Source organism: Brassica rapa, chromosome A09 (assembly GCF_000309985.2).
Source record: "Brassica rapa cultivar Chiifu-401-42 chromosome A09, CAAS_Brap_v3.01, whole genome shotgun sequence".
Taxonomy (NCBI): Eukaryota; Viridiplantae; Streptophyta; class Magnoliopsida; order Brassicales; family Brassicaceae; genus Brassica; species Brassica rapa.
Window position 1 is genome coordinate 25,234,684 of NC_024803.2, and position 71,153 is coordinate 25,305,836.

Sequence of the window (71,153 nt, forward strand, 5' to 3'; positions counted from 1 at the left end):
TGGTTTTTATTTTATTACTTATTACGAATAAATATCAGAAAAAATTAAACGTTAATACGAAATATATTAGGAAATCTATTAGAAAATATATGTTAATTAAGATTCAATTAAGAAAATCTATAATTTAAACTAGGAAAAGACAAACATAATTAAATATAGGTTAAATAAATATCTCAATGGCATGTCATTGTAAATAAGTGGTAAAATTAAGGGGTATCTAATTTTGTACTCTCATTTTAATAGATTAGATAACCAATAGTTATAACTTTAAAGTGGACAGAAGTGGTTAGAGCATCATTAGTGTTTAGTTTCTCAAACAGAGCACCTTGTTATTATTATATCAGTTTTTTAAAACAAATTACTTATGTGATTAAATGTAAAGCTAAAATTACAAGTGTGTCAATAAAATACAGAAACGTACTTTCTCAGTCCCTTGAAATCATAAGGCAGTCATTTAAAAGTAATTATATGCAAAAATATCCCTTTCTTATTAATAGGGAAACATTTTAAAAGAATAACCTTAAATGTGTAACATATTCACAAAAATGCCATTTTTGCTTAGGTGTTACCATCATAAGCTCTTTCACAACATTTAACTAACAAGACATCTATTGGTAGACTATTTACATGAATGCCATTGGTCATACAAATTATTAATAATAACTATAATTACATATATGTTCACCATACGACTATTTCACACAAGTATTTAATATTATTTATATTGGTCAAATATTAGTACGAGGCATGTTTTCATAGGACACATTAAATTAATGAAAACACATGTTACTACCGTAATCAATATTCACACGGTTCATAGATATTATAATCATATGTTCACGATTTAACAATACGTTCATATGTTCATCATTCATATGTGTTCATATGAGTTATCTGCAAAACACATATGTCCACCATTATGATTATAGTTTGTATGTGTATGAGGAAGATTTATCGATGTGTCTGAGGCTCAATTTTACTCAATAAGTTTATTAAAAACGTTAAGAAATGTAACGTTCTCATAGCTTTATTTTAAATTTCTGGAATTCTAAGCTTGAAAACAACAATTTAGAATGTGTTCACGGTATTGTAAGGATTTCAAATTGACTTTGACCCATTCATTACTGAGGTATTGTAAACAAACGTGATTTGCAAGGACAATTTGATATCATATTTTAAAAAATGAAACGTCTAATAATTTTTTTTTACTTAAGATGATGGTAACGTTTAACCTTTTTAAGATCTACTAGGTGGACCGCCCGCACGCATGTGCGGGCATTAACATTAATATTAAATTAATATTATATTTAAAACTATATAATACTTATGTTACATGTATATAGTTAATATGAAAGATTCAATGTTACATATTGATATTTATACTATGTTCATATGAACAAAGAATACATTAGAACGTTTAGAAAACGATCCCATTTAACACTAATCTCAAAACATCAGAAAAATATAATTGAGAAAAAATAAATATTTCACGCATAACCCCAATAAAAAATCAGTCATGAAATATAAAAGAGAGATTTGAATTACCTGAAATTTATTATCATTGGTTTCATTGTAACAACATAGATGATTTACGGTTTCCTTCTCTAAGCTTTGAGTCAGAAAAGAGGTAATTCTAACAAAAATATTTAAATATGTAAACAATCCCCAAAAGATAACAAATTATATAATTGATAGGACAACATCAATGAGTTTCAAAGTTTTTAAAAAGCTTTGAGATTACATTTGGCTCTCAGACGTACCGAAGAGGATCACACACAATAAATAAATTATACTTGATTAGCATACATATCTTATATTATATTCTTGATAAGTGATTTCATTTTATATAAAAAGAATTACCTTTTTCGAAATACATGATCAGTTCCTAGATAAACAGAGTCGTCTCTTTTTGTTAGTTGAATCACTACTGATGCAAAAATATAGATACATATACAACATGGAGAGGAAGAGAACAAAAATAAACGGAGAAGAAGAATCCTCCATAAAATTACCAGTAATGGTGTTCCCGTCTATGAGTTACTTATTGTTATCATACACCTGCCCAAGATCACAAAAATATAATTTAAATTAAAATATAGATGCGTGAAACTAATGTGGGGGGGGGGGGGGGTGGCGCAATATTTATATAGCAAATTAGTTTAAGTTTCTAAATGACCTAGTTTTCAAGAGAAGTTATGAGATATAATATCCTCTAATAAATTTTAATTCAGCTATGAGATAGAATATATTCTAATAAATTTTTAAAAATATTCTGGTTATAATATATACATAATTTTGGTAACTCAATCATGTTATATATATATTTAAATATTAAATGCATGATATTAGGAAAGAAGATATCTCGTCAGTTGATTGCAACTGGTTTTTGATAAAACAAATCCCACTACAAGGATTTAAATAATAGATAATAAAGAAATAATAAGGAATTTTAACGTTAAACCCCCAAACTAAGTTTGTTTTGGAAAAAAAAACTATCAAAATAAGTATTTAATGGAAAAACATCCTAAACTAACTTTATTTAATGAATTAAACTCTGATTGGTCATAATTACTATTACTACCAGTAAATCTTTAGTTTAGAGGATTCTACGCTAAGTAAACATAGTTGAGGAATCAATACTATTAAAAGGGAAGAAGTTTTAATAAATCTACTTAAAAAGGTTGTTTGGACCATTTCATTAACTAATAATATTTTGGTCTTTCTTTGATTTGGACAACAATATGTTACCTTAAATTTCTCTAACAATTATTTAGTCAAAGCTTTTATTTATTGGACCCATATCTTTTTGGAAACGAAAAGATTATACCATATATATACGACCACATAAATTTGATTCACAAAAATATAATATCACGTACACTTTAATATATTATTCTCTAAATATGTCTCATTAACTTCATAATTAAGATAAGTTTTAAAATTATATATTATGTTAATTTTATTTTATTGATAAATAACAATTTAGTATTTAAAATAAGTTTAAAATTATCAAAAATCCAACAAATCTTTTTTTTATTGCTCAACAAAAAACCTACAAATCTATACTATTAAATTAGCCAAAAACCTCTCAAATAAATCTTAAGTTTCACCAACTGAACAAATGTAACTTTTATAAAATGCACAAAAATATAATGAAAGGTTAGATTTGGGCATTTGGATCTTCGGGTCAAATATAAATCGGTTTCCTTAAGGTACAAGTTCTTTGGGTCTTGGGCATTTATATCCAACTAAGTATTTCAATTTTTTTTGTTCATATCAGTTCCTTTTAGTTCCAGGTCAGCTTGAGTTAATGATTCAAGTATCTGTAAAATTTACTATGTAATTTGGTTACGTAATGAGTCTAGCTCGGTTCGAGTATTTATGACAAAAAGATCTAAAGAATCTAAGCAAAAAAATCATAACAAAAAAATACCCAAAATCAAACAAATACCAGAAATAACTAAATATCTAAAAGACCAAAATGTTACCCGAGAACCAAAAATATCCAATATTTTGAATATATTTTTAAAATTTGAAATTTTACCCAAAACCTGAAACTATAACAGAAAACGCCAATCCAAAATTTACAATAATATTTTTATACTAAGAACATATATGAATTACTCAAATATACATAATATGAACAAAACATTCTGGGTACTTTGGGTACATGGAGTTCAACAGAACCCGCAAATCCAAAAAAAAATCTAATAGGTACTTTTTCCCAATTCCGAACCTCAACATGTATTTCGTATTGGTTTGGTTTGTTTATCAAATTTGGGTAAAATTTTCATACTTAAGAAAGAGTTACGTAAGAGTGTATATAAAAAATCTCAAATAAACTTATTCATAAGTTATATAATTTTAAACAAATTTTTGTATTCGATATAATACGACTTTATAACATAATAATACACAATATACTCAAAATAATATCTCATATCTAACTTCATATATAACCCATAAAATCCACGCTTTCGAAGCGCGGGTCAAAATCTAGTTTTACCATTAAAATGAAAAAATTCAAAATATTGTAATAGGAGGACAAATTTTCAAAATACATTTTAGAAATTAATGTATAAGCTTCTATAAATGAATTAGAACCTTTTATAATAATTTTAAAATGTCTCACTTAGTAACACTTAAGCAAAACTAAATGATATAAACTAAATAATTTAAAATCACTTAAGTGGTAGTTGGATTTTGTAATATTTTAAATAGTTATTATATAATTATATTTGAATACAATTCATCAAGTAGAATATAAAACTATTATAATTATCTTATATAAAAATTTATTCATTATATTTTATAGTTAATAAATATTAAAAGTAATAAAATATAACATTATTAATCTTTCTATAATTTCAAGATTTAGCTGCCATAAATTGTTATTTGTAATATTCTTTAGATTATAAGGCAAGTGATGTTAAATGTTTTTAGACTTACCTTAAATTTTTAGATCTAATTTAAATAAATAAAAATTAAAAACAATCGACCAATCAAATTATAACAATTTTTTTGAAACTTCACCTATGAGCGATACGTCATCAGAAATCACTAAAGTGACTTCTCTTTTAATGTATAGGGGATATGATTATAAAATACCGCAATTCTTGGTCAACAATTTTCTTCCCAATTAATTTTGTGTACTTTTGGTAATGCTAATATACCGCTTACCATGTTTACGTAGGGTGGCATGAATTTAGGATAAAAATATGGGGATAAATGAGGATGAAAAATACATGTAGCATCCCTTATATATTAACTGAGAAACATTACAACATTTTTTTTTGTAGCAAAATGTCATTAATAGAATGATTCTTAGAATTCTCAAAGAAATATATTGGTCCATCTAAATATATAGTAAGTTTTTTATTAAACTAATCATAAACTCATTACTAATGTTCTTTATCATTTTCATAAATAAAAGTTACAGAATTGACTAATGTAGTTAAAATATATATAACAGTTAATGATTTTGAATAACAAAAATTTGATAAGATTAATGTATTTTCTATCATATTTGTTTAATTTTTAAATATTAAAATAAATTAAATAACCACATTAATCATATAATAAAAATTTATTTCTTATGTATATATTATATTTTGAATTTTTAAAAACGACTATAAATTACTTAAACTGTTAAAAGTCTCTCATATTCAAATTTTGTGATCCATGGTTTAAAATGTTTTTTATGAAAAGATACAAATGGTTACAAAATCAAATAAGTAGAAATTCTTACTTAATAATTATTAATATTAAGAAATATATATATATATATATATATATAGATATTGTTTAAAATTAAACCATATACCATATAAAATACATTAATATTTTAAATTTTACTTTGAACAATTTTTTTTATAAAATATTTAAACAAACATTGACAACTTAATCTTTTTAAATGATAAATTATTAAAGATATTAATCCCACAATGAAAATTTTGTTATCAGTAACTTAAAGTTTTTGCTATAAAAGATACAAATGATAAAAAAATTATATGTGTAAAAAATATCATTTAATAGATATTAATAATATATATCATATATGTTAATATGATTTAAATTTAATTATATGTTCTATCAAATAGAAAAAAATATTGTTTGAATTAATAAAATTTATTTATATGTTCGCACAAATTTAACATAAAATCATTTTTATATATAATGTTCATCCCGCGCTAGGCGCGGATATTAACCTAGTTTAAGTATTAAAACTCCAGATTGCAAATACGTTAGAAATAAAAAAGCTCTCTCTCTCCGTTATCATGTAGATGTCATCCCCTATATAGTAATCATATAACATTACAACATATTTTCGTAGCCACTTGTCATCAGTAGGATGATTATTAGAATACTTAGAAAAATAAGTTGGCCCATAATATATATTATACTTTTTATTAAACTAGCTATCAAATTGATTAGTAGTGTACAAAAAATATTTTCAATTCTTTATTTAACTAAAAGCTACAAAATTACCGAATATGATTAACATTTTTTTTGAACAAACCTAATATGATTAACATATATATGATAATTAATGATTATGAATAATACATATTTGATAATTTTTGTATCCTCTCTTTTTTTTTTTTTAATTTTATATTATTTAAAAAATAAATAAACAATCACATTAAGCGTATAATAAAAAAATTAGATTTTTTTCTTATATGTTATATTTTGAATTTTTTTAAACGATTATAAATTACTAAAAATGGAAAAAGTCTCACACTAAAAAATTTGTGATATATGGTTTAACTTTTTCTTAAGCAAAAATACAAATGATCATAAATTGTATAAATATGAAGTCTCGTTAATAAATATTTGTATTATATATATATATATATATATTAATATCATTAAAATTAAATTATATACTATATAAAATATAAAATATGCTAAATTAAATTTTCATTGAAAAGTTATTGACATAATACTATTTTAATTTTGAAATTTGTATTAAAAAATCTCACATTAAAACTTTCGCGATTAACAAGTTAAATTTTTGTCACAATAAATATACAAATTTTAATAAAATTATTTGAGTAGAAAGTGTTAATAATAAATATTTATATTAAAATATACTATATATATATCTGTGTCAATATCACTAAAGTTTAATTATATATCGTATAAAGTAAATAAAATTATTATTTTTTATTTATTTACCAAAAACATGATTGTAAATAAAAAAAGGTTTTAGGTTTTGATTTATGTGCTTACTCTAATGTATATTCTGTTATGTATACAAATTATTTTTAAAATAGGTGATTTCTTATATGTTTTTGATCTTGACAATCCGAGAATAAAATCGAAGTGATTTTTAATATTGGAAGCACTATATATATATATATATATATATATTTTTTTATATATATATTTTTTCATTCAGATTAAATAATTTAGTCTTGATTTTTATTCCAAAAAAGTTTTTAATGAACTATCATGACAAAATTCCAATCACCTCTTTTTGAGTTTGTTCGAAGAGTGAGATATTTGATCATTTGTCTAATATTTGTTTCTTTCTAATACCCTACATAGCTATTATAATTGTAAGAATGAGAGATTTGAACTATTTATTATAAGTTTTATGGTTTATCATTTAATACCTTATACACATAGTTTTCATATACTAGAATAGTAAAGTATTATATATATTGTTTTATCGGTATACTCTTAATTAACTAAAACTTATAAGCGTAGGTTAATAAAATAAGTAATTTTTGTTGTTCAAGAATTAGATGATTTTTCTATCGAAAATGTGAATATATACTAGACACACATTTATATTTCGAGTATGCACTTATATTCTATAACAGCTTGATATAATTGATTTGAACACTAACGTGTGAATATAGTTTTGCTGGTAATTTTTTTCAAAAATTTGATTCTTATATATGTATCTGGAGTGGAACTAATTTTTACAAATGTCCATCTTTTTAAATTGACACTTATGTAATGCACCAAATTCACAGAAGAAGTTAAAAAATAAACAAAATTAATATCAGTGAAACATAAACAAGAACGAAAGCATAATTTTAAAGAGGTAAAAAATGAAATTACTTATGGAGAGTCAATAGTTAACAAATCGAGATCATAAACCTTAATCAATTTTCGTCATCTTACAATCGATGTTGGCTATCTAGTTTTAGTGATTTGAGTCAAGCGCAAAACTTAATTTCCTTTTGTGCATATGAAATCTTAAAAATAATTAAAATGAGTTGCAATGTGTTAATTCTTCAACAACGATGATACATTTAAGATACCAACATTTGTATTCGTCATTTTACCATTGATAAAGATTCTAGTATTGCAAAATATTAAAACTATTTAATGAACAAACATTAATATTAGAAATCACTCTGCTCATGTGGAAATATCATTAGTATTTATTAATCGTCGGAGTGTTAAAAAGAAGTAGGTGAACCACATCTCACGTACCACTTGGCTTGGGATGAACACTATAAGCTGATAGTCGATAAAGCTATATATCACATTTTAAATATTTTATTACATTTAATTATGTTGGACAATCGGACGAAACAATTTACGTGGTGTGAGTGGGTTTGGCAGCATCATAACACATGCCTGTTCGAGAATAGTTCTTTTATTGTATAGTACTTAAATGATAGCGTTACAGTAATTAAATAAATAATGAAATGACGTAAAACAGTGTGGATTATGTTTTGTGTCACGTTTCTACTTTCTAACAAGTTCGGGAGAGTCCAACGGCCGAGAATGAGATCACAACATCGCCAATACAATGGCGTTTGAGCGATCGGATGGGGCAAAAAAGAAGATGACGATAATGCTTTGATAAAAATACCCATTTAAAGCAGTGAAAAGCCCACTCTCAGTGCAGAGAGATGCCGTTTGGACTCTCTCTTGCCTTTGCCATTCTATTTCTTTATTCCTGAAAATGCATCATGGCTTCGCCCCCTCTCGTCCCATTCTCTCTGTTAATAATAACATCTCCGCATGTGCAAAACTCAATTCTAATGTTAAAAATCTTGAAACAATTGGTTCCAATTGGCGACCACATTTTACGAAAAAAATAATGGTGAAACTCTTATTCCTCAATTTTGATACCAATCATGTTGATTTTTTTGTCAAATTACAAACACATGGGTCCTATTCTATTTCTCTCATTTCCTCAAGGATGAAAAATTTTATGAAGCAAAAATTATTCTTCCAATTTTGATGGGGAATAAATTAAACATAAATTCCTATATTTATATTTTTCATTTCCTCTACTGATTTTTTGTTCTTTATTTTTTCATTTTTCTGTTCAATTAAACGGTTACCAATTGAATTACCCTCTCTTTACATTTTTCTTTAAACGATTTTGATCAAATTATTTATCTTTCAGTTCATCTAAAAATCCTCTTTGGATATCTTTTGGCATTGATATCATACATGCATGGTAACAAATGTTTTTAAAATATGTCGCTTAGATATCTCTATACACATACGTTTTAAAAAGACTTATTTTTAGGTCCACCCCCTAGGGTGAACCTCTAGGTTCACCAACTAATAGGATTCTTTTATTTTATATTCGATATCTTTTAAAAAAGGAAACAAAATATTGTCAAATTATATTATGTTTTTAAAATTAAAAAGTAAAAAAAAAATAGTAATAATTACAAAAAAAAATATTTTACGTTGTCAGCATAACATTAAACCCTAAACCCTAAACCCTAAATTCTAATCCCTAAACCTTTAATCCTAAACCCTAAACCTTTGGATAAACCCTAAACTCTAGGATAAATCCAAAACTCTAAATCAAAATCACTATACACTAAAACATTCAAGCGTTTAGGGTTTTAGTGTTTTTTATTTAGAGTTTAGGATTTATCCAAGGGTTTAGGGTTTACCCAAGGGTTTAGGATTTACCCAAGGGTTTAGGATTTACCCAAGGGTTTAGGGTTTATCCAAGGGTTGAGGGTTTAGGATTTAGGGTTTAGGGATTAGGATTTAGGGTTTAGTATTTTGTTGAGAACATTAAAAATATTTTTTTTTAATTCTTTTTTCTGTAACTATTATCTTTTTTTATTTTAAAAACATAATATAATTTGAGAATATTTTGTTTCCTTTTTTAAAAGATATCAAATTTGAAATAATGAAATCATATTGGTTGGTGAACCTAGAGGTTCACCCTAGGGAGTGAACCCAAGAATGAATCTTTTAAAAAGACTTATTCTTAGGTCCACCCCTAGGGTGAACCTCTAGGTTCACCCCTAGGGTGAACCTCTAGGTTCACCAACCAATAGGATTGTTTTATTTTATATTTAATATCTTTTAAAAAAGGAAACAAAATATTGTCAAATTATATTATGTTTTTAAAATTAAAAATTAAAAAAAAATAGTAATAATTACAAAAAAAATTTTTTACGTCGTCAGCATAACATTAAACCCTAAATTCTAATCCCTAAACCCTTAATCCTAAATCCTAAACCCTTGAATAAACTCTAAACTCTAGGATAAATCCAAAACTCTAAATCAAAATCACTATACACTAAAACATTGAATCGTTTAGGGTTTAGGATTTTAGTGTTTTTTATTTAGAGTTTAGGATTTATCCAAGGGTTTAGGATTTACCTAAGGGTTTAGAGTTTACCCAAGGGTTTAAGATTTACCCAAGGGTTTAGGGTTTATCCAAGGGTTTAGGGTTTAGGATTTAGGGTTTAGGGTTTAGGGATTAGGATTTAGGGTTTAGTGTTTTGTTGAGAACATTAAAAATATATATTTTTTTAATTTTTTTTTTCTGTAACTATTATCTTTTTTATTTTATTTTAAAAACATAATATAATTTGAGAATATTTTGTTTCCTTTTTTAAAAGATATCGAATTTGAATAATGAAATCCTATTGGTTGGTGAACCTAGAGGTTCACCCTAGGGAGTGAACCCAAGAATGACTCTTTTAAAAATACCTTTATAGATTCCGTTTTTGTCATTGATTCACATACACATTCTTATTGATTTGAGTTGCATATTTGCATAGTTAACGTGTTTAATAAGAACTTTACTTGCAAAACAAATGTTAGGGGAAAATAAAAGCAAGTCATAAAATTACTGGAATCAGCACTCCACCTTCAAATTTATAGAAAAAATTCCTAAACAAAGGATTAGCACTTTAACAAAAAAAAATCACTTTCTAGATGCCAATTTTTACTTCTTTTTCCCCTTTTTTCTTCCAAATGACAAATAATCATATTTTTTCTCAAAAAAGAAGAAGAAATTTTAGGAATGGCAATTTGCAACTTTTAATTAGGAAGATGATTCTATAGGAAAAAAACCTATGTAGAGAATCAAGTGAAATAACTTATCTTCCTCCCTATTCTCGGCCTCTTGCAATGAATAATTTGGCTATGCATATACCTTTCAGAAAAAAGTTGCTGATTTCATATTTTAGAAAACTGATAAATGAGATATTATGAACAAAAAAACAAGAAATAAGTGCATTGAATGTAAAAGTGCCTTTATTTCATTCAGATTTGCATTCCATCACATGCTTTTATTACTATATATTGTCTTTTTTCATTTACATATCCGCTCTTTGAGCCCAAAATATACAGGCACAAGTATTCCTTTCATACTTCATTCTATTATCTTTTCCCTCTTGTTTTACACTTTCATATCTAACTTGACACTATGATGTTAAGCTTCTCTTTTTACATTGCTTTAGCCATTATAGACATATATATACATACTTATACATACCCCACAAACTACTAGTGATGGTTAATAGCATAAGACTATACATTACCATTTTCTTAGTATTCTATGATTAGTCCCCCAAGAGGAGCACGGTGCGGTATTCCCTTCCTTCGTTTTGCAATTCGACGATACACGGCAGATAGAGGTGGTGTTGATGGTGTGAAACTATTATGAATCATGTCACCATTCTTCTTGAGCCTCCCTATACTAGTAGAACTGCTATACGAATCATTAGAATCTGAAAGATTGTTTGTCCAATCCTTTTTTTTCTTGTCGAAACTCCTGGATATTCCAGAGATCTAGTAAAGAAAGTCAATAGAATTATTTACAATGTTAGGATTACGGTTATCATAATAGTTATTTCCGACAAGGAAGAGGTTGAATGTAGAAAGCCATGAAAAGAACGTATGAGAATGAAAAGACCATTGCTTAAGGACGAAGCCTTAGATTGACTAAGATTTTTCTCCTCGTCAACCCAAATGCTAGTAGACTAGTATTATATATTTTTCAAAACTCCACAATTTCTTGAAGTTGGCTATCATTGTCCCCACATTTTCTCGCCCACCCAACAAGCAAATCTTTTTTTTTATTTGTCCTTTTCTCAATTCCCATCAAAGAAGGAATACCGAATAAAATACGGTTTAAGTAGAAAATCAATATTAATAAAGAAATGATTGAATAGTAGTTAGCTTACCTATTCAACCAAGTTTATACTTATTCTAATATTCTCCTACCTAAAATAGCCTTTTGGTTCAGGATATTGACTCCCTCAGTTAACTTTCTCCACAAGTAAATATATTGATATATATATATATATATATATATATATATATATTATATTTCCAAACCCAAAATACATAGAATCTCTTGTTATTTTCTCAGACTTCATCAACCAAACAACATCCAACTAACCCTTAAAGCATTTAAGTCCAAAGATATTAACTCTTTTGACTCTGTTTTTCACCCATTTTTACTGTAATTTCGTTTCTCCTAAGCATATTTTTCTCGAGAAAATATATAAAAAAAATGTTTTCTTTTTCTCCTTACCTTGCAGCCAAGAGAGCAGAATCTGAAAGAATCAACAAGGCTTCGATAACAGACTTCGCAGGTGTTGACGACACCTTTGCCTGGTCGAGGCTGAGGTCTCTCATTCAAGAAGACAACCTTCGCACTGTTAATCACATATGTCTGAACTCCTGTAATGTCCAGAAATTTCTGAATCTCTGATACTCTGATCACATCGTGATACGATGATCTCCTTATCTGTGATATAAACATCACCAAGAAAAACGAATGAAAACAATTTAATAGATCACCAACAAAACTAACAAAAAATTAACAAGATGCATTTTTCGTTTTCTCTCAGTAAAAAAAAAATATAAACTTTTTGGTTTAATTAACTGGAAAGAATCTAACAAGAGTCAGTTCAAAAAAAAAAGAATCTAACAAGAGAGAGAGTCAAGAGAATAATTACGAACCTGAATGGCATGATGATCCTTGTGGAAAGAGAGGCAGAGAGAACAGAGAGGGCCACTGGTACAGTCTAAACAGTACATGTTACACTCACTCTTGTGTGAATCTGCGTGTAATTTGCATTGTACGAAGAACTTCTCTCGAAGCAGAGGTTTAAGCCATGGAGGCCACATCTTGTTTTTTTCTTCTTCAGCTCCCTGTTATCAAAAAGAGAATCAGAATTTAAAAAAAAAAAGAAAATGAGACATACTGAATAGATACATGTTCTTATCGGGACAGAGTATAGGTTTTTAACAGAATCAATTTGGGTGAAAAACATTCGAACTTTAAAGAACCCAATTCGGGAAAAAGAAAGATTGATTAGAGCTGATAAAGAAAAGGAGATGTCTTGGTTAAATTTGAATCAATCTCTGAAGTAAAGATAAAAGCAGAGCATTTATAACCAAAATGAAGAGAACCCATTTGAGGAAATAAACGGATTCTTATTATAATTACCATGATGATTCTTTTGCTCGTGGGTTTGCTTTCTCTGACAGTAGTAGCTTGATTATTCTCTTCGATCCCCAGTTTCTAGAGGAGAGAGAGTGGCAGAAGCAGGGCAAGAGCAGAGGAGAGAGAAAAAGATGCGCGTGTAAAATCAAGAACGAAGAAGCGTTTTTATCCGCACAAGTCGACTACTCCCGAACCTAAAACCGAACCTGAAACCCGAAGCTGAGATATTGCTTTCGCTATGGAGAGTTCAATGAACATATCCTTCCACTAGGCATGGACACATATATACGGAACTGAAGAACCGAACCTAACCAAAAAATAAGTTCGGTTTGGTTTAGACCCTATTAATTTCCAAGTGGAGCCTATATTCTTAGAACAAAAAAAGTTTAAAATGGAACCAGAACCAAATCAAATATCAAATGGTTACCCAAATTTAATAATATAGTTTATATAAATATTAACTATATTTAATTCTAAAATAATCAAATAAGTTAAAATATTTATATATCGAAATACCCAAAAAGTTAAATTATTAGAATATTTTTATCCGAAAACCTGAAAATTAATATTTAATCTGAAAAATTCAGTTTTTTTAATTTTTTAATCCGAATTAACTGAAAATCAGATCTGAGTCCGAACCAAGTGGGATCCTAAATTACTTGGGATATTAACCATTTCTCAACTTTGTTATACAAATGGAAAATCAAAATAACCAAACCAAATTTTCTAAATATCCGAACAGATCATAAACCTGAAGAAACGAAAAAACCAAACATGAGAACTTTGGTGATTTTGGAGCTATCGGAGGTGCAGGACTGCATATATGCATTAAATGCTTAGCTATGGATGGAAGACTTTACATGGAGCGATTGAGCTCATATTTGGACACAATATAGAGTTTTGAGTTGGTTTTCCGTGTTTAAATTTCATTTGACGGTTAGATCTGAAGTTATGCCCACTTTACTAAAGAGTGAATTGTATAACTCGCGAGAGGAAGCTGTTAAAGATATTAAGAAGTGTCGGTCGACACTAATAACTTGGTGTCGAATGACAATGATGCCAGAAGACGGGCCGGTTCTTTTCATGGCCGACACGGGCCCATAAGTCACCACAAATTACTCGAATGCCCCTGGACGACTTGATACCTATTTTTTATAGTTTTCTAAGCCATTGTTGACGGCTAAGCTTTATTCTATTGTCTTACTTTAGGTTTTCTCTAAGGTTTGGAGAGAAGATCAATTCTCATTTATAGATTGATTGTAACTCCTTTGGTTTTATATATGATTTATATTTCAATTTTTTATTTATGTTTCGGCTTTCATGTCTGAGTATAATTCCTGTTAGATTTAGGGATTTCATGAGCTTAATGTCAAACTGATAATCTGCTAGGGTTGTTATAGATTTCTACACCAAGGTGGATTGAAATATTAGGATCTAGAGTAGTTGGAATAACAAGAGATTGTGTCTAATTGCTTGAACCTAGAATCATAGGACAATTGAGAAGCACGAGAGTGCAATCAATTAACGGAACCCGAACTTTGATGGATTACCAAGGCGAAATAGAGATTTGCTCTAGGAATTTATTTGAATAATATCGATCTGAGCTTAACACTTGTTTAAAAGAGGTATCAATCGACACTTTTTAAGTGTATCAATCGTAATTCGTTCTGTATTTACATGTGAGAGTATGAATATAGATTTAATCATGTAGACTCACAGCGAGAGCTGGATATCTTACAATTGAATTCAATTTCTAAAATTAAACATATAAAACCCTTACCATGCTTGATTTGTGTTTTGAATCTCTTGATTGATAAATCTCTAGATCTAGCGTTTCATCCTTATCGTTTACGATCGTTTACGACCGTTCTATTTATTTATTGCTTTATTTACTGTTTTCTATTATTGATCTAGCTTAGTTTGAAACCAATAGACTATTGTGTAAAAGATATAGTCTACGTGGATACGATCCTCAAGTACCATATCGAACCTCTTATTTGAGAGAGTAGCTTGAAGGTTAATTTTGAACACATAATATATCCTCATTATCCTCCTCGATCCCAATCAATGGACTGAAACGTGGTGGAGATCCAATGGTCTTCGATCCCTCAGCCTGATTAGACTCATGAACACTGACTATAGACTGAGAAACTTTAGTGTACACTGTAGACCAATGCCCTACCTTTATAGCTGGAAACACCTCTGTAGTAGGCTCAGGGAGCTGTATCCTCGGGAACCCTCCCTCGTCGGCTCCTTAGGAGCTGCTTGAACTGGGGTTATAGCATTGAGTTCAGGAATCAAGTCAAAAGTTTTTATTGGCCACTGGCTTAGCTTCCTTCATAACCTCCACATGCACCAAAGCAAACTTCAGACCCATCTCCTCCTCTATCCTCTTCTTCATAATATGCATTCCTTTCCCCTTACACTCCACTCCCTTATGCCCCTAGCTTCGATTTCCCTTGCTTATTCTTAAAGGAAATATTTTCCACCAATAGCTTATTAAGATCCACTTCAACTAGAACCCGAGCAACATCCAATCTGATACATTGTTATGTGTTTGGGTGCAGTTTCACAAAATGACCCAGCGCTCTAGACAGACCTTTCAAGCTCTTATGCGAATAGAGATCGTTTGGTACTCCTCGAATATCAACCCACAGCTTGCAGATAAGTCCAGAGGGTAGAAATCAGATTCCGGCGTCCAAACATTTACCACTAATGGAACATCCGCGATGTGCCAGTACTTACACTGATTTACTCGAGCTCGCATTTGACTGTTCTCTATGCGAAATAGAACCGTTTTCTTCTCGCTAAATTGAACATCAATCTTCGTGTCATCATTTGGTGAAGACTGGATGCAGTTCACAGACGCATGAATCGAACCGACATGGGGAGCATCACCGATGAAATAGCCAACCATGAAATAGCCAACCAGGTAGCTATGCACAATAACTATGACTCATCAAATATCTCATCTGGGATCTGAATCGAACCAACCCCATTTACAATATCAACCTCCGGCTGAACATCACTCGGAGACGTCTTTTTCCACGGTGAGGAGCGATTCAAAATCTCTTTCACCGAATCCCCTCCTGATCCATCACAAGCCCTCATCTCTTCAATAACAACCTTTATCCTGCTATCACCCCCTTTTATACCATCGCAAACCTTTGCCCCTTCAGTGACACCCATCAAAGTGCTATCACCCAAATCCCTCTCTTCAACATTGCACGTTCGATATAGTTCATAGACCCGAGCTCTTCGTGTGTTGTTGGCTCAACCACCAGATTTAATCCTTTTTGAGAGAGATCTCGCCATCGCTATGGTTATTGGAGAAATCATCCCTATTGTCCCTCGATCAAAAAAGAAAAACTCAAATATCCCTCTTCTAATAATAATTATTTATTATTTTTTTCGGAAATCAAGTCATTTACCAATTTACCCCTAAACCTAATTATAAAATGTGTTCAGTTTCTTGTTTTTCCTCACTTCCGTCTTCTTCTCTTATCATCTTCCTCTCTCTTTTGCTTCATCTCTTCTTACTTTTCGTTTTTCATCTTCTTTCTTCGTAGATCTGAAATCCAGGATATAAAACGTATTCACGATGACTCCGCCTGATGTAACACCGACATAGCTTAGATCCACGGCGGTTCAGCCGGAGAAAACGGTGAAGAAGATGACGAAATTACAGAAAAATGAGTTGAAGAACATTTGGGTTTTAATTTATGATTTTTCTTGTTCTGAGTTTTTGATTTACGATTCTTATTGTTCTAGATTTAAGAATTCAAGGTTGTTTAGGCGAATCCTGGATTTTCTATGGTTTTAGGGTTCTTCTTGTTCTTATTCTCCCTTTCAAAATATTTTTTTGTGTTTTTATTTATTTAGTCTTCAGATCTGGATTTAGTATAACTCGGTACTCCTAACTTAGTCGAACTCGGTACAACTAATCTAATATTACTTAGTACTACGCAGTATAACCATTATAACTCAGTCGAATTCGGTATAACAAATTCAGTTTTATGCTGTATAACCAATACAATTACGTAGAACTCAGTAAAACTACATAAGCACAACTACGTAGAACTCAGTACAACTACATGAGTGTTACTAATAGAACTCGGTATAACTACATGAGTATTACTAATAGAACTCAGTATAATTAGTTGAAGCAATATAACTAATTGGACTAGTTGTTCATCGATAATTAAAATTTGAATTTTGTTTTAAAAAAAAATAAAATTTTTGATAATTTGAAATTCTGGAAAGAGGAAAACTTTGAAAATTTTAAAATTTGAAAATTTCAATTTGTTTAAAAAAGTAATAATTAATTTTGTGAATGAATAAGGGTAAAATCGGGTTTTCATATTTTCATTAAATGTTGAAGGGTATTGAGATTAGTGAAGGATATAGCGGATTTGTTTTTATCAGATAAGGGCAAATGAGATGATAGATCTGGTTATTGTCGCCAAAAGGGTCGTCGTCATTGTTCATGCGAAGTTAATTTAAATTGATATCCATGGTTCACATGACATCACCATTCACAATATTATTTATATTTAAATTAATAAAGTATTGCCTAATATTTTCTAGTATTACGTAACATTATTTAGTATTACTAATTGTAAAAAATAAAATAAAAACAATACATGTCGAAACCCAAAAAATAAATAATTTTTTTTGTTTAAATTGTTGAAGTATTGTGTAGTGTTACTTAACATTGTTTAGTATTACAAATTTTATAAAAACCTAGAAAATCAGAAATGTCAAAACCATAAATTCAATATTGTTTTTCATACACTGAATGAAGTATTACCTATTATTTGAAATATTACTTACTATTACCTAGTTCTACTAATTGTAAGAACCTGAAAAATCAGAAGTGTCAAATTCATAAATTCCATTTTTTTTTATAAATTGTCTAGTATTACTTATTATCATACGATGTGTTCATATTGTAAGTTCACACTATAAGTTTACACTATACGTTCACTGAAGAATTGACATGTGGCAGAGTAAAAGACCCTTAATTTTCATATAGTTATTCATATGTTTTAAGTATTATTTAGCTGCAAATAGTTGTATTTTTTGGTGTTTTAGCTTATATAGTTTTACCTTACATTAAAAAAATATTTTGTTTTACTGATGATTTAGGCGATTAAAGTAGATTTCTTATTTTTCCATGCATTGATATTTACTAAATAATATTTTATATATATTTTTCATCATAATTCATTAATATTAATTAACAAAGTGAACATAAAAAAAAGCATAATGTATTGTTGTGTAACCATTATAATAATGACCTTAAAGCTATAAACTATTTTATGTAACTAAAAATGATTTTATTTATAAAATTTGTTTATAACATATATTTTGTGACTTTTTCCTATAATTATTTAGTATGAATCAATTAATGATATCAATTATAGTAGTTATACTTTTGTCTATTTTTACCGGTCGTACACTGATGTAACTCAAATTGAATGATTTCGGGTTGAATCCATTATGATTTATAATGCTTTATTACTTATAATTATCTAAAATTGATATCTTTATTTTAATAATAATAATTATTATTATCATTATTATTATTAAATAATGAACGGGTCGTGGTTCTTGGTTGGATTGGGTCCGTCCAACCAAAACTTATTTTTATGTTCTTATCTTTAGTTATTTATATCTAATAAACTAAGCGTTTATTTGAAATTTCTTATTGTCATCAAAAGTTGAGTTGGAGAATGGAGCATTTCAGCCGTTATCCCATTTAGGCTCTGAGTGGATGGATAGCTATTTTAGAGTAACAATTTACTCTAAAATTTAAGTTACTCTAAATTCAATAAAAAATTTGCCAGTTAAATTATATATCCGTTCTGATATTTATTCTCATTACTGTTAAAAGAATGAAAATAGAGTAATATTTACTCTAGGTTATATTAGAGTTATAAGATTTACTCTACCTTTTCTCTTTTCTTTTTTTTTTTTCATTTTCACCTTTTTTTATGTTTTCACAATTTTTATACTTATTTTTTCTCCGTTTACTCTAAAACGACCAATCACTCTCTTATTATTATTAAATATTTCCAAAACAATATATAAATTCTTTGTTCAATACCTTGTGTGATGGGAAATAATCAAAATATTTTTTTCACTTCAAGACTTATTGGAGACAAATAAAAAGGTTAATTTGCTAAATGACTAAAATCTTAATAATATTTAAGAAAATATCATATGTAATAAAAATTAGATTTTATAACATTTGTTCCTTTTTCCTTTGGTTTTATCCCTATCTATATTGATTTCGGATGAGTAAGTAATACGGCGGTGATAAAATCAAGGAAGCGGAAACGGTCAAAGTGGCAAACCGGAGTAAGCGGCGACCGTAGATATAGTGGCGGTTGGCAGGATGTATATATGGAGAAAATAATAATGTGTATGGAAGAAGAAATTTAAACAATATAAAATGAAATGGATCAGATTAAAAATATAGTACATATTACTGAATTTAAATATATTTAGAAAATAGAAGAAATGGAGGAAGAGGAGAAATATAAGGATGAAGAGGAGTGAAGTGATCATATTTTTATCATTAAATTCAGACCGCAAGTGCACATCACTGCATGAAAGTACGTAGGGATCAAATCCAAAAGGACCAAGGTTACTCAACAACTCTCGAGATTAGAATAAAGTTAAGACAGAATGTAAAGATAATTAATAAAAAAAATCAAGTATCAGGAAATCTCAGGAAACACAAACTGAATGAATTGATTGTTCGATAGGGCATGTACTAAGAACGTTCTAAAATCTAAATCTCTTAATTAGACTAGCCTACTTCCGAACTACTAAAACCTATTTACTAGAGTTCTTATGAGTAACTTCCATTTAATTCCATATTCTAGGCATGCAATAAGAAAAAGTTTGATAGATTTACGGAACTCCGTAACATCAAATCCCATTTGCAAAAAATATTTAATTCATGCATTTAAGCAAACAGTTTTGGTGCATTAAATATTCCTTAAATTAAATGAATGAGTAAGGGCATGTGCATAGCTGGAACCCCACTTGGGTTTCAGATTTTTAATTTTTTAACTTTTTTATCTTTAAAAAAAAAAGAATGAATCAATCGTGGGCCGCCACGTATCAGTGGGGCCTGCGAAAATCACAAAAACCCAAAAAAAATCGATCCTTATCTCATAGTTTTTCTTACGGATTTTCTTCCTTTATGTGGAGTCCACGCCTGAAAATCCTTCTAAGGACTCTGCGATGTATATGGTCTATGAACATTAAGGAAAAAAATATTCTTTATAAATGATATCAAATCTAAGAAATAAAGAGGAATTGACTATTATCTTAAAGTGTTTCATGTTTCCCATTAAAAAGATTTTGGATGATCTTTTTTTGACTTTTTTTTTTGGAAGATCTTTAATCGTATTATAATAATTTAGTATATCTTCCATAACTGATTTAAGAGTATTACTCCCCCATTATTCGTTCTTAATCGTCCCGAAACAATTAAGCTCCTCTCTCTCTTTCTTCCAGGTTTTGCTTCCCTCGTCTCTCTTATCTTTCGTTTAGTTGATAGACAAACACTTTTTCGTGTTTTAACTTCTTAGTCCCTATCCTTTTTAAGTTTGAAGGATACAAAACACTCCAGGGAAATGTCTGAGATTACTAAAGAAGATTCTGGTATGCGTTTGAGTATTTTTCTTTTCATGCACTTCGTTCTTTAATTGTTTTAATCTCAAAATACTCCTCCGTTTTCTTGCTATGTCCTACTCTATTTTTTTCATGGACCGTTTTTATTCAAAATTTGTTATTTTTTAATAATTTTTATACCTATCCCACGCAGCAAACCCTTCTAAATTATATGGGACATATACATGGAAGATTGGAAAATTTTCAGAAATATGTAAGAAAGAGATCCGTAGCAATGTTTTTGAAATTGGTGGCCTTCAGTGGTAAATGACATTTTGTTCTCGGGTGGATATATTAATACACTTCAAATGTTCTTTATCTATATCCTATTTTCTTATTTGTTCTATACCTATCATAGGTATATTTTATTCTATCCACAAGGGTGTGAAATATGCAACCATCTCTCTGTGTTTCTCTGTGCTGCAAGCCATCAGAAACTTCTTCCAGGTGAGTATTATTGTCTCGATCGGGAAACCTATTTAAACTAATTTATCATTGAGGTTAACAGCTTTTGGAGACAGGTTGGAATCATTTTGCTATGTTTACGGTATCGTTGATGAATAACCATCCAAATAAATCGAAGCATTCAGGTTATTGTTCGACGCTTTTACTTTATCCCATTATACCTAGACTAAACTGAACAGGTTTCTTGCAGATACGTTACACAAGTTTTATAAGAGAGAGCATGATTGGGGATGGAAAAATTTTATAGAGTTACCTAGATTATTGGATGGTTTCATAGACGACTCTGGCTCTCTTATAATTAAGGCTCAAGTACAGGTCATTAGGTACATCTGCGAAGATTTTGAGTGTATCTAGAGTGATTCCATTTTTTCATGGCACCATTAACACACAACCAACTTATCTTTAAAGTTGATCCTTGCAGAAAGAGTGTGAATGGACCTTTTCCCTGCCTTGATAGTCAGTACAGAAAGGAACTTCTTAGGGTTTATTTTAAAGTTGTAAAGCAGATTTTTTTGAGGTTTATGAAAGAAAAACGAAACAAGTTGATGGAGGACAAGACAAGATGGACAAGGTACATTTTTCATGTTTGTTAATTAATTCTTGATAAATTTTCTCAAAATGTTTTAAGTAAATTAATTGCATCATATATACCAAAGAATGTATCCTGTTAATACCTTGGTACGCAGCTTATGCGCATTCTGGTTAGGGATGGACCAAAAACCAAGGCGAGCGATGTCTCGAGAGAAAATGGATGTGATTCAGAAACTAGTTGTGAAGCACTTTTTCATCAACAAAAACGTTACATCCCCTTTGGTGATGGATTTCTTGTTTAAGGGGTTAAATTCTCTTGTTTTGGATACCAACAAGGAAAAAATAATACTCACAATCTCAAAACAAATTGTGAGGCTCCTCAAGGATGATTCGGATGCTTCGGAAAAAACATTGAAGACTCTTGAAGACGAGCCTAAGAAAGAGATAGCATTTGCTGCCAAAGAATTGGCAGTTCCCATTGTTAGTGTGGACAATGATATGTTTGTTTTAGCTGATGATGCGATGTTACTCCTGGAGAAAGCTGTTCTTGAGCCATTTCCAGATGAAAGGGTTCCTCCAAACCGTATGGAGGTTAGCTTCACATTGTTTATATGGCTCCATATCGATTAAAAATTATTTTTATTGATGGTCTTATATTATTCTTTAAGGTTGATTATGACGAAGAGAGTGATGATGAGAAGCTGTTAACTGAATATGCTAGACACACTCTGGAGGTATTTGTTCTTGATCATATCTTCTGCAACAAAATTGAAATTGCATATAAAGAAGCCAGTGAACTGAAAATGCATGAGGAGCTTATTCGTTAAGAAGATCGGAAGAAGAGAAGAGTAAATTCAACTAAAAGTTCGTGAAGAATAAGAAGTTTTTGCTTTGTTGGAAAAACTAAGTCTACTAATTAGTGTCTGATTTCTATATCCCTTGTTAACAAATAATATCGTTCTGATTTTAGTCTTTCTCTATATATAAGCAGAGATACGATAAAATATGCTGGTTCTTGCTCAATTTTATAGACTCTCCATTTTCAGAAATATTTTTTTGAAATATTAAATTATTAATGTTTTAAAGCAATTTTATTAGTTAATAATGGTAAATTATAGATTTTAAAAAATAATTTAATATATTGAGTTATAATTAATTAAAATTGTTAATTATAGAAAACTTTCATTATAATCAAGTTTTAATAAATGTAAGAACATGAAAAAGCCTACAAATTGGAAATAGAAAATAGTTTGTTAGATCCTTAATTGCTGACAAAAACTCATTTTGGAAACAAATGAAGATTCTTACACTCCCTATGTTTCAAAATGTATGTAGTTTAGTTAAAAGCACTCATATTAAGAATGTGGTTACTTGTTAAAAGCATCATTTAATATATAATTTCAACCGATTATAAAAAAATACATAATTTAATTGATCATATAATATTAAATAATATAAATGTTGTATTTAAAATTTAAAACTACTTATACTGTGGAACATTTTTTTGTAAAATTACTTATATCCAATGTTTTAAAAACCGGACCGGACACCGACTCGGCGTATTCACTGGTTGATTGGTCGAACCGGTTCAACCGGTCGAACCGGGTTTTTATTTATTAAATATATTTATATATTTAATATATAAATATATATTATATAATTAATCATATATAAAAATGTAAAAATGTCTGATGAATATTATCTAAAATAGCATCATAAAATAGATAAATAGTAACTGAATATTTAATGTAATGAACTAAATGAAAACATGACAAAAAAAATCTGTTGGAGAATGATAGAATATCTCAAATTTATTCAGTTGTATCATCTTGAGAGAATGGCACTTCATCTTCGGTACCTTCTAAAACAAGAAAAAAATATGAAAAATGCATGAGTTAAATAATAGACATCATAGCCAAAAAAAACATGTCGTATAAAAGAAGATGTATCTACCGTTCAAGTTCAAGGTTTCAGAAGTTGCATCTTCTCCATCTTTTGGGTTTTCTTCAGTAAGTGCATTCTCAAGTTCATCATAATCTAGTTCAGCTTCTCCACTTTCTTCTACTACCCAGAACTCAGTTTTATCAATGGACTCATAATCAATTGGATCATATGACCTCTTTCTTTTTGAGAACCTGAGCATATGAACATTTAATAGTTATATTCTATAATTTCATAGCTGTGTATTTGAACTTAAACTCACCTATCTTGCAGGCGCAAATTGTAATGAACGTAGACAAGATCATTGAGTCTTTGATGTTCCAATCTATTCCTCCTTTTTGTGTGAATTCTTTCAAACACAGACCAATTACGTTCACAGCCCGATGAAGATGCAGTTTGGCTAAGAATTCGAATTGCTAGCTTCTGCAAAACAGGAACATCATATCCAAAGAACTTCCACCACTCATCTGCAATTGAAAATTCTGCTTGAGAAGTAATATTCCAAAGTACTAAATAAATAACAAAGAGAAAAGTATATGCAATGACATACCAGGACGAGTGGTTTTCGAACAACTTAAAGCTGATGAATGTGAGAAGCTTTTCTCACGTTCTCTATACATTGTCATCCCCTCAAAGATCTTTGTTCTGTCAGACCCTTTTTGTTTTTCCATCAAATTTAACATCCCTTTCAATATCTCAGGCTTTTTTGAAAAGTTCTTTTGATCATACATGAAAGCTGGATTGAAGAAGTATGCTGCAGCATGAAGATCATGGCGCAACATTCTATCCCACCTGTTCTTTATGATCCTTGTATAAGGCTTATACAATTCCTTCTTTTTTCCAAATATCTTCTTGATGCCTAAACGTGCTCGATACATTCCTTCATAGACATATGGTAATGATGGCTTCTCATCAGTATCACAAACACGCAACAAGCGTATCATTGGAGCCATAATCCTTACGATCAACAAACAATGCGCCCACATGTTTTCATCCAAAACAACAGCCTTGACACATCTTGCTTTCTCTGTTTTCAGAAACTGTCTGAACTCTTGATCTACTACCAAAGCTTGTAAGTCATCTTTATGTGCATATGCACTCTGAAGGGCTATAAAAGTGGTAGCAAATCGGGTTTCTCCTGGACGAATGATTTCCCTCCAACCTTGCCTCTTCCTCAAAAAATTTAAAGTTGACTTATGATTGTAGACAAAGATAGTTACCTTTGATACAGCAGAAACTAACTCTTTAACATTAGGCATGTTTCCCACATCCTCCAATATTAAATTCATGCAATGAGCTGCACATGGAGACCAAGAAATATTTGGATATCTCTCCGCAAGTAGTCTACCTGAAGCCTTGTAGTTAGGCGCATTATCAGTCACTAAATGAACCACATTTTCAGAGCCAACCATTTCCACCATCTCAGCAAATAAATTACACAAATTCTCTGCATTTGTGTATACATCAGATGCATCAACCGACTTGATGAACGTAACTCCTTTTGGACAGTACACTAAAAAATTGATCAGTGGTCTTTTTCTAGTGTCTTTCCATCCATCTCCCATCAAGGTACAGCCGGTGCTAGCCCACGTGCTTCTAAATGATTCAACGATCAAAGATACATGTTTTTTTGCATCTCTTAATAACCCAACCCTCAAAGCATGATACGAAGGACCAGTATATCCATGTCCTAAACTAGCAGCTTTGCTTAACATAACTGGAAAGAATGGAGAGTTCACAGCGTTCATGGGAATGCAAGCATCATAAAACCATAAAGCAACAGCCATATCAGCATCATGCACCTTCTCCTTGCTTTGTATAGATGCCTTTATACTTGGTTGAGTAGGATCACTCAGGCCTGTTTTAAAAAACCCATGTAAATCTCCACCTCTGTTTCTCTTTTTGGTTTGAGTAACAGATGGCTGAGAATGAATGCCTTGTCCATCAGCATTCATATCAGCAACAATGTTTATATCATCAAGTGGTATGCCTCTCTTTTCCTTATTTTTGTCTTCATTTTCTTTCAATGATTGCTTCATCTGAAACTGAACTTCTGCAGAAACTTTGGTACATGAATCTATGTTTCCTCTTATCCCAGCTAAATGTTGTTTCATTCTGTTAATGCCTCCACCTCCGCTCTCTTTCTGACAGAAGTCACAAATCAAAGTTTTCTTCCCATTCTGCTCAGTCCGTTCTGTTATATATCTCCAAGCTATGTCATCTTTACGACGAACTGAACGTTGAGAAGAAGGTACGCCTAAATCTGGTTCTGAATGATTCCCCTCCATTAACTAGTAAAAATAACAAAAAAATAATATATTTATATGTTATATCAAATTTCGAACAACAAAAGAGAATCACGTTACTTACTTTTTCTTACAAGTGCAGTTCCAAATCTTGTGGCAAAGAAAAATTCAGATGGAGAATGGTGTACGACAGTGAGAGACGACGAGAAGACGTTTAGGTTTCTTTTTTTTCTCGAGAATTATTAAAAAATGACGGCTGTTAAGTATTACTATTATTAACTTAAGTTATTATCCAGGATTAGCCTGATATAAAACCCTAATTACAATTTAAAATGTGTCAAAAATAACAAACCGGGTTCTAACGTCAACCCGGGTCACCGGTTCCACCGGTTTTGAGCCGAGTTGCCCGAGTTTTATGAAATCCGGGTTTTGAATCGAACCGGACTCGGCTTACTAAACGAGTCGCGGTCGAACCGGTTCGACCGGCCGGTCCGGTCCGGTTTTTAAAACCTTGGTTTCTGGTTTAGGATAGAAGTGACAAATGTCATTTCATATTCTTTTCGAAGTGTTCATATCTATAATATATCTAAATTATTAAAAAGATATATAACATTTTATATTCATTTCAAACTAATATTTATATATATTCAAATAAAATATTGGTATGATTTGATATATATGTAAATAATGATACTAGTTATTACTGAGTTTATTTCTTAAGAAGATAATTTAGTCTTAAAAGTATTTATATATATATATATATAACTAATTACTAACTTTATTATTTGTTAGAAAATTGTATTGAAAAAATATTTATGATTTTAGAATTCATGGTTTAATTGGATGAAAGGTAATATTAATAATAAAATAGTGGTTGACTATTTATATTAAGAGGATGAAAGATGCATGAAATTTCATAAAATTTTACAAAAAAAAAAAATTATTGATAGAGAGATGAGAAGAGATATTTCTTTGTAGACTAAATTCAATTTCATTGGGTCCATGTCGAAAATAGCAGGGCAGTATGCAGATGGACAAAAATTTTGGTTGTGTTTTTTTAATTAACGTAATGTATGGCCTAAAACATTACCTCATATTCATGTGGCTTGAATACAAAGTGTAGTGGAGTTTTTTCAAACCTAGGTTACTTAGCAACCCAAAGTGTATAGTACGATGTCTTCGAATCCGAGTTAGTTAAGTATTTTATGATGTAATGTAAAGGAAAAAAGAATGTATATCCTTCCTAACCCAACCGCACAGTTGGGCCTAGCACAATTCTAAGCATGGGTTTTATCCATAGGAAAGAGGCTTCGAACTGATACGAAAGGACAAAAATGCATCTGGAATCAGTCGTCAAAACTGTTATAAACCTAAATATAGAAAGGCTCCACCACACATTGACATGAGCAATTTAGAATAAGAGACGTTTAGAGAGATTCTATAAGATTTTATGTTCGAATAATGATTAATTATGATATGAAGATCATCAGAAATCTCTTGTACTATGAAGTTTTTGTTTGGCTTATCACTAAATCAAACAAATATTATATTATCTCCCCTGTAATCATCATCATTAACATTAGAGAGTGTGAATAAGGTGACACTATAATCTGATCCATATCCTCTTCACAAATTTGTTACTAACTTTTGGCTTATAACCAAATTTTAGCAAAAAAACTTTTGGCTTACAAGAGGTTAACCAAGTCTTTTTTTTTTGGAACTTTGGTTAACCAAGACTTGATTTGATGAAACACCATTTGTTACTTGTCTAAAATCAGAAACAAGAGACTGAAGAAACAGAGAGAGGGTAAGAGAAGCTGTTAGCATACAGAAAGGAGAGTGTCTGTCTAGGAGCAAGAGGATGACCGTCTTTAACCAGACAATTGTCGTAGGAAAGTCGCCTAAAAACTCTAGCGTTAACCAGTCTGACCGATCTAAACCAGCCACAAGTGACGTTGATCTCCGTGATCTTACAGTCCGAGACACATGGTGTTGAAGATCTCAACTGTGAAGGCAGGAATTCCATTTGGAAGTGAAACCGTTGAGCCTTGTAACGTATGCATGAAAAATTTCTTTGATAATTTCTCTTTAGGGTTCTTACAACATAAAAACAGGGATATTGATCTTTTAACTGATATGTGAAGCCAACAATGCCTAGACGAGTTAATGGATATAATCATTTGTCTGGGGATCCTCAAAACATAAAACATAGACTGGTGTTATATGTGAAGGTGATATTAACACTCGATTCAAGCTCGATGAAGATCGATACAGAGAGATTCGAGAGAGAAGAAAGGAGCAGGAAAAATTTTGTTATTCACATTAATGTTAATTATACAAACTTAATTACACACTTATATACATAACCGGTATGTACAAGTAAACCGGGTTGTCACTTAATCAACAATAACCGGGACTGTACCAACTATCCTAAGAGGCCCCCCTCAAGTCTTTAGCTTATGTGTCTGGTTGAAGATAAAGACTTGACATTGAGAATCGCAGTAAGAGAGAATGATAAGGACCAGGATGCAGAGCCTTGGTTAAGATATCTGCAAGTTGATTACCTGTAGAGACATGTAGTGTTTGTAAACGACCTGCCTTCAGCTGATCTCGTATCGTGTGACAGTCAATGTCAATGTGTTTGGTACGCTCGTGGAAGACCGGATTCATGGCAATATGGATCGCTGATTTTTTGTCGCAGAAGAGCTTCAAACTGAAGTGACCGAGATATGAAGATCATGAAGCAACTGTTGCAACCAAATCAACTCAAAGGTAGCAAGGGCCATGCTTCTATATTCTGCTTCCGTACTGCTTCTACTCATGACGGACTGTTTCTTAGACTTCCAAGATACCAGAGAAGTTCCTAAGAAAACACAGAATCCTGCAACATAACGCCTCGTATCTCTACACGTTGCCCAATCTGCATCTGCAAAGGCGTTGAGTCAAAGTTCTGTGTCTGCAGGATAGAACAAACCAAGAGCTGGATTCCCTTTTAAGTAGCGTAACACCTTATGAGCCGCTTGTAGATGAACATCAGTGGAGGCTGATAGAAACTGACTCAACTGGTGAACCGCAAAGGTGATATCAAATCTTGTTATAGTCAGATAGAGAAGACGCCCAGTGAGCTCCCAATATTAGGCAGTGGCTTCCCTAAATCTTTAGACAAATGAACTGAAGGATCCATAGGAGTGGTGCTAGGTTTACATCCCAACAATCCAGAGTCTTCAAGGAGATTCAACGCGTACTTCCGTTGACATATAGCAATGCCTTTAGAAGATCGAGTTATCTCAAGCCCAAGAAAGAAATGAGCCTGACCAAGATCTTTAATCTTGAACTCTGATCTCAGTAAATTTTGTAACTCCAGCAAGACATCATTGTTATCACTCGCAATCAAGATGTCATCAACATATACTAGTACTGCAATAAAAGTATTCTTGGTCTTCTTCACAAAGAGTGTATTATCTGCCGATGATTGTACGAAATTGGCACCAAGCAAGACAGACGAAAACCTCTTATACCTCTGACGTGAAGCCTGCTTAAGACCATATAAAGACTTCCGTAGCCTGCATACTGGATTAGGAGGAAGATCAATGCCTGGCGGAGGAGTATAACTCTGTGGTAAACGCATATAGATCTCTTCATCCAACTCGCCAGGTAAGAAAGCATTAGACACATCTATCTGATTCAAAGACCATCCTTTAGCTGCAGCCAAGCCAATCAAAAGCTTCACACTTGTGAATTTCGCAACAGGGGAAAATGTATCCATATAATCAAGACCCTCCCGCTGTGTAAAACCCTGAGCAACCAAACGTGACTTTGGCCTCTCGATAGTACCATCAGCATTGTACTTAAGAGTATGAACTCATTTGCAACCCACCACATTCTTTCCCGGAGGCAAGCTCTCAACATCCCAAGTTCTGTTTTGCTCGAGAGCCTCAAATTCCGCATTGACAGAACCGTGCCACATCTCAGATGCCATAGCCTGCTTGAAATTTTTTGGTTCAGTTTCAAGGGTATAGGCGAGTATAGAAGCTTGGAAATTAGGATTGAGGTTATCATAGTTCAAGACAGAAGATATTGGATAAGGTGTTTTCTGCTCAGTAAAAATAGATGTGGAAGAAAAGGAAGTAAAAGGGAGCAAAGCACAATGATACTCAGATAGATAACTAGGGGGCTTAGTCGATCGTTTAGGCCTAGCAATGTCTACAGAGCCAACACCAGTATCTAATGCATTATCCATATTAGCAGTATGAGAAGATGATGCATAATCACTAGCAACTACGGGAACAAACTCAGATAGATGTGAATCATTAGCAGGAACATAAGAAATCAGAGGATGAGAACAATCAAAATGTAAATTATCAGACAAAGAAAATGTCTCAACAAAGTGAAAAGGAATACGTAAAGGCAAAACACTATTTAGAAACATATCAGCATCAGTAGAGACTAAATCTTTTTGCGTAAAAGGAAAATCCGATTCATGAAAAAAACCATTCCTAGAAATTGAAACAGAGTGAGATTCTAAATCTAGGACTTTAAAACCTTTATAACCAAGAGGATAACCCAAGTAAACACAAGGCTTAGCCCGTGGAGAAAACTTGTTTCGATCTTTCAAATTCGTAGACACATAACACAAAGAGCCAAAAGTTTTCAACGGTGAATAGTCAGGCTTCTTACCTAGCATTAGTTCATATGGTGACTTGAAACCAAACAAAGGAGAAGGCAATTTGTTGATTAAAAACACTGCAGTCAAGACACAATCACTCCAATATGCTAAAGGAACCTGAGACTGGAAAAGCAAAGCACGAGCCACATTAAGCAAATGTTGGTGTTTACGTTTAACTACTGAATTCTGCTGAGGAGTGTATGCACAAGAGTAGTAATGTATTATACCTTTTTCCTTTATAAGATCCGAAAAGGCTAATTCATGAGCATTATCAGAGCGTATTGCTTTCACTTGAGTCTTAAATTGAGTTGAAACAAGATTTAAGAAAGCATGGAATGAAACTGAAACATCATTTTTATTTCTCAACATATAAATCCAAGTCATTCTTGTACAATCATCCACTAATGTAAAGAAATATCGAAAACCTTCAACAGACTCTGTACTAAAAAGACCCCAAATGTCTATATGAACTAAATCAAATGGTTTAGACGACAAGTTGTTATGAGAAACATAAGCTAACCTTTTATGTTTAGCTAATGGACACACTGAACAATGAGACTCTGTAGAAGATGAAACCGACTTCAAACTTGGTAAATTTTGTAACAATTTTTGAAAAACACCAGACGAAGGATGTCCTAGACGAAGATGCCACACATGCTCATCAACCAATAAAGATCCACAAAAGAACGTAGCAGGAGATGATGTTGAGAGGGAAGGTGGAGATGTCTCAAGAATATAGAGATTGTGAAAAAGATTACCCCTCCCAATCATCAATCCCTGTGAAAGTTCCTGTAACAGACAAACATCAGCAAAGAAATGAGCAAAACAAAACAATGTCCGTAAAAGACTACTCACACTATTGAGATTAAAATGAAAATCAGGAACATGCAAAACATTATGTAATACTAATGTATCTGTGATATGAATAACTCAAGTATGAGTAATGGGAACTTTAGAGCCATTAGGTAAAGTGACCCTAACATCATGAATAGGTGTGAACTCTATGAACATTGACAAATCTGAACAAACATGACTTGATGCTCCACTATCTATAATCCAAGCATCACGTGGAAGAAATGAATGAATCGTGGAAGGACAGTGATCACGGAAAGTAAGGGCAGTGTGTTCATACTTGAGAGTGGTAGAAGGAAAAGGAAATGTATCGGAAGAGGAGGCAGGAGCTATAGCACCATGTTCTGTGATCGTGGCTCTAGATGAAGTAATGTGAGGCTCTTGAACTCGAACTTGAGAATTGAACTGAGAGATTAAATGTTAAATCTGATGTGGCGTGAACTCTTGAAGAGTCATATTAGCACCCCCACTGGTGATGTGAGGAACTCCAGGTTGACCGTAAGAGAGTTTTGAAAAACAAGATCAGTATGAACATTAGCAATAGCATTAGCCTGTTGAAAGACAGAAGGACTCGTAAGCTGTAGTTGTTGTGACACAGGACGAGCTTGTTGCTGTTGCTGTTGATTCTTTGGAGCATACTGATTCTTTGATCCATAACCAGAACCATTCGTCTTATACCCTGGAGGAAAGCCAATCAACTTGAAACATTTCTGGATAGTGTGACCACTCTTGCCACAATGAGTACAAACAGGACTTTGAGTCTGCTGACGAAGTGTGTTATACGCTGCAATATAGGCATTATTCTCCAATGTAGCCAAGGAAGAATCAGTGGTTGGTGCCATCGCTTGGAAAGCGACATTATCCACCTTTGTAGAAGGCTTAATAGCACGTTGTCTCTCATCTTGGGTTACAATGTTGAATGCTTCCTCAATAGTCGGTATCGGCTTCAGCATAAGAATATGACGCCGAGACTGCTCATATGATTCATTCAACCCATCAGAAACTTCGTGACTCTACTCCTCTGTTGCAACTTCTCCCAAAGAGGAGCAGCATCACACTCACAACGACCACACGTACACACAGGAAGCTCCACATAGTTCTTATGCTCCTCCCACAATGTCACTAACTCAGTATAGTAAGTAAACGTCCATTGAACCTTGTTCTATCTTACTCAATCTCTGCTCAAAATCATAAACCCTGGAAGCATCATCCTGCTTAAAACGTGAGATCAAGTTGTTCCAAATCCCTTCAGCCATGGAGATGAACAAGAGACTCTGTCCAATTTTCTTAGAAACAGAATTCATCAACCAAGTCGCGACAATGTCATTGCAACGAGACCACACGCTATAATCTCTATGAGTAAGAGGAGGACGAGGAATCGTACCATCAATGAAGCCTAACTTGTTGCGAACATTCAACGCCATACGAACATATCTCCTCCAAGAGTGAAACTCCGATGCGGTATTCAATCGATCAGAAACCAGAACGAGGCCAGGATGATATGTATTATGCAGATAGTATGGATTCTCATACTGATCGTGACAATATACATTTGGATTCATTGTCGCCGTTGCACTCGCAGAAATTGATTCGAATTCGGATTCACCATCGTGAAGAATCAAGAATCCGAAAAACAAACAATCAAGCAATATGAAACGACGAAAATACGAGAAATCGTTTGTAAGAGGTCAATCAAAGAGAAATGTAAATAAAAAGAAAGAGAAAACAGCTCAGAACTCCTCGAAACAACTCATCAATGGCGAGAATCATCAAGAACACGAATCACGAAATTTCCAGCAATGGAACACTCATGATGCAAATCAATTGAATGGGAAGATCAATGAGATTTCTCTGGTACCATATTAACACTCGATTCAAGCTCGATGAAGATCGTAACACTCGATTCAAGCTCGATGAAGATCGAAACAGAGAGATTCGAGAGAGAAGAAACGAGCTGGAAAAAGTTTGTTATTCACATTAATGTTAACTATACAAACTTAATTACTCGCTTATATACATAACCGGTATGTACAAGTAAACCGGGTTGTCACTTAATCAACGATAACCGGCACTGTACCAACTATCCTAAGAGGTGAAGCCAAACCTAAGATGAGTTATTACTATTGTTAGGAAATGTGATAAATTTTTTGAATAGGTCTCTTTAGAGTTTCATAAAACATACAAAAAGAGACTCTAATCTTAATGGATATCTTAAGCCAACCAAGCAGTGTCTGAGTTACCAAGAGATAGCATAAGCTTTTCTGGAAACGGCGGTGTGGTTATCGTAATTGAAAACGAAGTTTCTTGCACTGAGAATAATACCTCTTTTTTTAATCATTGGAACCTTCCAAGGCGTTATACTTCACAACAGCTACAACAGTGATAAAAGCCAAACGTGGAAGTAGTGTATAATGAAAAGGAGAAGACAAAAGAGACTGAAAGGGACATAAAACTGTACTTAAATGAAGCAAGAAGACACAACAATGTTCCCAGTCTCCCAGACCTATGAAGATGACACTTGTGTTCAGCTTCTTCTCCGTTTTATAAACGCTTGATACACATGCACGCAGGGGAGACCCACCTGTATAGAAGGTGTGGCACGGGCCCCATGCTTTTTAATTGTTTTCTCGTTTAGTATCAAAAAAAAATCTGTATATGAAAAAAGGAAAAAATAGAAGTGCCCCACCCGACTAAAACTAAAATACTATCCCAGTTAAAAGTATGAGTAAATATTGTAGCCCAATTAACAGTAAGATTAAAAACATAGCCCACTTGAGATACAATAACCTAATTATAACCTACAATAATTATCAGACTCAAAATGTGTTCCGTACTGTGGTTCCTTTAAAAAAAAATAGAAAAAAAATTATGTTTATACTTTCTTCTCACAATAATTTGTTGTTTGGTGTAGAAGACAATTCCATAAAACATGTTTCGACATCTTTGCTAAGTAAATATATCGTTATGTAATAATTTGCTATATATTTTTCTTTTTACTAATTCAATTTTGCTATATATTTGTTTCTTTAGGTTAGTCACTTCTTCTCATTGTTTATCATGTTTTAGAATACTAATATAATTTTTACTAGATTTTTGACCCGCGCTTTTTAAAGCGCGGGATTAATTTTTTTAAAAAATTCTACAAATATTTTAATTATAAGATTATGTGTTTTTATATATGATAACTATATACATTTAAAATTTATTGATTGCTTATGTTATAATTATAGATATTAGATATGCTATAAGAAATTTATATTTATATTTATGAAATTATTTTTAAAGAAGTTATTTTTTTAGAAAAAAAATATTGTGTTAATTTTAATTTATTCTAAAATATTATATATATATACTAAAGATTTTTTCTCATTACATATTTTAATATTATTTTTTGCAAATTTTATTTTTAATGATAGTATTTTATTAAATTATTTAGATGCATATATTTGTTCCAATTATATAAAAACACTACTATATAAGTTGAAAAAATGAAAGATATTTCTCATTACATATTTTAATATTATTCTTTGCAGATTTTTTTCCTTTGCAGATTTTAACTTTTAGTGATTATTTATTTACTTAGTTACTTTTTTGTCAACTTTTGCTTTTTATTAAAGCATATGAAAAGCAGGGGTACAAATAATAAAGATAATACGTAGCTATAGCAATACACGTGTAAGAACTAAGTTCAATCCCTATCGACGTGTCAAGAACTAAACATGCAGACCGGAGAACGCTTCAATTCCACCGCCGGCCAAGCTTCACTTCATCGCCGACGAGATCTTCATCTTCTCTGCTACATCTCCAATCCTTTTTTATTTGCACACCCTACAGATCCCTTTCGCCTTTCGCCGACGCCGGTAATTGAACCTCTTAATCGCCGGTTTCATTCACCTCTAGGACTGCTCAAATCGAAACAAAAACAGATTCTTTATTGGACCGTTCAACAAGAACGCCAATTTCTACTGAATCTTCTCTGTATCGAGTGAGTTATATCTATCTTCATCATCACCCTTTCCGGAAGAAATTAAGCTTAACTTATAAGCCGATTGACCGGCAAACCATCTTGTTAAGACTGATTTCCCCTGAAAAAGGATTCTGATCTTAACCTTCGAAAAAGATGATCAAAATCCGACAATCAGAAATTGTAATTAAGCCCGCGAAAGAGAAATTAGTGATTCTAAGACCGGATTTTTTATTTGTTTCAACAAAGTCTGACAAACTTAAGCTTGAAGAACAGATTCAGACTTTGATTGAAACACACAACAAAAAATAACGCCAATCTCTCTTGGTTCCTCTAAAAGATAGGAATCGGGTAAGAGGAATACCAAGAGATTTATTTACTTAGTTACTTAGATTCATATATTTGTTTCAACCACATAAAACTCAACTATAAAAATTGTAAAAAGGAATGTTTATGATTTTGTATTTCCAGAATTAGGAAAATACACTACAAAAAAAAACACATCAATTCATTTGTATCTCATAAACAAATTATATTAGTTTAATATATTTATTACCCACAAAATTAAGTATACTTCATATGTATAGAAATATCTGATTATTCAAAACAAAAAATTATGGTCGAATGATAATAGTTAATTAGCATTTATATTATTTACCGAAAGAAAATTTATTTGTTACCATAAATATATGATATCTCTATTATTTTGTAAATATGATGAAAATCTAAAGGCAAAATCTTAAATTTTTAAAATAGGATTCTGTTTTAAGAGTATAAATTTATTAAGGAAACAATATCTATTATGTATTTTATAATTTTATTTCTTAAAATTATTTATTGTTAAGAGTAAAAAGGAGTGGCATTCACTTGTAATTCTGTAGGAAAAGTTATGGTTATTTCAAATTTGTACTCCTATTTTAATAGTTTAGATTAGGTACCGATGGAAAAATATTTTCGTGCCACAGTCTAATTAAATTTCTAGATCCGTCCCTGCATGCACGGTGGGAGTGAGACATGAATACTTGAAAAGAAACTTAAGAAAGGCAAGGTATGTGATTGCATGCATGTCTGCTGGTTCCAGAAGGTATGGACATATCCCTTGTTTCACCTCAAAATCTATCGACCTCGAGATTCATACATGCATAAATATTACCAATTTTTTTGTTAAATTTTTGAAAAAGAGCTAACAGGAAGTGGCTGTCCATTAATTACACAAAACCGTACCTATCAACTTAGTTTTGTTTGGCACAACATTGTTATCTATTTTATTTCACATTGATCAATACACTACGAGAACATAGAAAAGTTCAAACTAAGAAACAAAAAGATAAAATCTTGATCACTTGGTCTTTAATCTAATCTGATGGGGGAAAGCAACCTTGTTCCATTTATACAAAGTGGGAGTAAACACTCAGTTATAACACATGCAAACGGTTAACATTTCTTTAGCAAAACATCAAGTTTCTGGCTTACAAAAGAAGCATCATGTTCCTCCACAAGCCTGAAATCATTTCCGTGTATGTTGTAAAATTAAACAACACTCTTTTAGAAGAGGAGACTACAAAAAGATAAATCCCAAGAATCATCCATTTAACAAGCCTTCATTCATGTCAAAGCTAATAAGGTGGATGATGCTTGGGATTTATCTTGTTATCACCCAAACAAAAAGAAAGAGTGGACAGTAACACACTAAGAGACCTGGCACATTATAAGACAAAAAAAAAGAAGATAAATCCATTTTCACTCAGGACATCATAGTCCTTTACTCTCTTAAGACTTTGCAAAAATCGATTCATGAGATCATTATAAGTCACTTCGTTTGGGAAAGCAACACTTGATTACCAAATGCAGTGACTTATAATACTCTCATAAAACAATCTTCAGCAACTTCTCAAGAAAAGATAAATCAAGAAAGAGAGAGAATAAATAATATCTGCAAAAACATTTTGTTATATACTTAACCGGATCCAAATACCCTGAGATCCGCTTCCATCCCACCTGCAGATATAAGATCAAATCATCATAGTTCAATTGAAAAGCCAGACTATCAAGATTTATCAAGAATAGTTTAGGATCTACCTTTTCAGATTATGAAGTTGCTTTCTTCGCAGTCTCAATGGATCGATTCTTGCTCGAGCTGATTGAGATGGATCCAGAGCTCTGTTTCGTGAGTAACAATGTAAACGGCGTACGGCTTTACCCTAATAGAGTTTGTTTGAGTGGAGGAGCGTTATTTATTATTATAGGCTAAGATAAGAAAACCGGTTAAGCGACGGTTTAGACTTGCCAACCCGGTTAAAGTAAAATTTAGGAAAGAACCGGTGTGCCCTAAATCCCTAGGTTAGCGTTTTTACTTTTAGATGTTAAATTGTTAATTAATAATTAGGGTTACTATTACCGAGCCTGCTGCCTGGCCCGTAGAAAGCTCGGCCTATCATGAGCCCGGATCCACTATAAACCCTCCACATTGTACACGAGATATAAGTTTAAAATTTTGATTAGTTGTCATATTTTATCAAAATCATCAATTATCAAAAATGGAGGTTTGCTGGTTGTTTTTTTTTTGTCAACGATGCTGCTGGTTGGTAAATCACTTCTTCAAAGACTATTGTATTATGTGATATTATTTTAATTATATTAGTTGTTTTTTAATTTAATTATTTTTGTTACTTGCGACTAAGCGGGTCCAAATCGGGTAAATAATTATCTACACGAACCCAAATCTGAAGTTACAGACTTCAGGTTCCGTGCTCACTCCTAGTATGAGATAGCTTCAGTAACTAAAACGGCTATAAAGTAAGTCATCTCAACGTCTTACTAACTATTCAAAGTATTCCAGTTTTTTTTTTTAACTTATAAAGCAGTCACTAAACGTTTCCATAAGGATGATGATGATGAGGCCCCGTCGGAGGAGGAGGGTACGCCGCAGGTGGTACAGATGTGACCCCGGGAGGATTATGCCTGTAACCATGTCCTATAACTGGCGTAGGAGCCGGCACAGGGGCGCCATGAGTCACGTGACCTTGAGGAAGGTGGTAGTGAGATTGCTTAGCCATAAGCTTTTCCTCGGCATGAGCAGCTTTAGCCATGTGCATATCCATGTTAGCCTCTGCTTCCTTGGCCTTTCGACGTTGGTGTGCTATCTCTTTTTCCTCTTTTGTACGTGCCATCGCCTGCTCCGCCTGTCATGATTAACATTCAAGTTAACCAAACAAGTCGTATAGTTAACTTCATATCAAACGCTAAACATAAAATAAAAATAAAAATTTGATTAGAACCTTCTCAGCCGCTTTTGCTTCACATACCACCATCCTCTCCTTGGCGGTACTAGCCATATCGCTTAGCTTCTGTTTCGCCGATTGCATTTTTCTCGTTAGGCTCTTTCTGTTGTGTACAATTGAATTGGGATTTTTTTGTTTCATTTAAATAAAATGTATGAGCAGCCTCGTTGGTTTCAAATGAGATGATATTAATGGCACGTGTTATTGATGTCGTTACGTGTCTTGCTGAAAAACACGAAGCTTCCAAATAGCTGCCACGTCGAAATAACTGGTTGGCCAGATGTGATTTACGCGATCTATCCAACAAAAATTGGTCGCAAATCGTTGGTTTAGCAACCGAGATCACTGAATTTGTTAAACCGGAAACTCTCTTCCGGTTTATGATCTCTTCTCTCGGTTGCTCTCTCTCTCTCTCTTATCTTCAACCTTTACACGTAAAGCCCCTTAGAAAAAATGGCTCTCGTATTTCACTGTACATCTTGTACTTGGCTTCAGAGAAAGACTTTTCCGATTAATCGGAGATATTCTACGAACATCCGACGAGGAGCTACGACGTGTGAGTATAGAATTCCAGTAGAAATCTCCAGTCCAGCAGATAGAGGAGCTTTGGCTGTTCCTTCGCACAAGGTCACTGTACACGATCGTCAGCGAGGAGTCGTTCACGAGTTTGAGGTTCCAGAGGTATATATTATTCTTTGCTAATATGATGTTTCTTCCTTCGTTATATCAAATTAGAAGCTGAATCAGTTCATAGCTTAGGTTACTTATACAGTTGGACTGTATGCTTTAGATTGCAACTTAGAACGCAATGTATCCTCTGGATCCTAGATTCTTTGTTATGATTAGAGCTATTTCATCTGGATATATTTATTTTGCTAATGGTACAAATTGAGAATCTATTATGGAAATGCAGGATCAGTATATATTGCACTCAGCTGAATCTCAGAACATTAATCTTCCCTTTGCTTGCAGGCATGGTACTCTCTTCTCTTCACTCCCTCTCTTTTTGTTTCCTAAGAAACACCTTCTAAAGTTTGCGTATGTGTTACTGTTTTCAAGGGTAATGTAGATTATTAGGATTTGTTAGAGGGATGATATGCATGACGTATAGTTTACGTGCTAATAAAATGCCTTGGCAGCCCAAATGTGTTGGTGAGGTTTACCTGTTTAGAGTCGCTTTGCCTAAGCGCTTCAACTCGTCTACAGTTTTGAGTTATGAAGTCTTGAATGTCCCTTCTTATATTGGTAGGTTGCTGTACTAGCTGTGCCGTACGTGTTAAATCTGGAGACCTAAGGCAGCCACAAGCATTGGGAATATCAGCTGAACTCAAGTCCCAGGTAATAATATCCCTTTACCTTAGTGCTTCAGGGAGCCTACAACTTCAGTGACTAGCTGTCTAGCAACCCTTATTGAGTCAACGAGAACAAGGCTAAGCCTTAACCAATTACTCGATTATATGTTGATTTTCCCTACATTATACAGTGTCAAAGAGAGAATGTCTAGCGTAGTTCAGGTGGAATAACTTCTTCTTCTTAGAAATCAAATCATATTGAAGCATATGGTTAAACCAATGGGTGTACTAATCCTCTTTACAAAGCATACTGGTTTTGGGTCTTAGATCTTTTATTTCAAGTTTATCTTGCATCCCATATATAAGTTATGTGGCTTTTTACATGTAGGGATATGCACTTTTGTGTGTGGGTTTCCCTACATCTGATCTTGAAGTAGAAACCCAAGATGAGGACGAGGTAACTTATTCATAAGAAATTTACTCTTCTCAAAGTCCAATACTGCTTGCAAGTTGCAACAATATTTATTCTTCTTTCATTTCATTCTAGTGACACAGTTCTGTATGTTATGGATCACACAGGTCTACTGGCTACAATTTGGAAGATACTTCGCTCGTGGACCGATTGTAAGTTCTCACAGCAAAAAACCAAAACAAAAAACCTTGGTTCACTTTTCTTGTTACAAATCTTCTAAATCTAACCAACGAACGAGATGGTGAAGTAGTTCTATCTAAGTCGATAGATTGATGGTGAAGTGTATAGATAGATTGACTGTTAAGAAACTCAGTTTTACTAGGACTATCTATATATAATTGATGTTGTCAAAGAAAATCAAAACATAGTATTATCTTATCAAGACGCACAATAGTATATAACTCTTTTTAGTCTTGGGATTTGAACAGTTGTATCAACGTTACATTGCAGGAGAGAGATGACTACGCCCTTGAACTCGCCATGGGAGACGAGTAGAAACAATAAGAGTTACAGAAGTGAGTGTTACTTTTTTTTAGTCCTGAATCTCGTGGTGCATCCTTGTAAATCTCTTAATGAACTCGACTATATTCCGAGAAAACGTCTCAACAAATCAAACATTTGATGAAAGCTTATGAACCTTCCCATCATGAACTCCAAATTTCAAAACATAACATATGTTTGCATATCTCTAGCCTCTAGTGAACTACAACATTTGGTCCTGTCCTAATTCCTAAGTAATGGTAGAAAATTGTATTCTTCAATGTTGGATTTAGAATACATAATCACATGCTTGTGGTCTGTTTGAGAGGGGAATGTAATGCTCTTGTGACCATAAGAGACTAGATGAGATAATAGTGTGTGGGGATTTGATGTGCTTTTGTTCCTTTGCTCTCCACCTAGCTTTATTCTTGTACATGCATATAGATTTTATTTTAGTTAAGTCTAGACCCTTGCACAGAATATACCTAATTGATATTTTCTCAAGGATGGACCTCTTTTGACCTAACGACACAACCGACGGAAGAACACACACCAACCCTTTCCATAGTGATATGTTACTTTCTCAGTTTTTGTGTGCAAAAACACCGAAAGTTAAACTGAGAAAGTTTCTGGCCTGATTTAGTTTGGCAACTGTTTACAGCTGTCAGATTTTCAATGGACTCTTAGAGCATGAGCATCAAAGGTTCATGGGGGAAGCTCTCATACATCCAAAAAAAATATATATATATAATAATAGAATCTGATGAACTCGTCGGGGTGCCTCCGGACGAACTTGGTTCATCACTGTTTCGCAGGTCCCACGCCATGTGGCGGTTCGCTATTGGTCCGCGTATTTTTTTTAAATCAAACGAAAAATTAATAAACAATTAAAGTTGTGAACCCCTCCCATCCCTCCCCTTCCCCCCGGTTCATTGATGTCCATGCTCTTAGATGTTCCATCATCCATGTACTTTTTGAATGTGATGCATTCCCCTCCAGAGTAGTTTGGGTCCCCGATTGTTTTCTTCGTTTTTTTGGCGTGTATGTGTTCGTTTCGTGTATTTTCTCACATTTATATGTTTTGTTATTTTATTGAAAATATCCATAGGATCGTTTTTTTTCTAAATTTTTTGTCACAAAAATAATGAGAAAAAACAAAGAAGTTTTATTAAAAAGTAAAAATGCATTTATATTCTAGGATTAGCTAATCTAGAATTGGGGTTTAGAATTAAAGGGTAGGATTTTGAAGATAGGGTTTCAAATTTTAAAAAATAAAAAATTTAAATTTAAATTTTCAAAATAAAAAGTGGACATTTTAATCATTATTATTGAAGATTATTTTTGTGATAAAAACATAAAAATGTTATTTGAGAAAATTTCCTATTTTATTATTTGTTTAACAAAAATGTTTTTTTTATCAATTCTGGTAGAAATGCACTTAGTGATATAGTGCGAACTCTTTTTTAAAAGGACCACCATAGTGTCAGACCGAAATTTGAAAGAAAAATGTATGAATTATTCTATATAATAATCAGATAATCTGTTATCAGATTGACAGATAAATTGTATGAACTGAAATCATAGCTATATTTTATTGTGTTTATTTCTGTTTTTCTATTCCTATATGTAGTTTTCAAATATTATTATTTTATATTATAAAAGATCTACTAGAGAGAATGTTATTCAATAGTAGATTTCAAGTTTAATTATCTTAGGTTCCATAATCAATATCTTTTCAGTGATTAGTTTTAAATTTGTTATATTAAAATCTAGTATTATTGGTTATTATATTTAGAAAATTTTAACAAAATATTTTTAATCTAATGTTATTGATTTTTCTTTATACTGTTTTTCATTAATTGTTTTTAAAATATTTGAATATAACTTTTTGAAAAGTTATGTAATAAATATTTGATAGATTATTATAATTTAACTAACTTGAAAATATGAAAATAGTTTTGAGTATAATCTCATATATACACTATATCAAAATCTGACATTTTACAATTCAGATTTATAATCATTGCTTATTATCTAAACTAGAGTCTTTGGCCGCGCGTAGCGCGGAAAATGGGTTTAAATATATTATGTTTAGGATTTAAATCTTGGGATTTTTGCAAAATTGACCTACAACTTAAAGTCAAACACAAAACTAACCTCCCTTTTTTTTGAAAATTGGTTTTGCCCTATTCACCCCACAAGTTCATATAATTTACGAAAATGCCATCAATTTTTTTTTTCTTTTCGAAAATGACATTTTTACTCTCTCACCCTCATCATCTTCAAGTAATTACAAGATTGTCATTGTCATCAATACCACAACCACCATGAACAACCAATTTGAAGCTCTTAATGCTCCCAAAATAGATTTACCCTTCTTCTTTTTCCATTCTTGTGAACTAAACACAACATATCTCTCACTTTCTCTCCACAATGAGCTAAAAAAACCAAAGATTTTGATTCTAAATTTTTTATGGTTCATAGAGTCATAGAAGCTAACGATTATGGGTGGGTGACTTTCGTTTGTGATTCTGTGTGCTTGGAGAAGCCTTATGTATGCTAAGGAACTTATCTCACCAATTTAAAGTATGACATCGAGTTTTTTCCAGATCTGTTCGTCAGACGACTTACTTGGGAAGTCGTCTGGCTGTAGACGACTTACCTTTCAATCGTCTGGCTGTAGACGACTTACCTGGAAGTCGTCTGGTCAACGCAGAAGTTATTTTTGCAATTGACTTTGAAATCTGTAACCTGAGACGACTGAAAGTTAAGTCGTCTACTATTGTTTGGTTTCAAAAAAAAATCCAAAGAACCTAGACGACTTACATTTCAGTCGTCATAGGTTAGTTTTGCATTTGACTGGATAATTTCAGAAGTTTGACTTCCCCAGACGACTTACATTTCAGTCGTCTGGCGAAAATTAAAATAATAATATTTTTTTAAAAGTAGACGATTTAAAGTTAAGTCGTCATAGGTTAGTTTTGCAATTGAAAAAAAAAACTTCAAGATTTAATTATACACAGACGACTTATAATTCAGTCGTCCACCAGACGACTTAATTGTAAGTCGTCCAGGACTTTTTTCCGAGATTCTGGTCAAACCTCGTAAATCCTAGACGACTTACATTTCAGTCGTCTCGTGGACGACTGAATTATAAGTCGTCTGTATATAATTAAATCTTGAAGTTTTTTTTTCAATTGCAAAACTAACCTATGACGACTTAACTTTAAGTCGTCTACTTTTAAAAAAATATTATTATTTTAATTTTCACTAGACGACTGAAATGTAAGTCGTCCAAAAAGTCAAACTTCTGAAATAATCCAGTCAAATGCAAAACTAACCTCTGACGACAGAAATCTAAGTCGTCTAGCTTTTTTGGAGTTTTTTTTTTAACCAAACAATAGTAGACGACTTAACTTTCAGTCGTCCAAAATAACAGATTTCAAAGTCAATTGCAAAAATAACCTCTGCGTTGACCAGACGACATATAGTTTAGTCGTCTAGACAACTTAGATTGAAGTCGTCCGCGTCTTCTCCACTAGTTTTTAAGTCTTCTACGTTAATTTTTGAATAACTTGTATTTTTAAGAGTGATAAGTAACTTCAAGATATGTAAAACTCATATTTACAAAATATGTTCTCTCCCTTAGTTTTACTAAATTTGACAAAGTTTTTCAATGCAAACTTATAAAAAATATGATATGCTTTGACTAGTTACTATTGTTTGTTTCCATCTCTTACCAACATTCTTGTTTATTATGATGAGAAAAAGGCCATTGGAGTTTATTATTGCATATGAGAGATCCAAAGATAAGAAAAAGGCTACTGAAGTCTATTATTTCATTGATTTGTAAATGTGTAAACACATTGTTAGCACATTTAATACATCTTGGAGAACAATTATTACTGATTTTACAAAAAATTCACAACTAAAAGAGTATACATGCAATTCACAAAACTGACCACAAACCAAACTATTATAGATCATTCATCTACAAAGACAAGCTTGGATTCCACTTGAGTAGACAAGACCAGACAACTTTTAAGAAGTCCAGACGACTTCTAAGAAGTCCAGACGACCTCCAGGAAGTTCAGACGACCTCCAGGAAGTTCAGACGACTTTGCCAGAAGACTTTTAGGAAGTTCAGACGACTTCCAGACGACTTTACAGGAAGTCCAGACGACTTTTAGGAAGTCCAGACGACTTTTAGGAAGTCCAGACGACTTCCAGACGACTTCCAGACGACTAACAAGTAAGTCGTCCCAGAAGTCTTCCAGATCTGAAAACCTGCATATTAAATCCAGATCTGAAAAACCTGCATATTCAAAAACGTTCAAATGGCTTAAAAACAGAAAAAATGAATGGAAGATTAGATAAATCTACCTTTACAGAACACACAAAAATACATATCTAAAAATAATAGATCTACCTTTGAATTAGTGGAAGATGAGTACCATCTAATTAAAAACCTGCAAAAAAAATAGATTAGTAACAAAGACATGAGACAAAATTGAAAAATTCATATAAAGTTTAGTGTTTTCAAGTCAAAGAGATTAGAGTGGGTTTGGAGAGTTTTAGTTTGGGAAAAAAGTAAGAACTTTATACAACAAGAAGTTACCAAATGAAGAAAAATCAGACATAAGAACTTACCAAAACGCTCAGAAAAAATCCAGACGACTTCCTGGAAGTCCAGACGACTTCCTGGAAGTCCAGACGACTTCCTGGAAGTCCAGACGACTTTGTCAGAAGACTTCCAAGAAGTCCAGACGACTTCCAGACGACTAACAGGTAAGTCGTCCCAGAAGTCTTCCAGATCTGAAAAACCTGCACATCAAATCCAGATTTGAAAAACCTGCATATCCAAAAACGTTCAAATGACTTAAAAATAGAGAAAATGAGTGGAAGATTAGATAAATCTACATTTATAGAACACACAAAAATACATATCTAAAATTAATAGATCTACCTCTAAATTAGTGGAAGATGAGTACCACTTGATTAAAAACCTCCAAAAGAGATAGATTAGTAAGAAATACATGAGACAAAACTAAAAAATTCATATAAAGTTTGGTGTTTTCAAGTCAAAGAGATTAGAGAGAGGTTGGAGAGTTTTAGAATGATGAACATTACATTTTTGTTGCAGCCATTTGAGAGGAGGAGAGAAAATGTGTAAATTTTTCTTTATATAGGGAGACAAAAAATCCAATTAGATTAAATATTTTTGACTCAGACGACTTCCTGGACGACTTACATTTCAGTCGTCTGGTGAAGAAATTAAAACAGACAACTTACATGTAAGTCGTCCAGAAGAGTTTAATATTTTTAGCGGAAAATTAAATATTTTTAGCGGGAAACTAAAATAGAAGACTTTCCAGACGACTTACAAGTAAGTCGTCTGGACAATTGAAATATACGTCGTCCGGATAAATTATTCAACAGACGACTGAAATATAAGTCGTCCACACCCTAAATATAACCCCTAAACTTAATTATCTAATTAAACACTTCATAAAACCAAATCAAACTTGAAAAGTGTTTACTATACACAGAAATAAACACATATAAGTGAAAACTAATTTTTGAAAAAAACATTTTAGTTTTCCAAAATCTAACCCTAACAATACATACAATACTACAACATATGTTTGCCAAACTCCTAAACCAAAGTATTTCATGATTCACTACTTCCACTCATCTATCTTCAAAACAAATCAATTTTATCATATCTTAATTTATATCAGTTAAAACTGTTTATAATTACTTGATTTTTATTTTTTACGCAGCAAAATATTTTTTTACAAGATTTATAAATTATTTTTAAAATAAACTGGTACTAGACGACTTACACTTCAGTCGTCCAGACGACTTCCAACATCTCAGACGACTCAGACGATTTACTGGGGCTATATTCGTAAAAATGGCTTCTGTTTTTTTGTTTGGTCACAAGGGGCTGAGCTGTAATTTCACTAGGCTTTTAGGTTAGTTTTGCATTTGATTCAAGTTTGGGTATAGGTTTGGGATTAAAATCAAGTTGTGGGTTAGTTTTGGCAAAAACTCCTTAAATCTTTAAATAATATTAAGAATTTATTTGATATGTTTAATTAAGTATTGTTTCAATGTTGATATTGAAAAAAAAATATGAAAGACAATTGTGTGTTGACTCTTTTAATATTTGGCGTTAGTTGTGGCAAAAAATATTACTCGTTTGAACTAATTTGGACCCGGTAATTAAAACTAAAAAATTGTAGTTGCATGCTTTTAATGTGAAACTCATGCAGATGTTAATTATATGATGCCTATTATTAAATATATGGGAGCAAAGTTTATTTGATATTATAATGTACTACTATAAAGGTTTTAAAAACCAAACTGTTTCCAAAGTAAATGCAAAAGTATGAAATAAGCAATTTGAGAAGGAAGAGTCAAACAGAACCAAAAATACTGAAAAGTGAAAACAAATAAGTTTGTTGAACCATGCAGTCTTCGCAGTCTTCGCAAAGATGAGAAGCCAATAATTGGATATGCTATTGGTTCTGGTATAGATGGTGGAGCAAATGGAGACAGGACTTTCGTGTCCTGGAATAGATGGTGTTCTGTTATCACTCATGTCCTACTAGATAGATTGTGCTCAGTCACCTTTACATTAAACTTGTGTGTTTATCATTTGAAAAGACGCTCCCTTCTCTCTTTAAAAAACCTCTCTTCCATCTCAAAGAAAAAGAAAAAAAACCTAGATCTACCATTTGGGTGGTCGGAGTTTCTTCGCCTTCGGTCACCCCCCCCCCCCTCCACCCTCTTTCAATTTATTTTCTCCGTCTCGTCTCTCTACAGCCCTCCCTCTGGGTTTCTCCTGGTGAGTTTGGCTCGGAGTCTCGGAGAAGCTCGGAGGTCGGTTATGTTGAGGGGTTTCTTTGGATGGGCTCGGTGGCGGAGGCTTTCAATCTGGTGTCAGATCTGGTCTTTGGAAGTGGATATCCTCCCTTCCCCTGGCTCCCATGTCCCTTCTTCTCGGCGTGGGGGAGTTAACTCTCTCGATCTGCATATGTGGCCGGGATTTCTGAGACTGCGGGGGTTCGGTGTTCCTGTGCTTGTTTCTTAGGTTTCGGCGGCGCGTGTCTTAGGGTCAGACAGTCAAGCTCTCGTTTGGCCTCTACGGTTGCTCAGGTTCAGATCTGGGAAGCTCTACTGTGGGTTCTCTGCTGTGGGCGCGTGAGAGGAGGTTTGTTATCGGTCTGGTCAACCACAACTCTCGTTCTTGGTGGCGTTGCGCGTTGAGACAGCTAGCTTCAGGAGCATGATCTAGGGCTGCTTCCTGTCCTCCCTTCCAGGTGGTGCGTGCTTTCTCTAACTTCTTGGTATCGGTCCATGGCTTGTGTCTAGCTTCGGAGGCCATTCTTTCCAAATAAAGCTTGGTCTAGTCTTTGCGGGTGTGCTTGGCCTCTGCTGGTGTTGTCTCTTTGTGTAGGTGGGTGCTTAGTAAGCCTTCTGCAAGCTGTTCTTGGTGGGGCCGAATCTTAAAGAGTAGATCATCGAGGAGGCCAATTATACCGGGTTCTAGCTCTCGGTTTAACTGCGGCCCTTCTCTTTGCGGCAAGTGGTTCGTGCTTTCTAAGTCAAGTCTTCGGATAGCTCTCCAGTCTGTAGTTTCTGTCCCCAATTGTCTAGTTCAAGTTTGTGTTTAGATTTATGTTTATGTTTTCTGTTCCTTGTTCTCCTTTTTCTTTTGTCAAAAATTTCAAAAGCTGGTAATAATAATTTTACATTCTTACCAAAAAAAAACCATCATTTTTATTTCCATTGTCCTGAAATATGTAAATATTGTTGTCGGCTATTATGTAATTTTTCATAGCTGTTTTGTAGTGTTGTAAAATATTTTATAATGACATAAATATAATGCTGTAATTTAAAATAAAATAGTTAAAATTAACTAATTAAAATTAATTAATAAAAAATATTAAAAATCAAAAATTAATTTTTAATTAGAAATGAAATTTTTTTATTAATTAAAATTAGATTACAATTAAGTATAAAACTAAAACAGGATAAAAAAATTAATAAACCAGAATACATTAAACCAAAAACTAAAATAGATTAAACCAACACCTAACTAAACAAAAACTAATAAACCAAAACCTAAACCTAATCTACGCAGCTGTCGTCATCTTCCGACTCCATCCTCCTCGCATCTCTGTCTTCTCTTCTTCTCCGCCTTTCTCTTCTTCTTCTTCTTGCTCGGCTCCATTATCACCACCACCGCTACCTTCCTTTGACATCTCCACACCACACCACAGCTTCTTCAGAACCTGCTTTTCGTTTCTCTACAGAAGAATCAAAACACAAAACAATCAGAAAATAAAACTGATGAGAAACCAATACATAGCAAATGGAACACGATACAGAGACCGAAGGTGCGAGTCGGATAGATGCAGACACGGCGTGGTTCATTGGAGTAGGGAGGAGCGGAAGGAGATGTGAAGAGGGAGATAGATATTGGAATAGATGTATTTGGTATTATGTAGAAGTCAACCTGGTTTGAACACCGTATGGAGATGGAGGGATGCAGATCCAGCCTTACCACGGCGGTCCAAGAACCGCAGACTTCAGGAGCTACAGCGCCTCGTACGCGACGACGACAAAGAACAGCAGAGGTACACACAGGTCCTCTATGGCTGGTGATTGGAAAAAAACAGGCCCAAATGTAAACAGCAGAAGCAGGACGAAGCCCACATGTTGAGGCCCGTCTGATGTGTAAATAAAAAGAATATGATTGGTTAACTATTTTGTAATACGTGGCATATAGCTAGCTATATGATAAAGATATCTTTCTTTTAGTATAGTATAGATTTACGTTGTTGTGAAAAAGTTTGTGGTCTCATTAAAACCTAACATTCACCTCCTGAGAAAAATGATTTTATCATTATTTGACCAAACAATCTTTTTCCGCAAGGAAAAACATAAAGAAATATCTTATAAAGTTCAACCTTTATCACATTTTATTTTTCAAACACAAATCATAACCTTCTTCATAAATTAAATACAACTCTCATCTTTTCACCAAACCCAGATTTTAGTTCTATGTATATTTTATAGGGTTCTTTAAATTTTGATATTACATTTTAAATTCGAATTTTCTTACAATAAAGTTCAATCTATATTATTATTTGCGAAATGATTTTCTGTTTCCGGGATCTCAAGTCAAAAGTTAGAGCGGCTATAGTTGTTATTATCACTAATAAATTTATTAATTATATTTAATTATCAGTCAGATATATTTATCATATTATAATAATCTGAAAATATTATTTATTTTGTTATTTTCTAAAATTATTATATATTATTATGTTAAATATTGTTTATTGTCTTTTTATCCAAACTTTCTTCACAAAGTTTGTAAGTGTTATTATCCAAAATTAATAAGTATTATGTCAAATATTGTATATTATTACGTAAATTATTATATATTATTATGTAAAATATTATTACTATTATGCAAAATATTATATATTATTATGTAAAATATGTTTTACTCTAACGAATATTTATCGATAATTTATTATATAATTAACAACAAATTTTGTATTAAAAACTTTATATTTATTATTATATTACATAAATAATTATAAATTAATAAAATAAAATAGGTTTAAGGTATTTTAAAAATAATAAGATAATTCTCAAATATTGTGTTGTTATTCAAAAATAATGTTTTAGTCATAAAAAGTTAAAGTTTAGAAAATAAAACGAAACATGTATATTACTATTACCCATCCATCAGTTAACAACATTTACAAATTTTCAATATTCAAAAGTTTGCATTTGTTAGCAACTCAGTCTTAGCTCTGGCCTATGTGTTTAATTTGTCAAAAGGTTTATTGAATTAGCTACTGTTAGGTAGTCAAACCTCCTCTTAATCCCCTCTCATTAATTCTCACCAGAGCCGTTCTTACAGCATATTGAAAAAGACATTCGTCTAGGGCCTCCAAATTTTATAAAATTTTTAGGACCCCTAATTACAATTTTTTTTAACATGGTAGTTAATGTATTCTCTTAGTTAGATTTTTATTATTATTTGATTCTAAATTTGACTTCTGTTTAAAATAACTAATTTGTGATCAATTTTACTATATTTTATAGAAAACTATAAAGATTCTACTTCAAATTAACTGCAAATATTTGATCCACATTTGTCTTATTTGTATATATTATGAGTTAAAATTATTTTATATATTTATAGAATTTGATTAAAAATTTATAATATTTTGAATATATAGTTTATCGTATTTAATTTAAACGCTAATATTTGAGTTTTTAACAGCGACCAATATTTCAATCCAAAACGCTAAGAATATAGAGTTTGATTTTTAGTTTATAAAAGTCTGGTGCATAAAATTAAAAAATGTTTAGGTAAAAAATCAAAAAATTTTAGTGTTATATATATATATATATATGTGTGTTTTAAAAAACCAAAATTTTATATAATTCAAATAGAAATATTGTCAAAAAAAATATCATGTAAATTTTTTTTAACTCGCTTCGGGCCTCCAAAAACCTTCGCACGGCACTGATTCTCACTGTTGTCTTTCCACTATTGTCTCCTGGTTCTCATTAAAATTACTTTTTTCTTCTCTCTAAAAAGTGGTTGAAGTTACTTCTTCTCCTAATTTAATTTGACTATTTAAATTAACTTATAATCTCATGAATATGATGTATCAGAAAATCTATGTGAGCCAGTAGAGGATGGGTTTACACTTCACCTATTCAACTTACTTTTGGTCATTGCCAAATTTTAACTGGTGACAGTAATTACCTGGATTAGTTTTAAGCTACTTAAGCTTTGCTCATATGATAATGATTAAAAGCATAAAATAATAATTTATGATGCTGGCCTTTAAATTTATAATGTTTGTATTAATAAATATTCGTAAGAAGATTATACATGCATATGTGGAAAAACACCTAGTTCTATTATATAAATCAAATGATATGATGTTGAATTAATAAATAAATTGAGATAGATTAAAATGTCTAGGTAAATCTTATATCTTGAATTGTAAAATGAATTAAAAATTAAAATCTGATTTACTTACAATTTAATAGTTTTGAACTGAACTTATACAACCAGTAACACTCTCTAAATTGAGTTTTAATATAAATTTATTATTATATTATGTATTATAAAAATTATTGTGTATACGATTCTATAATCGACAATTCTACATATTTTATGAGTGCCTAACATTTTTACTTATGCTGCCAACTCATGAAGATCAAAATATGGCAGTTCTACTTATGTCCCTTAAAAGATTTCATGTATCTGTTTCCTCCCTTAATCAAAATAATTGTTGTGGAAATCCTTTTGGTCCAGTGGTTTGACCAAGGGTTCATTAATGTTTCTACACTAAAAGGTGTGGATTTCATTTTTCGGAGAATGCGTAATTATGTGAATTAAAAGAGAAAAGATTTACAAGAGATCTGCAACATGGCGCAAGGAGTACCGTCAAGCGTGGATCTCATAGGGCAGCTCAGGTGATGCAGTCAGACACAAATCCCCATATGGCAGGTAGAATTGTCTGCTGTAGAATCATTTGTAATATTTCTCATAGTTGTAATAGCATACTTATCCAGTGTTTAAAAAAATTGTTAATAAAAAAAATTGGACTGTAATCCCAAACTGACTTTCAGGTGTAAAAACACTCATTTAAAATGAGCTCGACTAGACCACTCCTGAAGAGAACCGGAAAATTTGTAAAGATACTACTGAATAGTCTAGTATTTCCATGTATAATTATTATGTTTATAAGTTCTAAGTGACTAATGTTTTTTTAACATCACCTAAATGTATAATTATTGTATGTTATTTATGAATGGATTTCACGTTTTTCTTTATTGATGTCTATGATAATTACAAGATTGGATCTAAATGCTAGTACAAAATTCAATAAGCAGACTCGAGAATTTTGTACATCTAATAGTGGAACAACACGCACTATTATGAAACAAAATAAATATATCTATAACATAAAAAATATAAAAATTATTGTCAATAAGATATCAGATCTTGCATAATTGATTGAAGGAATTGGTAAGGCCAACTTTATCGTTGCCAAATGGACCAAAATTTTAAATAAGCAAGGGCTGTATTCTCTGAATTCTAAAAGAAATGTACTGAGTTTTATAGACACTAGGTCCTTGTCCGCGCTACGCGCGGATAGTATTTTTTTTTTTTTTTATATTTTTATACTATTATGTGAATTGTTTAGTTTTATAAAATGTTATGTTTTTACTGTAAATTTGGAATTAAAAATCTAATTTTTCTTTACTGTAAAGTAAGTTAATTTTTTTGAATCTTACCACAACACATTATACATGAAGAGAATATAGTTGGTCTTTATATTTTTATTTGCTGTAATATTGAAAATTTTGATGATTTGTTTAAATGGTTTTTTTTTAATTATATATTTTAAGATTGATTTTTCGTGACTACATTCTATAATTGTCTAAAAAAATTGTTTGTCTCATATAGACATCCACATAAATATGAACTTCTGATAAATTTGTTCATTGGAATATTTAGTTTCACTTTCAACTTTATTCTCTTTTTTGGCATCCTCATGCTAACTTGTGGAGCTAGCCAACTTGGTGCAAAAGGGTTTACAAAAGCTGATCGAGATGCGCGTGATCGGACACCTTTTGCTAGGCTATTAGTACAGAATTTTAAAGATCTAAGAATATAAGCAATAGAAAGTTCAGAAAATTATTTAGATACAGCATGTATTTCGTCTAGCTCCGAGTCCAAAGCAGGCCAATCTTCCTCCTTTTGAATGAGTATAACCAGTTGTTCACAGTTGATTGAAAGACCATCTCTTTGTGTCCAAACTTCAGTATCACTTGCATTGCCCATAGCAAACCTTCAGCTTCCGCTTGCAGTGGTGATTTGGTGCGTGTATATTGGCCCTTGCTCCAAACCGCATTGGAAAGTCACCATCCATTAACACAAAGCCAAGTTCATATATATCTCTTTCATTTTATCCAGGATGTCTAGCAAGAGCGTTTCTTTGCGGAGGAATAGTTGTGTCCGTTACTTCAACTCCCATATCAATCTCCATAATCTCGTCTATACGTTGAGATATCCTCCAACAATCTTCTTCAATTTTATTCGCTAATGAAAAATACATAATTCCTACGACACTATTAATTATTGTTTTTTTTTTGTAACACCGATACGACAAACTTATGTTTGATTTAACAAAACTCTTATTTTAATTTTGTATTAAAGAATCAATCATATTTCATATTATCCATAATTTTAGTAAATTTGCTTATTTGTCATGTTTTTATTAGGTTTTAGCTAAATTATTGATTTATTATTTATTTTTAGCTAAGTCACTAATTTATTAATTAAAAAAATACCCTTAATTAATATTATATATATATTAAAAAATAAATTTTATTTTAGTAATATTAAATTTCTATTTTATATTAAAATTTAGTTAGTTTTTCTTATTTGTCATATTTTATTAGGTTTTAGACTTTTAGATAGGTTATTGATTTATTATTAATTTCTAACCGATTCGCTAATGTGTTAATTAAAACAATACCCTTAATGAATTTTATATATAATTAAAAAGAATTTTATTTTAATCATATAAAATTTATATGTTATATTAATATTAAATAATTGATTCTAAAATAATATAATAAAATTATCAAAAATTGAAAAATAAGATAATTTTTATATATATTTTGTTGCTATCTGAAAACAATATTTTTATTATAAAAGTTAAGAAGATACAAAAAATTATAGTTAAATATTATTCAAGAAAAAAACATTTATATAAAGATATTTTCTAAACTATTTCTAAGATATGAGTGTTTTAAAAAATTTAACACAGGATGTTTAGAACACGGGATTATGCTTATGAGAGAGTGGCTCGGGAATAGGCTTCGAAATGGGTCGAATGGGCTCCGAAAATAGCTTATTTTTTTTTAACTCAAACTCAAGTCCGGATGACATGGCATCTTGATTGGTTCACAATATTTTGCCCAATAAATTTTATTTTAGTAATATTAAATTTCTATTTTATATTAAAATTTAGTTAGTTTTTCTTATTTGTCATATTTTATCAGGTTTTAGACTTTTAGATAGGTTATTGATTTATTATTAATTTCTAACTGATTCGCTAATGTGTTAATTAAAACAATACCCTTAATGAATTTTATATATAATTAAAAAAGAATTTTATTTTAATCATATAAAATTTATATGTTATATTAATATTAAATAATTGATTCTAAAATAATATAATAAAATTATCAAAAATTGAAAAATAAGATAATTTTTATATATATTTTGTTGCTATCTGAAAACAATATTTTTATTATAAAAGTTAAGAAGATACAAAAAATTATAGTTAAATATTATTCAAGAAAAAAACATTTATATAAAGATATTTTCTAAACTATTTCTAAGATATGAGTGTTTTAAAAAATTTAACACAGGATGTTTAGAATACGGGATTATGCTTATGAGAGAGTGGCTCGGGAATAGGCTTCGAAATGGGTCGAATGGGCTCCGAAAATAGCTTATTTTTTTTTAACTCAAACTCAAGTCCGGATGACATGGCATCTTGATTGGTTCACAATATTTTGCCCATATGGCAAGGCTTAGAAAGTAGGGATTTAGTCCCTTTTATATAGTAGGATATACGTTTCGCAGATATGAAACTCAGTATGTAACTGAGGATGAAAATAAGTACACATATGTAACGTTTGATAAATATAACCAAAATCATATATTGGAAAAGTTTCTGGAATTTATTTCGTGATTTCATCATTCTTATATAGATGCAATCAAATAGAATCTGTTAATGAAACAAAATCCAGAAGATTCACATTATGATATAATCGCCTAAGTCTCCCATACACCACAGTGGATCGTAAAGTCGTAGAGAACTCACGTGTTCATTCACTCACTGAAAAACCAAGAGATTTGTCAAGGTAATAAAATGAAATATGTTGCACATTCTCTACAAAAATTGGCCACAAGGCCAACACCAATTAAAAATAAAGAATCATTAAAATTTCGTGAAAGAATTCAAAGCAATATATATGGTCTATGCATTTGTTTATTATCATCTCGAAATGTGATATTTGTGAAAAATGTAATTCAAATAATTAAACAGCGAACACAATTCTCTTATTATACTATTAAAAGAATTAGGTTAGACAATATTGATGGATTCACATCTCAATATTCAATGACTATTGTATGGTAACAAAAATTGAAGAAAATGTTCATACATAAAATTGGTTTGGTGAATCATTAACTAATCGTCTTCAATTGATTGTAAAATCTTAAGCTTTTATTCTTGAATATCACTTTTGCAGACTGGTGAATCAATTTATCAAAAAAAAAAAATAGATACATTGAATGGAGACAACTCTATACAAACAAACAAAGAGACCAAAATCAGAAATTTCGACTAATTACATATTAATTTACTCCGGAAAAAGTTTCAAACTCATAACATCTCGCTGCCTGATTCTTGAACGAGAGGATGATCCAAGAGAGAGAAAAAAATTTGATTCTTCCTTTTTTTTTTTTTTTTTTTTTTTTGACAGCAAAGAATTTACAGACTCATGATGACTCTGTAAACCAAATCGGTAACTCCGCATCCATGTGAACGACAAAGGACGATTGTTTCCTAGCACTGCGTGCTAGACTATCTGCCCGAAGATTCGCTGTCCGAGGTACATGAACTATATCAGAGTTGAGGAAACTTCCTTTGAGAAGCTTTATGTCCTCCAAATAGCTTTCGAATGCTGGCCATTCTTCTGGTTCCGAAACCATCTTCACCAATTGAGAACAATCCGTTGCAAACGTTACCTGAAACTGTCTTAAATTCTTCATACATTCCATTGCCCAAATCAACGCCTCTATCTCCGAATGAAGGGGTGAAAGACATGCCCTTACATTCCTTGCCCCTAGCAGCCCATCAAACCCTGGTAAAGTACTATACCAGCCTTGTCCTGAGAACGTATCCTTATCCTTCCATGAACCATCCATAAAACACCATCGACCTTGTGTCACTAGGGGAACATTGATCGGTACCGAAAGCCCTCTCGTTGGGTCATTTCCCACCTGTGCTTCTGCCCAAAGTGATGATTCTATTTCAGCTAATTGAAGAGTATCCCTCGGATCCATATCCAAATTACTGAAAACTTTGTTATTTCGAGCTTTCCAAATATACCATAAAATCCATGCAAACTGATGATCATCCATCTTTGGCCGGACTCTCCAAAATAGATGATCCATATTAGCAAACAATGAAGAAGTAGGAAAAAAATTCGGAGCTGACGGAATCTTGGATAATGCCCACACTTGGCGTGCCGGTGGACATTCAAAAAATACATGGTTAATTGATTCTTCAGGCTCTCCGCATCGAGCACAAAATGTATCTCCATTTATCCCTCTTGCCTTGAGGTTTTTCATTACCGATATACATCCTGAGAGAAGTTGCCATAAAAAATGCCTTATTTTTGGGGGACACCGAACTTTCCAACAGAAAGCTTTAAGTATATCCACTGTAGGGCCATAAAAAACTGGTGGTTTTTCCTTATCCGGATAAATCCGTTCCACTTGATAGCCTGATTGGACTGAATATTTTCCAGTTTTAGTAAAATGCCATCCATTCCTATCCTCAAACTGATTCCTACTTAAAGGAATACTTTCAATTATTTTCGCATCCGCAGGATCCACAAGAGTCCTAATTACCTGTAAATTCCATGAGCGAGATTCCGAATTTATGAGGGAATCCACTGTAAGGTCCGGATAAAAGTTGGGGAAATTTTTGGTTGCTGGTCTCGGGCGAGTGGCTGGGATCCAAGGATCATTCCATACAGAGATAGACGAACCTGTTCCCACCCGTTTAATTAGTCCTTTACAAACCAGAGATCTAGCAGAAATGATACTCCTCCAGCCATATGACGGAGAAGAAGAACGAATCGGTTCCAGGGGTGAAGCATTCCTGTAATACCGTCCTTTGAAGACTCTTGAGAATAGAGTATTTGGTTTTTCCATCAGTCTCCATAGTTGCTTTCCAAGCATTGCCGTATTAAAATCCATAAGATCCTTGAAACCTAACCCACCGTTATCTTTGGTTTCACATAATTTATCCCATGATTTCCAATGCATACCTTTAGAACTTCCTCCTGGGCTCCACCAAAACCGAGCAACTGCGCTTGTTAATTTTTGAACTGTAGTCTTCGGTAACCGATAAACAGACATAACATGATTGGGCAAAGCCGTCACCACCGATTTAATAATTACCTCTTTTCCTCCTTTAGTAAAAAATCGGAATGTCCATCCATTAACCCTATTATTCAAACGTTCCTGAACAAAACCAAAAACCTGTACCTTAGACCCTCCAAGACTTTCTGGCAACCCCAAATAGGATCCCATGCCTCCTATGTTTTGGATTCCCAGAATATCTCTCAACTCTTGACGAATTGATTCTTCAATCTTATGCCCAAATTGAATTGAGGACTTCTGGAAATTAATTTGTTGCCCTGAGACAGCCTCATATTCCTGTAAAATCCTAAGAATAGTTTGACACTCCTCCTTGTTTGCCTTACAAAAGAATAGACTATCATCTGCAAATAGCAAATGAGAGATTGCTGGACACGCTCGCGCCTCCTTGATTCTTCCTTTATATTGTCACAATTCAATACATAAATGAACCGTAATAAAAATTTAGCTGTTGAACTTCAGATCAGTCGTGCTAGTCGAACCCTACAAGCATATCATCAAAACCATTCCAACCAAAAACAAAACATTATATAATGTTTGTAACCGGTATAAATTTTTGTTTGGTTTTACTTTTTTTTTTTTGGCTATTGTAAGTATGCATTTTAGTTTCAATAATAAACTAGTTGAGAAAAGAGAACTAATCCCAACTGATGTGACAAAGCTACAAACAGCACATTTGACAGATCTTGCTCCGTAATGATACATAAGTAGCATCCTGCAGCTTCCGCAATTCACATGCGTCACCTGATTTTCTGATTCCAGATGCAAGACACGAGCGTTATTCAAAACACGAGTTTGGTTGGTGTTCTTTTAATATATATACATCCAAAAGCCAAAACTAAACTAGACCACAAAATAACTAAAACAAATCAGAATTGTTGATGTTGAAAAAAAACAGAATTGTATTATATATATATATATCCAAAAATCGAAATTAACAGAGACCCACACTACGACAAGAGAACTTTTAGCCAAATGGTTTGTAATAGTGTTTTACAAGCTGACACTTCAGTTATCCGTAAAAATGCATGTTACTAAAAAAACAAAAGAAAATTAAACCCACAAAACAAACAAAAAACAAGCCGACACTTCAATTTTTTGTAAAAGATCCTAAATAAACATATAATAAATATGTAATATAAATCTCAACGAAGACCTATTTTTTCATATTGGTTTTGGTTTCTCATTCCAGCATTTTAGTTGACGTGATTCTTAATGGTTTTGTATTTTTTTTCTTTCAACAATGATATTATTAAGTTGTTACACGAACATAACTTCAATTCACTAATACGAAGGTTAAAAAATGCATAAACAAAAAATGAGTTTATTCAAAAATTAGTGTGTGATCACATTAAATTGTATGCACTAGAGTTAAGAAAATTAGTGTATTAATTTTTAAATTGTGAAGTTACCACATCAGTATTCTAATTTTAAGTAATTGTGAGCATGCCACATGTCAGTTACTGTGTGAACACATTTATTATAAATGTTTTTATTTTCATATATAAGAAGAGCATCTCTAAAAGCTGTTTATTTAAGAGTCTAACTGGTAACCATCACAGAAATATGGGGAACGGATAGGAAATGAACGAAAAAGAATAAAATTATAAGAATGATGAGAAATGATGATCCCTTATTATATTTAGTGAGGAATAAATTTGTTATATATTTCCTAAAATAAAAGAAAAAGAAAGAAGGGAAATAAAAAAATTATTCCTTATGAATGGTAAAATTTCTTACGAATGTTAAGGAATACATTGTTCCGCTTCATTCCTTGGTCACCATTCATACGTTAAGTGATCTTTTTCAAAATCAAAATTCAAACTTAACTTCAAAACTATATGGACCTTATATATATTTCATAAATAATATAAATCCATAAAAATTTTATAAATAGCTAGCACATATACAAAAATATAATAGTAATATTAATTAATGAAATATTAAAACAAATATAAAATTATAATTAGAAATACATAATCAGATTTTAAACTACAAGCAAAATACCATATTATTCAACAAAATTATTTCTGTAATTTACCAGACTATTAGTGTTGTTGTAATATTTAAATTTGTGTCATAACTATGTTTTCATATATCTTTTTATTTAATTTTTTTTATTAAGTTTCTTTTGTAATATTCTTGTTGTCTAATTTTAGTTTTAAAATATTATGAAATTATATAAAAAAATTATTTTAAAATTTTTTATTTAATTTTATGTGTAAAATTAGAATTTATCAAAAAATTGAAATATTTATGACATATAAAAAATTTAAAGATTAAAACGATAAATGGGAAAATACTTAACAATCATAAATATGATGGTTAATTAATTATAAAGACCAAATTACAAATAAAAGATAAAACTTCAAATATGAAGTTTCGCTCTTCAAAAATCCCCTGTATATCTTCCTTCTCTGAGCTCACGTTATGGACGAAGTAAAAAAAAAAGAATCCGAAAGGATGTATCATCAAAAGTTAATATGTAGAGGATTTATCTATTTCCTGGAAGCTTAGAGTAGTTTGTATCGCAAACCTATTCACTAATCAAGCACAACGGAACACAAATCAAGCAAGAAAGAAGGAACACAATACACAGTATTCACCTCCCTTCGTCGATGTGAAGAACGAGCTATACTCACCGAAAAGAGAAATCGGTCCCTCAACCCTCCATTATATGAACACGAGAGTACAATACCCTAAGGTTACAATTTCTGTCTAACTGCTTTGATCTCTGTTACAAATCACCTAGTGATACATGTATATAGGGAACAACCTATCTAGCCTACCGAGAACCTACTTCTCTCTAGCTTTCTCTCCTGAGATCCAAGCCCTGGTATCGATCTCTCTCTCGAGGTTCCTCTCTTCCTTGCCTCTCCTCTGTGTTTCCTTGTCCTATCTTGTGTTAGTTCTTCTGTCGTGACCACTCCTTCCTGAAATATCAACACTTGACCTAATGGGCTTTGTCGGCTAGGCCCATAATTCACATGCGCGTAACTTGTGCAAGTTGGCCCAACTTGAACAAGTTTGATGGTTTTGACCAAACCTCACAAAACTCCACCTCTTTGGTCCAAGTCCATAACTCTTCCTTTGTGCTGACACTTCTTGGAACCTGAGCAAGCCTGCTCAACTTTTGCATCTCTTTGCAGTCCTTGAGAACCAACCTTCTCAGCCTCACATGTTCTGAAAAAAGCTCATCTGACTTCATCCACCTATCAAGCTTCACCTTCTCAACTTCAATACTCCTTAAATAGGTTTCCTCACAGCATCACAGTCATATTGCAGGTTTTAACTATAATTTAGGTTGACATGACATAATTAACGTAGGAAGATCATCAATATTATGTGGGTTGTGATGCAAGTAAATCGTGATTGTTATTTCATATTTGATCTTTAGGAATATACATCAAACGAATAAATTCATCATACTTAACATATGTCTAGAATTTATTTTTCATATAATTTGAATCGGATTCTTATAAAATAAACTTACAATTATTTGATGATTATATATATTGAACGTTTTGTTATGTATTTTGTATAATGATTTTTAAGTTACAACATGTCAACCTGTGATTATCACATTTTATTTTATATAAGTTATATACGTAGGAAACCATATGATTCGACGTCTCCTATATAAACGTCTCCTATATAAGTGAGTTAACAATTACTATGTCGAACGCTATATTACTAATATACATGTAAACTAGGTAATGACCCGTGCCCTGCACGGGATGAGATGGTTATTAAAATGTGAAAATTACATGATTTAGATTATTTATATCATAATGCATTTGGATGTTTTACCACATTTTAGAATAATTAAGAGGTTGATTGTTCATCGTTTTTTAAATAGTTTATGGTTTTTTTTATTTTCTAAAAACTATTTTTTTTTACCAATAGAGATTTTTTCAAAATAGATTCTCCTGTATTTAGGGAATCTGATTTAAAATAACAACTTACTTCTTACCAAAAACTAAAAACTATGTTTTCTTGGTTTTCTTTGGCAAAAGTACGCAGACATTTCTTTGATAAAAAAAAGTACGTGACTTTTCTAATATTTAGGAAAGAACAAACCCGATATCTATTAGATACAACTGCATTTTCTGGTTCTTCTAAATATTGCTATTGCCAGAACACTCATTTTCAATTAATTCAACACCCCTTACGCTAACCAAAACTACATAGACATCTTACACAAATTACCATCATATTTCAACATGAGTAGATTAATAAAACATAATAACACATTTTCACTGAATCACGTTTGTATTTCGCTTTATGTATAGAAACAGAAAACACTCCCTTAACATACCAGCTGGCCCGATCGGTTTTCTTAGTGAAGTGATTTTAGGATGCTGGTTCTTTTTTGCTTGAGATAGTTGTGACTTCTGTCGTATATATAGTACTAAGCGGACAAAGATTTTTATATTAGCCAATATACGCAATTTAATTTAGGAGGATTTTCGGTAATCATTTGATAATTAGCCATAACAAATTAGGAAACTATATGGGGTTTATTTTCAATACATTGCCAAAATTTTGTTTGCAATTAATAATATCCCGTTTATTAAGAGAATTGATGCTATATTTCTCTTATAATTTGAATCAATTTGAAATCTCAGTCAATATACCATATAATTTACATATTACCTTCTGATTGTCCATACTAGGTGCTGAGACCCCGCGCAAGCGCGGGGCTGCTTACTTTGGATATCGGTGAAGTAGTATGATTTACAGGATGTTGGTGTTGTTTAAGATTTGTGCAAATTAAAGAATAAAATTTATCGAAAGTAAGACAACAAAATTGATCCTAGCTTTTGACGATTAACTCAAATTAGAGACATCTCCCAAAACGGAAGGAAAATTTAAAAAGTATAATTAAGGTAAAATATAGAGAACGTAAAAAGGCCTAAACATGAAACAGAGAGCGTGAAACAACGGAAAGGGAAAGAGAAGAAGATGAAGAAGCTTACGTCAAGTATATGAAATTAAAAAGACATATATTGTGACAGTGCAACACCAACTTATTTGGGGGTCCATATCAAGTTATCAACTCTGTATATATCTGTTGTTTGAATAAATACTCAAAGTTTCAAACTACTTGCATTACAAAATTATTTTATTTTTTCAAAATACACATTGTTTGCTAGTATTTGTTGGGGAGCTCAAGGACCGTAGTAGCATATATTAAAACTACACTAATCTTCATCGCTAAGATCACACATTGTCTACATCCTCAACGTTAGGATATTTCAAGTAACACTTCTCCTCGTCTTCCTCGTCACGGGTTCCATCTTCATCTTGTAAACTCCAAGTAACTATCTTCCAAAACGCATCACTCCACTTCTCTTCTTTCTTCAGGCTTAGCGGTGGTCTGTGACAAAATCCAGCCGTTGGATTGAAACAGAGCTCTTATATTGGCTTTGTGGTTCATAAAAGTTTCAAGAATGGTGAAACTGGAAGCATCATGGCAAGTGGCTCTCCTTCTAAGGAGATCTGCCCCCTGTGTTAAATAGTTTAACAAAACATAAAGATTAAAATAGTTTAACAAACCATAAACGAAGGTTGACGTTTTTACATTATGAAAAAAGTAATTGTGGGTTTAAAATGTTTGGGCTCAAATTATGTTCGGCTCTATGTCTAAAACATGATTTGAACTTAAAAACTGAGAAAAAAAAACCGTTAGGCTATCTTTCTTTCTTTTTTTCTCCGTCGTCGGGACAGCATCACTTGTGGGATCCCTGGCATGATTAGAGCTTAAGTTTGTGAGATTGGGGAGCGATAATAGTGTGATGCGTTATTGAAGAGATGTTTACTTACATCAGTTAGGCTTCGTCCGCATCATTCCATTGTCGTTGGTCCTCGGGTGCTTCGTCGTCGTCGGAATCTGCAAAAGAAAAGGTTTTAATTTGTTAAGTAAGATGTCTTTTATTTCTTTTAGATTCGGTTGCTAAAAACATAATTCATTCAGTTTTCCTGTTTTGTTTGGAGATTGCAGGGATGAAACCGTAGATCACAGAATCCTATAAGAAAAACAGAGAAAAATCATTAGTTGTTCATAAAAAAACCCATAGACAAAACCAAAACAAAAGATGAAGACACGTTTCATATATGAACAAAGAATAAGCAAAGCAGAGTTAAAGTGATAAAAAATAAGTTAGAAACAATCATCACCAGTTCATCAAGGAGGAGAATGGTGATGCCCATAAACTCTTCATTCTTGTTAATGTTTCTGGAATCCTAGAATCGGATGAGCCGACCAACAATGGACCTTCCAAGGGGGAGAGAGTTGAAGGTGGAGTAGGGAACGGCGGCTGGAGCAGCTGGATAAGTCATTTTCGTGACAGATGTGAGAAAGTAAAGCGATCGGAAAACTGAGAAAGAAATGTTTGAGACAAGATGGAGCTTTTACCTCGAGGAATTCTATATATATGAGAGCTCTGAAGGCGTTAGAGGAGAAACTAAGCGTTTGGTAGGCGCAAAACGTGCGTAGAGCCTTAAAGATCGACCATAATAGTTGATTGCCGGAAGGGGAATCGCAAGCGACGAAGGAGATGGTGAAGATGGTGGCTTCCCTAATCTTCTTAGCTTTGTCCGTACCACCACTTTGGGCAGATACAAAGCCTAATAAACAGAAAATCAATAAACCCAAAGCCCACTTTTTGTCGAAGTCCATTCATTACCCATCAATTAAAAAAAAAAAAAGAGGTGGGGTCCACAATGTTATATCAGTTTCTGACCTTTATAATATATATTAGTTTCGACCATCAATGTACAAAGTATCCTTTAGTGCAATGGTATAGTTGTGGGTGCTTATATCTCAATAACCCGGGTTCGAGCCACATATTTGACATTTTTTCACACTTTTAAAAAGTGGGACCCACAAACCGCTGACGTGTCGCATTAGGAGGAGAGAAACTCTCCTATTATATAATAGATTCACGCAATTGAATTTATGGAACTCGACGCTAATGTCGTATTTCTTGGTGGACTTATTCCTGGGTTCACTCCCTAAGGTTCACCAACCAATAGGATTTCATTATTTCAAATTCAATATCTTTTAAAAAAGAAAACAAAATATTGTCAAGTTATATTATGTTTTTAAGATAAAAAGATAAAAAATAAAAATAAAAAAATAAAAATAGTAGTAATTACAAAAAAATATTTTTAACGTCGTCAGGAAAAAACTAAACCCTAAATCCTAATCCCTAAATCTGAAACCCTAAACCCTTGGGTAAACTCTAAACCCTTGGATAAATCATAAACTCTAAATCAAAAACACTAAACTCTAAAACACTCAAGGGTTTAGGATTTTAGTGTTTAGTGTTTTTAATTTAGAATTTATGATTTATCTAAGGGTTTAGAGTTTATCTAAGGGTTTAGAGTTTATCTAAGGGTTTAGGATTTACCCAAGGGTTTAGGGTTTACCCAAATATTTAGGGTTTCAGATTTAGGGTTTAGGGATTAGGATTTAGGGTTTAGTGTTTTGCTGGCGACGTTAACAATATTTTTAAAAAAAAATCTTTTTTTTGTAACTATTATTTTTTTTACCTTTTTATTTTAAAAACATAATATAACTTCATAATATTTTGTTTCCTTTTTTAAAAGATATCGAATTTGAAATAATGAAATCCTACTGGTTGGTGAACCTAGAAGTTCACCCTAGGGAGTGAACCCAAGAATAACTCTTCTTGAGTCATTCTTGGGTTCACTCCCTAGGGTAACCTAGAGGTCACCAACCAATAGGATTTCATTACTTCAAATTTGATATTTTTTAAAAAAGGAAACAAATATTCTCAAATTATATTATGTTTTTAAAATAAAAAAAAGATAATAGTTACAGAGAAAAAGAATTGTCAAAAATATATATTTTTATGTTCTACAAAACACTAAACCCTAAATCCTAATCCCTAACTCTAAATCCTAAACCCTAAACCCTTGGATAACCCTAAACCCTTGGGTAAATCCTAAACCCTTGGGTAAACCCTAAACCCTTGGGTAAACCCTAAACCCTTGGATAAATCCTAAACTCTAAATAAAAACACTAAACCCTAAACCTAAACGCTTGAATGTTTTAGTTGTATAGTGTTTTTTATTTAGAGTTTTGGATTTATCTAGAGTTTAGGGTTTATCAAGGGTTTAGGGTTTAGGATTAAGGGTTTAGGATTATAATTTAGGGTTTAGGGTTTATCCATGTTGACGACGTAAATATTATTTTTTTTAATTATTAGGATTTTTTTTTATTTTTAATTTTAACAACATAATATTTTTTGACAATATTTTGTTTCTTTTTTTAAGATATCGAATATAAAATAAAAACAATCATATTGGTTGGTGAACCTATTTGTTCACCCTAGGGGGTGGACCTAAGAATAGTCAAAATTGTAAAAAAATCACTAATGATTTCCTAACCTACCAAGTTTTACCCTAGGGAGTGAACCCAAGTGGTGACTCAAGAAGAGTTATTCTTGGGTTCACTCCCTAGGGTGAACTTCTAGGTTCACCAACCAGTAGGATTTCATTATTTCAAATTCGATATCTTTTAAAAAAGAAACAAAATATTATATGAAGTTATATTATGTTTTTAAAATAAAAAGGTAAAAAAAATAATAGTTACAAAAAAAAGATTTTTTTTTAAAATATTGTTAACGTCGCCAGCAAAACACTAAACCCTAAATCCTAATCCCTAAACCCTAAATCTGAAACCCTAAATATTTGGGTAAACCCTAAACCCTTGGGTAAATCCTAAACCCTTAGATAAACTCTAAACCCTTAGATAAACTCTAAACCCTTAGATAAATCATAAATTCTAAATTAAAAACACTAAACACTAAAATCCTAAACCCTTGAGTGTTTTAGAGTTTAGTGTTTTTGATTTAGAGTTTATGATTTATCCAAGGGTTTAGAGTTTACCCAGGGTTTAGGGTTTCAGATTTAGGGATTAGGATTTAGGGTTTAGTTTTTTCCTGACGACGTTAAAAATATTTTTTTGTAATTACTACTATTTTTATTTTTATTTTTATTTTTTATCTTTTTATCTTAAAAAACATAATATAACTTGACAATATTTTGTTTTCTTTTTTAAAAGATATTGAATTTGAAATAATGAAATCCTATTGGTTGGTGAACCTTAGGGAGTGAACCCAGGAATAAGTCCACCAAGAAATACGACATTAGCGTCGAGTTCCATAAATTCAATTGCGTGAATCTATTATATAATAGGAGAGTTTCTCTCCTCCTAATGCGACACGTCAGCGGTTTGTGGGTCCCACTTTTTAAAAGTGTGAAAAAATGTCAAATATGTGGCTCGAACCCGGGTTATTGAGATATAAGCACCCACAACTATACCATTGCACTAAAGGATACTTTGTACATTGATGGTCGAAACTAATATATATTATAAAGGTCAGAAACTGATATAACATTGTGGACCCCACCTCTTTTTTTTTTTTTAATTGATGGGTAATGAATGGACTTCGACAAAAAGTGGGCTTTGGGTTTATTGATTTTCTGTTTATTAGGCTTTGTATCTGCCCAAAGTGGTGGTACGGACAAAGCTAAGAAGATTAGGGAAGCCACCATCTTCACCATCTCCTTCGTCGCTTGCGATTCCCCTTCCGGCAATCAACTATTATGGTCGATCTTTAAGGCTCTACGCACGTTTTGCGCCTACCAAACGCTTAGTTTCTCCTCTAACGCCTTCAGAGCTCTCATATATATAGAATTCCTCGAGGTAGGTAAAAGCTCCATCTTGTCTCAAACATTTCTTTCTCAGTTTTCCGATCGCTTTACTTTCTCACATCTGTCACGAAAATGACTTATCCAGCTGCTCCAGCCGCCGTTCCCTACTCCACCTTCAACTCTCTCCCCCTTGGAAGGTCCATTGTTGGTCGGCTCATCCGATTCTAGGATTCCAGAAACATTAACAAGAATGAAGAGTTTATGGGCATCACCATTCTCCTCCTTGATGAACTGGTGGTGATGATTGTTTCTAACTTATTTTTTATCACTTTAACTCTGCTTTGCTTATTCTTTGTTCATATATGAAACGTGTCTTCATCTTTTTGTTTTGGTTTTGTCTATGGGTTTTTTTTATGAACAACTAATGATTTTTCTCTGTTTTCTTATAGGATTCTGTGATCTACGGTTTCATCCCTGCAATCTCCAAACAAAACAGGAAAACTGAATGAATTATGTTTTTAGCAACCGAATCTAAAAGAAATAAAAGACATCTTACTTAACAAATTAAAACCTTTTCTTTTGCAGATTCCGACGACGACGAAGCACCCGAGGACCAACGACAATGGAATGATGCGGACGAAGCCTAACTGATGTAAGTAAACATCTCTTCAATAACGCATCACACTATTATCGCTCCCCAATCTCACAAACTTAAGCTCTAATCATGCCAGGGATCCCACAAGTGATGCTGTCCCGACGACGGAGAAAAAAGAAAGAAAGATAGCCTAACGGTTTTTTTTCTCAGTTTTTAAGTTCAAATCATGTTTTAGACATAGAGCCGAACATAATTTGAGCCCAAACATTTTAAACCCACAATTACTTTTTTCATAATGTAAAAACGTCAACCTTCGTTTATGGTTTGTTAAACTATTTTAATCTTTATGTTTTGTTAAACTATTTAACACAGGGGGCAGATCTCCTTAGAAGGAGAGCCACTTGCCATGATGCTTCCAGTTTCACCATTCTTGAAACTTTTATGAACCACAAAGCCAATATAAGAGCTCTGTTTCAATCCAACGGCTGGATTTTTTCAGTCAAGACCACCGCTAAGCCTGAAGAAAGAAGAGAAGTGGAGTGATGCGTTTTGGAAGATAGTTACTTGGAGTTTACAAGATGAAGATGGAACCCGTGACGAGGAAGACGAGGAGAAGTGTTACTTGAAATATCCTAACGTTGAGGATGTAGACAATGTGTGATCTTAGCGATGAAGATTAGTGTAGTTTTAATATATGCTACTACGGTCCTTGAGCTCCCCAACAAATACTAGCAAACAATGTGTATTTTGAAAAAATAAAATAATTTTGTAATGCAAGTAGTTTGAAACTTTGAGTATTTATTCAAACAACAGATATATACAGAGTTGATAACTTGATATGGACCCCCAAATAAGTTGGTGTTGCACTGTCACAATATATGTCTTTTTAATTTCATATACTTGACGTAAGCTTCTTCATCTTCTTCTCTTCCCTTTCCGTTGTTTCACGCTCTCTGTTCATGTTTAGGCCTTTTTACGTTCTCTATATTTTACCTTAATTATACTTTTTAAATTTCCTTCCGTTTTGGGAGATGTCTCTAATTTGAGTTAATCGTCAAAAGCTAGGATCAATTTTGTTGTCTTACTTTCGATTAAATTTTATTCTTTAATTTGCACAAAATCTTAAACAACACCAACATCCTGTAAATCATACTACTTCACCGATATCCAAAGTAAAGCACCCGCGCTTGCGCGGGGTCGGTCTCAGCACCTAGTATGGACAATCAGAAGGTAATATGTAAATTATATGGTATATTGACTGAGATTTCAAATTGATTCAAATTATAAGAGAAAATATAGCATCAATTCTCTTAATAAACGGGATATTATTAATTGCAAACAAAATTTTGGCAATGTATTGAAAATAAACCCCATATAGTTTCCTAATTTGTTATGGCTAATTATCAAATGATTACCGAAAATCCTCCTAAATTAAATTGCGTATATTGGCTAATATAAAAATCTTTGTCCCGCTTAGTACTATATATACGACAGAAGTCACAACTATCTCAAGCAAAAAAGAACCAGCATCCTAAAATCACTTCACTAAGAAAACCGATCGGGCCAGCTGGTATGTTAAGGGAGTGTTTTCTGTTTCTATACATAAAGCGAAATACAAACGTGATTCAGTGAAAATGTGTTATTATGTTTTATTATCTACTCATGTTGAAATATGATGGTAATTTGTGTATAGATGTCTATGTAGTTTTGGTTAGCGTAAGGGGTGTTGAATTAATTGAAAATGAGTGTTCTGGCAATAGCAATATTTAGAAGAACCAGAAAATGCAGTTGTATCTAATAGATATCGGGTTTGTTCTTTCCTAAATATTAGAAAAGTCACGTACTTTTTTTTATCAAAGAAATGTCTGCGTACTTTTGCCAAAGAAAAACCAAGAAAACATAGTTTTAGTTTTTGGTAAGAAGTAAGTTGTATTTTAAATCAGATTCCCTAAATACAGGAGAATCTATTTTGAAAAATCTCTATTGGTAAAAAAAAAATAGTTTTTAGAAAATAAAAAAAACCATAAAACTATTTAAAAAACGATGAACAATCAACCTCTTAATTATTCTAAAAATGTGGTAAAAATCCAAATGCATTATGATATAAATAATCTAAATCATGTTAATTTTCACATTTTAATAACCATCTCATCCCGTGCAGGGACAGGGTCATTACCTAGTTTACATGTATATTAGTATATAGCGTTCGACATAGTAATTGTTTTAACTCACTTATATAGGAGACGTTTATATAGGAGACGTCGAATCATATGGTTTCCTACGTATATAACTTATATAAAATAAAATGTGATAATCACAGGTTGACATGTTGTAACTTAAAATCATTATACAAAATACATAACAAAACGTTCAATATATATAATCATCAAATAATTGTAAGTTTATTTTTATAAGAATCCGATTCAAAAATTATGATGAAAAATAAATTCTAGACATATGTTAAGTATGATGAATTTATTCGTTTGATGTAT

General features: G+C 32.1%; 5 protein-coding genes, 2 long non-coding RNA genes and 1 other non-coding gene across 11 annotated transcripts; 2 read left to right on the forward strand and 6 right to left on the reverse strand.

Annotated features, from left to right (window-relative positions):
* Positions 1-10,971: 10,971 nt before the first annotated feature.
* Positions 10,972-13,411, reverse strand: LOC103840146. Its single transcript, XM_009116619.3, has 4 exons — positions 13,196-13,411; positions 12,706-12,897; positions 12,275-12,490; positions 10,972-11,526 (listed from the first exon to the last, which is right to left on the reverse strand). Exons 1-4 carry the CDS (start codon positions 13,196-13,198, stop codon positions 11,284-11,286), a joined length of 654 nt encoding a protein of 217 aa, XP_009114867.1. The 5' UTR covers positions 13,199-13,411; the 3' UTR covers positions 10,972-11,283.
* Positions 13,412-13,648: 237 nt separating this feature from the next.
* LOC103840147 (TNF receptor-associated factor homolog 1a) lies at positions 13,649-22,926 on the forward strand. 2 transcript variants are annotated; one of them, XM_009116621.3, is made up of 9 exons: positions 13,649-20,725; positions 20,817-20,872; positions 21,036-21,144; positions 21,240-21,328; positions 21,403-21,471; positions 21,537-21,669; positions 21,768-21,917; positions 22,033-22,468; positions 22,546-22,926. In XM_009116621.3, exons 2-9 carry the CDS (start codon positions 20,845-20,847, stop codon positions 22,702-22,704), a joined length of 1,173 nt encoding a protein of 390 aa, XP_009114869.1. In that variant the 5' UTR covers positions 13,649-20,725; positions 20,817-20,844; the 3' UTR covers positions 22,705-22,926. The 2 variants fall into 2 exon arrangements, with proteins under 2 accessions (XP_009114869.1, XP_033136199.1); XM_033280308.1 differs by having other exon boundaries at positions 20,824-20,872.
* On the reverse strand, positions 22,794-38,983 carry LOC103840148. 3 transcript variants are annotated; one of them, XM_033280292.1, is made up of 6 exons: positions 38,825-38,960; positions 37,626-38,728; positions 26,189-37,544; positions 24,369-26,109; positions 24,081-24,285; positions 22,794-24,012 (listed from the first exon to the last, which is right to left on the reverse strand). In XM_033280292.1, exons 4-6 carry the CDS (start codon positions 26,104-26,106, stop codon positions 23,787-23,789), a joined length of 2,169 nt encoding a protein of 722 aa, XP_033136183.1. In that variant the 5' UTR covers positions 26,107-26,109; positions 26,189-37,544; positions 37,626-38,728; positions 38,825-38,960; the 3' UTR covers positions 22,794-23,786. The 3 variants fall into 3 exon arrangements, 2 of the variants coding, with proteins under 2 accessions (XP_033136183.1, XP_033136182.1); XM_033280291.1 differs by having other exon boundaries at positions 24,369-37,544; XR_004451508.1 differs by lacking the exons at positions 22,794-24,012; positions 24,081-24,285; positions 24,369-26,109 and having other exon boundaries at positions 36,911-37,544; positions 38,825-38,983.
* LOC117127783 lies at positions 32,710-33,144 on the reverse strand. Its single transcript, XM_033278445.1, has one exon. The coding sequence runs from the start codon at positions 33,142-33,144 to the stop codon at positions 32,710-32,712; it is 435 nt and encodes a 144-aa protein (XP_033134336.1).
* On the reverse strand, positions 37,309-37,449 carry MIR400 (microRNA MIR400). Its single transcript, NR_128652.1, has one exon. It is a non-coding gene; the product is annotated as a microRNA MIR400 (primary transcript).
* Positions 38,984-39,225: 242 nt separating the features above from the next.
* On the forward strand, positions 39,226-41,274 carry LOC103840153 (ferredoxin C 2, chloroplastic). Its single transcript, XM_009116625.3, has 6 exons — positions 39,226-39,508; positions 39,741-39,804; positions 40,077-40,165; positions 40,508-40,576; positions 40,699-40,743; positions 41,042-41,274. Exons 1-6 carry the CDS (start codon positions 39,281-39,283, stop codon positions 41,084-41,086), a joined length of 540 nt encoding a protein of 179 aa, XP_009114873.1. The 5' UTR covers positions 39,226-39,280; the 3' UTR covers positions 41,087-41,274.
* Positions 40,254-47,913, reverse strand: LOC117128257. Its single transcript, XR_004451533.1, has 3 exons — positions 47,416-47,913; positions 40,917-40,919; positions 40,254-40,263 (listed from the first exon to the last, which is right to left on the reverse strand). It is a non-coding gene; the product is annotated as an uncharacterized LOC117128257 (long non-coding RNA).
* Positions 47,914-48,748: 835 nt separating this feature from the next.
* LOC117128451 lies at positions 48,749-49,876 on the reverse strand. The gene is made up of 2 exons (XR_004451750.1): positions 49,475-49,876; positions 48,749-49,389 (listed from the first exon to the last, which is right to left on the reverse strand). It is a non-coding gene; the product is annotated as an uncharacterized LOC117128451 (long non-coding RNA).
* Positions 49,877-71,153: the final 21,277 nt, after the last annotated feature.

Excerpts from the sequence above, each read along its gene's own strand:
- LOC103840148 (XM_033280292.1), bottom strand. The coding sequence starts at position 26,106 with ATGGAGGGGAATCATTCAGAACCAGATTTAGGCGTACCTTCTTCTCAA. Across the intron at positions 24,286-24,368 it reads TTCGAAAACCACTCGTCCTG|ATGAGTGGTGGAAGTTCTTT; the intron begins GTATGTCATTGC and ends TTTCAATTGCAG. Across the intron at positions 24,013-24,080 it reads AATTTGCGCCTGCAAGATAG|GTTCTCAAAAAGAAAGAGGT; the intron begins GTGAGTTTAAGT and ends TCATATGCTCAG.
- LOC103840153 (XM_009116625.3), top strand. The coding sequence starts at position 39,281 with ATGGCTCTCGTATTTCACTGTACATCTTGTACTTGGCTTCAGAGAAAG. Across the intron at positions 39,509-39,740 it reads ACGAGTTTGAGGTTCCAGAG|GATCAGTATATATTGCACTC; the intron begins GTATATATTATT and ends ATGGAAATGCAG. Across the intron at positions 40,166-40,507 it reads CAGCTGAACTCAAGTCCCAG|GGATATGCACTTTTGTGTGT; the intron begins GTAATAATATCC and ends TTTTACATGTAG.
- LOC117127783 (XM_033278445.1), bottom strand. The coding sequence starts at position 33,144 with ATGAATCCAAATGTATATTGTCACGATCAGTATGAGAATCCATACTAT.
- LOC103840147 (XM_009116621.3), top strand. The coding sequence starts at position 20,845 with ATGTCTGAGATTACTAAAGAAGATTCTG. Across the intron at positions 21,472-21,536 it reads AAATAAATCGAAGCATTCAG|ATACGTTACACAAGTTTTAT; the intron begins GTTATTGTTCGA and ends GGTTTCTTGCAG. Across the intron at positions 22,469-22,545 it reads TTCCTCCAAACCGTATGGAG|GTTGATTATGACGAAGAGAG; the intron begins GTTAGCTTCACA and ends TTATTCTTTAAG.
- LOC103840146 (XM_009116619.3), bottom strand. Across the intron at positions 12,491-12,705 it reads AGGATCATCATGCCATTCAG|ATAAGGAGATCATCGTATCA; the intron begins GTTCGTAATTAT and ends TTTATATCACAG. Across the intron at positions 11,527-12,274 it reads TCTGCTCTCTTGGCTGCAAG|ATCTCTGGAATATCCAGGAG; the intron begins GTAAGGAGAAAA and ends TTTCTTTACTAG.